At 52.0% G+C, this 69,422-nt stretch overlaps 2 protein-coding genes across 3 annotated transcripts; one reads left to right on the top strand and one right to left on the bottom strand.

The window, feature by feature from the left end:
* The first annotated feature begins 11,323 nt into the window (after positions 1–11,323).
* Positions 11,324–35,485, top strand: SLCO2A1 (solute carrier organic anion transporter family member 2A1). 2 transcript variants are annotated; one of them, XM_053951205.1, is made up of 14 exons: positions 11,330–11,749; positions 22,210–22,347; positions 24,690–24,852; positions 26,835–27,050; positions 28,110–28,208; positions 29,780–29,907; positions 30,924–31,005; positions 31,935–32,099; positions 32,400–32,589; positions 33,615–33,774; positions 34,111–34,274; positions 34,453–34,517; positions 34,619–34,742; positions 34,849–35,485. In XM_053951205.1, the coding sequence occupies exons 1-14, from the start codon at positions 11,660–11,662 to the stop codon at positions 34,967–34,969; spliced, it is 1,905 nt and encodes a 634-aa protein (XP_053807180.1). In that variant the 5' UTR covers positions 11,330–11,659; the 3' UTR covers positions 34,970–35,485. The 2 variants fall into 2 exon arrangements, with proteins under 2 accessions (XP_053807179.1, XP_053807180.1); XM_053951204.1 differs by having other exon boundaries at positions 11,324–11,749; positions 34,619–35,485.
* A 2,306-nt stretch (positions 35,486–37,791) lies between these two features.
* On the bottom strand, positions 37,792–59,324 carry LOC128793009 (ovotransferrin-like). Its single transcript, XM_053951945.1, has 26 exons — positions 59,201–59,324; positions 56,941–57,104; positions 56,649–56,757; positions 55,265–55,456; positions 54,934–55,069; positions 54,605–54,660; positions 53,403–53,572; positions 53,096–53,282; positions 51,999–52,153; positions 51,780–51,873; positions 51,106–51,135; positions 50,302–50,460; positions 49,003–49,147; positions 48,474–48,538; positions 48,178–48,362; positions 47,294–47,480; positions 46,847–46,883; positions 46,192–46,243; positions 45,100–45,131; positions 44,297–44,535; positions 44,080–44,174; positions 43,155–43,232; positions 41,909–41,991; positions 41,255–41,391; positions 40,380–40,434; positions 37,792–39,649 (listed from the first exon to the last, which is right to left on the bottom strand). Exons 1-26 carry the CDS (start codon positions 59,241–59,243, stop codon positions 39,433–39,435), a joined length of 3,102 nt encoding a protein of 1,033 aa, XP_053807920.1. The 5' UTR covers positions 59,244–59,324; the 3' UTR covers positions 37,792–39,432.
* Between the last annotated feature and the right edge of the window lie 10,098 nt (positions 59,325–69,422).

The following is a 69,422-nucleotide window of genomic DNA, read 5'->3' on the forward strand; positions in this document are numbered from 1 at the left end:
CCTGCTTCCTGATGCATGGATGGACCAGACAAGATGTTCATTGCTGTTTGTGGCAGCAGAGGGGAACTGGCTGAGTCTTAATTCCTTGAGGCATCTTCCCATCCCTCTTCTGCTGCTCTGTTTGTGCCCAGACTGGGTTTGAATTGACATCGTTCATCTGGGAGCAAACCTGGTGGGACTGGAAAAGGAGATGAGTCTCCAGGTGTCTACGGCCTCCTGTTGATATCAAGAGCCCACAGAGAGGGCAGCTTGGATCCCTGGAAGACCCCAAACGCCAGGGCCTCTGGGGATGGGAGGAGGTACAGCCTGAGTCATGCGAGAGAGGAACTGCTGTGCTCCACCTATTTCAGTTATGTTCCATCCCCTGCCCCGCTCGCTCTAGCAGGGGAGCAGGCAACAAACGATGAGTCAGGCATTGTCCAGAGAGTCTCCACGGGACAAACATCATGCTATCATCTTTCCTTGGCTATCTCCTCAACAACTGCATCCTACAGCTGGCCTGACAGCTCCTCCTCCTGTTTTGTTTGCTTCCTCCTGGCTGCAGACTGCTGTCGCTGGAAGGGGAAGTGTCGACGGTGCCTCTCAGTCTATTCCACCTAAATTTAAACCACTATTTTTGTCTTTCCAGGCTCATTGTGTTTCAAATTTGGAATAAAAAAAGTCACATGAGGAAAGCTGTTGTCTGATGTTTGGTGCCTTGGTGATGAGGTGATGGGGACCTTGGGCTGGGATTGGGACAGCCCAGTCTCGCCATTGAGCGTCCCGACTGTGAGGGACAGGGTTGTGTTTCCTACAGACATTCCCCAAAGGAGCAGGGAGGAGGCAGGAGCAGGATGGGATGTCCCATTTCTCTTCCCAGTTGAGTGTTTCCAGTCAAGAGGCTCCTTCAGCAGTGTGTCAACACAGAGATAACAGAGGTGGGCATGTTTCAGGGAGCGGTTCCCAGAAGTGGGTTGACATTGCTGTGACCTGGACTGAGGGCTGACTTTGCAAAAGAAGGAAAAGCAAAGCCAGAGGTCAAACACAGGAACAGGCATTGAGGAAATGACCCCTTGCTGAAATTATTGAGCTCGTGAGGATGAAAAAACATTGAACATGTTTTTGGGTGTGAGTCAGAGCTTTTCCCTTCATGGTGCTGAGGGGAGCACCGGGCTGTGGGGTTCCTGTGTCCCTGGGGTCTCAGGGATGCTGGAGTCTGAATGGGGTGAGGACTTCGGTGGCTCCTCACCAAGAGAAGGGAAGTGCTTGGGATGGGATGGCTGGGCAGCCCCCACTGAAATCACCCCGCAGGCTGTTTGTGAAGAGCCCAACTGGCCCCAAAAAGCATGGTGGTGTCCATGCAGCTTCCCATTGTTCTGGTGAGACGGTGCCCACCCCTGCCAGGTGAAGCCAATTCTCCTTAACTCCAGTTCATGAGGAAATCTGAAGAAGGCAGGGAGCTGAAGGGTGACTCTGCAATTCCAAATGCTGACCAAACTCCCCCAGTGGCCTCTACCACCCCACCCCTCCGGCAGCAGTGCATGGTCCTGCCTTCAGGTGAGTAGCTCAGGGGAATTTCTTCTCTAAAGAACTCCTGCCCCTGTCCTTTTGCTCAGTGTGCGGGGAAATTTTAAAATGCCACTTCCAAGGGAAAACAGGCAGCTTGCTCCATGAGCTGGCAGCTCTTGAAATGATTGATTTTGGGTGAGCTTCAGGGGACCACCGTTGACCACATCCTTTTTACACTGGAATGTATCTCCCCTTACAGCTCTGTGCTGGCATGTCAAAGAGAGCTGGAGTGGGCTCTGTGCAGCCAGCCAGTATGGATCCAGCTGGTGGATCTCAGCCGTGCCTTTTGCTCTGGAATCCAAACCTTAGGACAGATCCTCCATCTGACTGTCAGCTGGCAGATACAGACAAGGAACACAATGTTCCTGATTCAAAACAATTTCTATGGTAAGTAAAGTCAAGCCTGTCAGGAAGATGGTTGGTCAAGGGAGTTCTTCTGGGTGGGAGTGCTCCATCATGGCTGTCAGAACAATTTACTGATTTCCCTGTAAAAATAAACATCTGCCTCATTTTTTAGGGTGAGGCTGAGCAGCCGTGGCAGAGGCTGAGAAGTCACTCAGTCACTCTCTCAGTCACCTGGCGGGCGCCTCTGAAGTGGCTCAGGTGGAGTGTGAAGGCAAAATGTGTGTCATGGGAGCTGGCAGCTTCCCACCACACCTGCTCCTTGCTCCAAGCTCACTCCCTTGTGTGACCTGTCCTCGCTGTCCTCGGAGCAGCCGGGAACAGTCAGGTTCCCCTGCTGACGTTGCAGGGCTGATACCCCGAGCAGGGACTGTGTGGGCTGGGCTTGCATCATCTCCATCAGGATGTTCTTGAAGGATCATGGAATCACACAGTGGTTTGGGTTGGAAGGGACATTAAAGCCATCCAGTCCCACCCCTGCCATGACAGGGACACCTTCCACTATCCCAGGGTGCTCCAAGCCCCATCCAACCTGGCCCTGGACACTTCCAGGGATCCAGGGGCAGCCACAGCTTCTCTGGGCACCTGTGCCAGGGCCTCAGCACCCTCCTAGGGAAGGATTTCTCCTCAGTATCTCATCTAACCCTGCCCTCTCTCAGTTCCAAGCTGTTCCCCCTTGTCCTATCTCCTAAAGGAGAAGAGGAAAGAAAGGATCCTCTTTCCAGCATGTTTGACTGGAATACTGTGATTTTTTTTCTGTTTGTGTTAAAAATTGTTTCAAAAGAGGAAGGAAAAAAGGGACACCTTTTGTTTAAAACCCAAAGCTTTTCACAATCATTTAGAATGTGAGGGGGGGGTGGGGGGGGGAATGAGGGGAGGAAGATGTTTCAGAGTCCTCAGCCCATTTTTGAAAGGAAACAGCAGCAGATTATTCTGCTCAGAAATGATTGTTTAGGAATGTGAGCTAATCACATAGTGCTAAAAAAGTCATGATCTAAAGGAAATGTTTTGAAATTGTGAAAGGGTAATGCTGCAGCCAACCTGAGACTGCAACTTTGTTCTGCTGATGAAGCTTTTCAAGAACAGAGTTTTTGTCTGGATTGGAGATGGGAGGAGTTGGAAGTTCCTTGAGTTCTCCAGGTATGAGAAACCTGAGACTACAACAAATCAGCACTCAGATTTCTCAGCTGTTACCTGTTTTCCTTCCATTTCTTTATGGAAAACTGACAGGGGTTTTGGCTTCTCTCCAGTGCTCCTCCTGTGCCCTGGATGTGGGTCCACAGGGACTTGCTCCCACCCACTCCACGGAGGAGATGCAAAGGAGCCTCCTCCTCCTGTCAGAAACCAAGAGCTTTAGAAACCATCCCCAGCTCTCCTGTTTACCTATTCTGTGACATGTCACATTTCAGAACTGTTTTTCTCCTAATTTGTTGGCCGTCCCCCAAGGTCTTATGGCTCCTCAGTCCAAAACACATCCCACTGTCTTTCCCTCCATTTTCCACATTAAAATAGGTGTTTCCATGAGCTGTGCCCATGGTGACTGCTTGGATGGCTCTCCATCCCCCTGGATGGCGTGGTTGGATGGCTCTCCACTGCTCTTGCATGTGGCTCCATGGATCCCTCCTGCTGAAGTGGGAAGGGCCAGAGAAGGATGGAAACTGCTATGGGACAACTCCTGTGTTTATCAGCAGAAAAAAAAATGTCGTTTCCATTGGAAAATATTTCAAGGTGTTGCGGCCTTTCAAGATGAAACAAAATCTTTCCTTGCAAAATGTCGATTCCAGCCATTGTTCCAGTTGGACTTACCTGTTCCAAGGAAAACAAATTTTACTTGCAATGGCTCATGCCGATAGCAGCTCAAAATCAGCTCTTCCCTGCCCACACTCAGAGTTTGGAGAGGCTCTTGTGATCCAAAAAACCTTTTCACTGTTTTGATTCCAGCTTCTCCAAACAGAAAGTTTCCAGCACTTTTTGTACAACGGACATTGCAGTTTTCCATCCTGCCCTGGGCAACGCCCACACTCTCCTCTCGGAATGACGCCCGGGATGGAGCCAGAGCTGCCAGTACCAAGGTATGGCCAAGCCTTCACCTTAACTTTGGGGTTTGAGCTGCTAAATCTCACTGCTGGAGGGAACCTCGTGGGAAGAGACACCCTCCAAAGGTGTTTTGTGTGGGGACGTAAAGACCTCATAGCAGCGGTGTCTCCTTGGAAAACCTCAGAGGAGGAATAAAGAGATCCAACAGCTCTGGGCGTTCAGAAACGGGTCTGTCAAAGCTGGTTCCCAGCTGGGCTCTACTAAACCCGTGTCAGCAGGGCTTGGTGGCTGCCAAACCTCGGCGCCCTGCTCAGAGGCGGCCTGAGCAGAGCAGGTTTAATGGCTTTGTGCTGGGGTGTGCTGATGAGTTTGCTGCCTGAAGTCCAGCCTGGCTTATGGAGGGGGGTGGCCCTTCCTCGGTGACAGCCAAACCGTGCGGTGACACCCCACAGCACCGGGGAGATCTGCAAGATTTCGAACCAAACAAGGAGTTTTTATGAACCTTCTGAGCAGTTGAAAAACAAAATGGAAAAAAAAAAAAAAAAAGAGATGATTACACAACTTTGTTGGCACTCCTGTTGCCATCATCATTAAATAAGTCAATATATAGTATAATAAAAATATTTTGCTGCCTGTTAGTGGAGACTGAAGCATTTTCCTTGCAAACACATAACTCTGATTCCATATTTAACAATGCCCAGAGCTTCAGGACTTGCAGCAGTGTAAGTGCAGTCAGAGCCAGAGATATTAGGAATGAGATGTGCTGAATTCACTCTCACTTATCCTCTTTTTATTGAATTTAACCTTTTTTTTTCCAGGGGGAAGCCTACAAGCATCCAAAGTTTGTGGTTTTACTGTCCTTAGAACGGCTTCAGGAGGGATCAGATCAGAGCTGTGATCTTTGCACAGTGCTTGGACCAGCTCCTGTCATGTAATGGGGTAAGAGCCATTAAAGCTTTTGGATATTTTTCTTTTTTTAGTTTAATTTCCATTCAGTGGTGGCTGCCAGAGCACTCTGAGATCTTTTAAAGGAGGCAAAACAGCTAAAGAAAATAATTTCCAAGTTTAAGAGTCATAGAAGCTGTGTCTGCCCCGTCCCTGCAAGGCCAGGTTGAACGGACCTTGGAGCAGCCTGGTGTAGTGGAAGGTGTCCCTGCCCATGACTGGGGGTGGACCTGGGTGGGCTTTAAGGCCCCTCCCAACCCAAACCATTCTGTGATTCCATGATACACCCAATAAGGAGCTCTTGGAGGAAGTGAGGGTTTCCAGTGGGATGTGACCAACTTGGGTGTCCCATGTCCGAAACCACAGAGACCATCCCAGCCCTTCTGGTGCCTCCTGGGGCGTCTGTGCTCACGTCAGTGCCTCGTCTGTCAGGGAGCAGAGACTCCTCACCCACAGTGAATTAGAGGGTGTCACATGGTGACACATCTCACACAGAGCTGTGTCACCTGCCAGGCCTTCCCAAGGGAAGAAGGAGGCTGACACCTGAGCTCTCTCTCTTTTCCTGGGATGGCCAGTGCAGCTGGATCACACCCAGCTGGGTGCAGGTGATGCTGAGGTGTCACCACCTTCTTGCCTGGGCTGGGATGAGCCCCTTGCCGTGGGCTGTCCCTCTGGATAGGACCCTCCTTGAGCTGCTCAGGGTCTGATGCAGTCCCACGTCTCACCCCTCGCAGCTCTGCAGACCTGCAGGGATTTAGGACGCTCCTACAAGCAACAGCAGGTTTTAGTGCTGCTGGGTGCACCAGCTTTGCCCTGCAACCCATTCTGAGGCAGAGGAGAGCCTGGAAAAGTTTGTCTCTCCAGGGTGTAAGTCCATGGAGGTGTGGAGGTTAGGGAATTTTACATAAATATTTGACTCTACCTTTTCAGGCAGCAGAATCCTTGCTTAGGGGCACTGTTCCTGAAATATTTACCAACTGTGCAGTTTATTGGCAGTGGGCAGAAGTAATTTAGATTGTCTCATCGTGATCACTTGAAGCAATCTCAAGGAAATGCAATCCTGCTTTGAATGGCTCTGTCAGATCCTTGTCTGCCTCCTTTAATTGCTTTTCCTACAGGATACTGATGCTTTAGATTGCAAATCCTCCGAGGCAAAGACTGTCTCTTTGTTCTGGTGTGCAGAACACATCCTGCAGGGAAGGCCGGGGCTCTGGCTTGGCTACAAACATCTGGCTGTTTGAAATACTCTGCTCAGAGAGTGCCAGGAGGGTGTGAGGGCTGGGGGGGTCCTGTGGGTGCTGGGTGAGCCCTGGAATTCACAGCACCCGCACTGCACCGAGGGATGCGCGTCATCGTCCGTCCTTCCAGCCGCCTTTGCGTATGGCACAACACAGGTGGGCAGGGCGTGGGATAAATAATCTTAATTCCAATCTCCCACCTCCTCCTTTAACCAGCCAGAAGAGTTTCTCCTCTGGAATGTCCTGAGCTAAAGGCCCCACACGTGACACCTTGGGGCTGGCATCTCCAAAAGCTCTTGGGGAGAAAGGAGAGGTGGGAAAGGTGTCATGGCGAATGGAGAGTTGGCTCTCCCACCAAAATAATCCACCCCTCAGGCCATCTCCAGTTTAACTGAAGAGCCTCTGGTATTTATTATTATTATTATTATTATTATTATTATTATTATTATTATTATTATATTTAACTGAAGAGCCTCATGGCATTGACTTAACTGATGGTAGAACTCAAGTGGCCTCAGAATAAACAGGAGTTACTTTGAACAGAAAAGGCAGAGGAAAAGAAAGTGGTTGTTTTAAGAGACACAAAGCACCACCAGCCAGGGCTCATTTAGAAGCATTTCCTCCATTCCCCTGTTAGCTCTTAAAGGTGGAGGAGCTTCTGCTTTCCTCTCTGCTCTTCCTAAAGTCTCAGCCTGGCAAAATCACAGCCTCCCATCTTCCAGGCTCCACAGCCTCCCTGCAGTCAGAGCCTGGCAAAACCTGCCTTCCCATTTATTCCTCCAGAATGCACCTTGCTTCTGCTGCTGCCCTTGCCTGGCTTTGGATACAGGATGGAGCTGCTTGACGTATTTATTAGTCAGCACCATGGGAGGGAAGGTTTAACCCTGACACGCAGCTCTGCCGTCACCTCCCGGAGGAGCTCCCTGCCCTCCATCCCACCTTGACCTCACTCCTAGACCTGGGTGTAGCTCTGGCTGCCCTGCAGGGCTGGTGGTGGCCTCAGATGGAGGACAGGCAGTGTCACCTCCTGCTCTGGGGCTCAGCTGTCGCTTGTCCCAAAAGCAAATCCCCTATGGGCCTCTTCAGCGTGGGGACAGCAGTGTCCCCTCCCCAGGGGTGGGCACCCCCGGGGGTGCTGGTGAATCACCTGCCCCACTTCCCCATGGAATCACTCTCCATGCCCAGGACAGTCGGGCTGTGAGCCAGCCAAGCCTGTTCTTCAGGTACAGCTGAGCACTTCCCCTGAGCAGTGTTCCTGCTCCAAACACACAGCGCTGCAGACCAAACCCAGCTCTGGCATTCCCAGCCACAGGCACTGGCAGGAACCACTGATGCCACTCCAGTCCTTGTTCCCCCCATGCCACACCACCAGCCCTGGAGAATAAATGGGGGCTCCAGGGGTGGGGTTGGAGTGCTGCTCTGCACCCCCAGGGATTGACTGTGGTGACATAGAGGGGGTTCTACATCCACATTCCCAGCACAGTGTTTGTACTTGCAATTCTGAAACCTCCTGCGAGCCCAGGGGCTCCGTGTTTGCTTCCCCAGCAAATTAATTTCCATTCAATGGTGGCTGTCAGAGCGCTCTGAGGTCTTCTAGAGGCAAAAGAGCAGCTAAAAAAAATAATTTCCAAGTTTAAAGTTCAGAGAAGCTGCGGCTGCCCCATCCCTGGAAGTGTTGAAGGCCAGGTTGGATGGGGCTTGGAGCAACCTGGTGTCATGGAAGGTGTCCCTGCCCATGGCAGGGGATGGAATGGGATGAGTTTTAAGGTCCTTCCAACCCAAACCTTCCCATGATTTCTGTGTTTTTAAAGCCCAGTTGGCAACAAATAATTGAGCAGGACAGGTTGGAGATACCGTGGAGGAAGAGTGAGGTGCTTCAGTCCCTGCCAGATTGAAGGTGGGTGGTGAAACAGAGTGAGCCTTGTCCTCAAACAAGGATCAGCCCACCACTCGGTGGAAACTGAGGAGGGGGATGTGGCAAAAGAGTCTTCTCTTTACTCGTGGTCATGTTGAAGCAGTTTGACCTAATCACCTCGCCAGCAGAAGGAAAGTGGCTTCAGAGGGTTCTGATGTTCTGTGAATAAGGTGAGCACCCCACAGAGGGACTTGTCTTAGTTCCTGCACTGCTGCACCGGTGAAAGTTCGCTCTGGCCATTGGAAACGTGCAAGGTGGGCATGTTTCACATGGAGACAAACCATTCCACTTGTTCTGGATGAGGGAAGGGGCTGGGTTAGAGGGTGAGCTGCTGGGTACATGGAGAGCTGTGGCCTGAAGTAGCTGATTGCCTCTCATCCAGCAGCATGAGGGGTTCTCCTTCCCCTGATTCCTTGCCAGGGAAGTGTGACCACTGGAGGAGGAGCATGAAGCACAGTCCAGGAATGCTGTAAAACAAACCAAAGACTGTAAAACAAACCAGACCCTGCCATGTGGGATCCCTTCTGCCAGGCACTTTAACATCAACCCTATCACCCTGACCAAGCATGATGAGAAGAACGTGAAACCCAACTCTCCACCATAAATCACTTCCCTGCCGTGCACTCATCTTCAGGATGAGCCACTCCTTGCCAAGAAAGTGAAATGCAGTAGAGAATCCTCAAAAAGAGGCAAGAGACCCCCATTTTCTCACGTGCAGCTCGTTTTGTTAACTCCCATTGCACAGTCTCAAGCCCATGATTTAAAAGCAGTGTTGGTGTAGGAAAGCTGGAGATGAACATGTGTCCAAGGGCTGGAGTTTCTCTTCCAGCAGGATAAAAGTTTGGGAGATGTGAGCAGTGCTCTCCGATGGTCAGAGACGACTGGACTTTAAACTCAGATTGTCAGCTTTTATTGTGTCACTGTGGCTATTTAAGCTCCCATGGCTTGGGCAGTGCTCCCTTGCTCTGGAAAACCGGGAGCTCTTCCTGGAGCACAGACCAGGATGTGGCATGGGGTGGGTCAGCAGGGCGTGCAGCCCCTGGGGGGTCCCAGTGCAGTCCATGGCTCATGGCTGGGCAGGAACCAGCTGTTTTCTTGCCTTACCTATTGCAAGAGCTGCTCATTGAGAAATACAACGGCAGCGTGCTTTGCCAGCATCATTTCTCCCTGCCCTCCAGCAAATCAGCTCTGCTGGGGCACCTCCCCGTGCCTGAGATCCAGCAGGGGCTTGCTGGGGGTGGCCAGACTCAGGGAGGTCAGTGGTGCCTGGGGGGATAGGACCTGTGCTGCCGAGCAGGTCTGAGGCTGCTCCAGCCACTGAGTGGGGTGTGTGGTCAGTTCCCACCAAAGACCTGCATCCATGCAGAGTCTGGAGCACCAGGAGAGGCCGAGGGAGCTGGGAAAGGGGCTCAGCCTGGAGAAAAGGAGGCTCAGGGGGAACCTTCTGGCTCTGCACAACTCCTGCCAGGAGGGGACAGCCAGGGGGAGGTCGGGCTCTACTCCCAGGGAACGGAGACAGGATGAGAGGGAACGGCCTCAGGCTGTGCCAGGGGAGGTTTAGATTGGATATCAGGAAAATTCCTTCCCAGAAGGGGTGGTCAGGCATTGGAAGGGGCTGCTCAGGGCAGTGGTGGAGTCCCCATTCCTGAAGGCATTTACAGAGGTGTGGATGTGGCACTTGGTGCTGGTTAGTGCTGGATTTGGCAGTGCTGGGGGAACAGTTGGACTCCATGCTCTTAGAGGGTTTTTCCAATCTAAACAATTCCAGTGGGGCAGCAACATCCAGCCCCCAGAGATGTTCACCAGAGGCAGATGCAAAGGGTCTCGATTCCCTTTTGACCCACCAGAGCCTTTTGCCTCCCCTTGTGGGGGTCACCATCCTCCCCTCATGGGGTGTCCAGCCCCTTCCATGGCACGGGCCATCAGGGCAGGGGTGTTTCCCTGCTGCCAGGCCGGGCTCAGACTTGTCAGGCATCTTCCCTGCTATGTTTTGCTGTACGGAGACAGATTTGTAGGGAAAAGCTGGAGTCAGTGGCCAGAACAGCTGCTACGTGAGGGGGTTGTTATGACAAAGGGAGCCTCACAGCTGCTGCAAAATAAACGGAATAGGGAGCGGGTCAGGCACCGCCTGAAAAATTAGGTCAGTGGCACGCTGGGCTCCCGGGGAGGATGGGAGAAGAGCAGAGATTTTGGTTTACTTGAGCTTTTCTCTTGGTAAGGCTGAAACTTCCACCTCTTGCCATAGAATGTTGGGTAAAAGGGCTTGGCTAACTTTGAGGGGAGTAAAGGGTCTCTTCATGCCATGTCCTGGCCCCAGATCTGGCAAATTCAGGGATGGGAGTGGAAAAAGAAAGCTGGAAAAGAAGGATGCTTCTTTTGCCACCCCAAAGCCAGTGACACCCACTCGTCCTGGGACGGGCTTCAGAAACTGGGAAGCTGACAGCCCAAATGAGCTCATTTTATCTTAGCAGCGCTGATTGTCACACTGCCCTTGGCAGGGTCAGATCCCGAGGGTCCTCACCCGGGAGGGAGGACGGCAGCGCCCGGGAAGCCGCTTCCCACGGGCTCCAGGCACCCTCTCGTGGTGAGCAGCGCGGCGGGACGTGGGGCCGGGGGTGCCACTGAGAGGGACCCGGTCCTTGGGACCCACCAGCCCTCCCAGGAAACCATCCCGGGAGCTGGGATTTATTTCTCCAGCCTCAGGACAGTCCAGGGTGGGCCCCACTGTTTCGCGTGGGGTCCCCCTGCTCTCCTCACCGGCTTTACGCAGGGAAGCGATAATGAGGACAAAACACCTGAAGCTGCTTTCTCCTCCGGCTGGATCAACCTGCCCTTCTCCTTCTGACGCGTTTCCCCCTGAGAGGAGCTTGCAAAATAAATTAGTGCTCTGCATAAACAAAGCCCCGAGAGGTGTTGGTGAAAAAAACAGTGCTCAGGAGCTTCACGAATGCAGCTTTTTCTATAAAAACAAACACTGAAGGTTTTTCTCCCTCCAAAACTCCACGGCCCGGGGAAGGATTTCTCCATCTGGCCACTCAGTTTCCCCCTCCCACCACCTGGGAGCCAAATCTCAGTTGATGAAAGGTGCCTCCCCTTCCTCTCGCCCCTTCGGGAGACCTTTGAATTAAAATCCCAGTCGTTTTCCCTGCGGGAAGGCTCCACTGCCAGTGCCGTTTCCTTGTCCAGCCGCGTCCTGCAGCCTGGCACACGAGCACGGAGGCGGGTCGGGGCGCTGGGTGTCCCCACGGGCGGGCAGAGCATTGTCACACCAGCACAGCCCGCACTCCCGAAGTGTCCGGGCTCGCCGAGCCCTCGCCCCCACCTGCTCCATGCGCGCTGCCTTTGCTTCCTGCGACTTTAAAGTTCCCTCGGCGCACAAAGTGAAAGAGGGAGGAGAAAGCGTTTCATCATCGCTCCCGAGAGCCGACTTATAAGAACTTGGCGCTCCCGCTGCCGGGCTCACTCGCAGCCTCGGAGGGATTTCGGCACGGTCCGTGCGGGCCGGGCCGGGCCGGAGAGCGGCGGCAGCCCACGCACAGCCCGACGATTCCGGGCTCCCCGGGAAGCCCTCGCCATGGGAGTCCGCCCCGAAGTTGGCAAATCCCCGGTTGACATCCCCAAAAGCTCCAGCACCTGCTCCAGGAGTTTTTTCTGCAACATCAAAGTAAGGATGGGGCAGGGATGCTCGCGGGGAGGGAGGGGGGTTCCTGCCTGGAGAGGGACCCCAGCCCACCCCACGCATCCCCGTGTCCCTCCTACGCACCGCGGGTGAAACGAAGGGTGTTTGATGATGCAGAATTTGAGCATCAGCTCCTGGGGCAGTGCTGGGGAATCCTGCCTGGGCAGGGCCGGGGGGCTCTGCGGGTTCGGAGTGATGCCCTGCCCGGCACGTGGGTGTTTGACCCCATGGAGCAGCTCTCCGTGAGCTTCCCCACGGCGTCTCGTACACGGTGTGCTGCTGCTTAGGGAATGATTAACCACATCCTGGTGTGAAAGGAAAACACTGCCTTAAGTGTTGCAGTACTTGCTTTAAAAACTTGGGCGAGCAGAGTTTTTGAGTGACAGAAACAAAAGCTCGGTGGGCTGAGGTGGTTTTCCGGTGCTGGCTGCCCAGTTCCTCACCTGCTGCCACCTGAGAGCCGGATCCTGCCTGAGCTCCAGGCTCCTGAGCTCACTGCCTGCGTGAGGGCACCCCGCTCAGCCCGGCCGTGTGTCACTTTTCCCATCCTGCCTTTACACCTCACCCGTCCTTTCTCCCCCCGCTCTTTGGCCCGTTTTTGGATGTGCACCGAGGCTGCTGCACGTGCTGGCTCCTGTCCCCGGGACATCCGCCTGGATGTGCCTGGAAGGGGGGATTTCCATGCCTCACTTGGCAGCATCTCCACACATGGGCACCTGGAGCAGGCAGGTGCAGCTCCGGGGATGTGCCAGGAGACACCGGCGGGCAGGACCCTCCCGTGCCGGTGCTGCCGGTGCCGCCCGGGCCGGGCTGTGCTTTCCCTCCGGTGTTCCTGGACCCGAGCGTGTGTGCTGTGCTGTGTCAGCACTTCCCAGCCCGGCGTTTTCAGGATGTGTGGCCGTGGAGAAGGTGCCATGGTCGGGATTTGGGGTTTTTTGTTTGCCACCACGCTTCCCTCACCCTGCATGAGGGACGCTGCTGCCCGCTGCTCCCTGGGCTGTGCTGGAGTTCTGTGGGAATGCTGTAGGGTACCACGGGGCTGCTCCTCCTGAGAGCTCCCAGGGCTGGAGGCATGGTCCCAGGTGATGTCTCCCAGTCTCATACCCCTGAAGGTCCCCACTGCCCAGGCTGGGCTATTCCAGCAGGTGGCTTGATGACACTTTTTGGCTGTGGGCTCCAGGAGAAAGAGCTTGAGATTACGCTGGATGATTTGGGGCTGCCTCTGGGCTACACTAATGTTCCTCTGGAGGGGACTGCTGACCTGTCCTCTGCTCTGCTGGAGGTGCAAAATTTGCCCCCAGCCCCCTCCAGGCTGCTGCAGTAATAACCCTGAGTTGGGGTGAATAAAGTCACCCAAAACCAGAGCCCTTCTTGCAGTTCGTGCTCTTTTCTGGAAACTGACAGCAAGCAAAAATAGCCTGGAGTGAAAAAACATTGCCAAACCCTCTTGCAGGATGTCAGACTTTCGGGTTAAAAAACAAAAGCCCCAACAAATAAATGCTACTCCATCTGTACACCCCATAGGCAGCCTCAGGGTGTGGGCTGTGGGTGCCCCAGAGTCAGGCTGGGTGCTCAGCACCCCGCATGCCCCAGGGCACTTGGATGGGACTTTTTAGGGGCATCTGGCCAAGGGCAGATGACTCAGGAGTGTCACTTTGCTAGTGGCAGGAAAACCACTGCCTGAAGAAAAGCTTTAGAACTGCTTTTTAATGTTTTTATTTCAAAACTTCTAGTTTAGAATTGTTTCTGGTTTAAAAAGTCAGCAGGCTGGCAGTGGCACCGTGCAAGCACATGAAGGAACAGTTTGAGCTCTACCCAAACGTGCTCGTTGGCATCAGAGGGATGATGTGCTCCATCTGGGATGGTGGGCAGTCAGGACACCCATCCCTCAGAGAAATATTCATGCTTTTGACAGCAAATGTATAAACTGACAGGCAACAAGGTCCCCCACCCTTTCCTGACCTATTCACTCTTCCTGTCCTGTGGCATTTGCATTAAAAACATATACATTAACAAAAGAACTTCTTCAGGGTCAGAAAGGATTAGCCTGGGTGCAGTGTCAGTCCCCTCAGCCCTCAAAAATGAGTAGAATGTGAAAGTGCCACAGTGGAATTTCCAGGTTTGGGGAGTTTTGGAGTGAATGGTCATCAGAGGGCAAGGCGTGGTGAACATCTGGCTTTGAAAGGGTTTGTAGCTCTTATTTGTACATTCTGGTGCTATGAATGATGGATTATAAAAAAGCCTCATCCAACCCCAAATTTTATGGGAAGCTGCAGGCATCACCCTCCCCAGAGCCATCAGACACAACATCCTCACACAGACAATGGCAGTTTCTGATGGGGACAGTATTTCCACACAACAAATTTCCCTACTTTTAATAGGCTTGGAAGGACACGATTAAGACTTGGAAGAGTTAATCAATAAGCTCATATTTAATCCCCAAAACCCACGTGATGGGATCACATCCAGGGTGTCTTTTGCAGGGCTGGGGCCAAAATAACAAATTATTTTTCCATGTAAACCACCTTGGCCCTCCATGATCCCTGTGACAGGGACCACCACCCCCTGCACTTGACCCCATCTCTCCCTGGGTGTTTTCCCGAGCTGGAGCCATTGCCACTGACATTTGGAGGTGTGGGAACACAATGGTGCCAGGGATGGGCATCGGGGAGGGAGAAGTCCTGGTGGGAAGGGGCAGTTTGAGGGATTCTATGGGACGGAGTCCTGGGGACGCTCGGGATGCAGGAAGGGTGCAGCTGCACTTCAGGAAGCAATTCCCGGTGGATGTGGCCGTGGGCTGGGAGAGGTGCGGTGGCAGCTGCTCCCCGTTCCCCGCGGAGCCCGGCTGTGACATTTCCGTGTGGTGCTGCGGAGTCACGGCCGGTCACACGTGGGTACGGACTGGCTGCGGCAGTGACACAGAGCGGGCTCGGTCCCGCTGATAGCGCCGGGCTCCGCCTGGCCTGGCCGCGGCGAGCGTGACTGCTGCAATGCCTCACGGCTGGAACCAGCCCGGCCGCTGCCTTCGCTTCGAGTGCAGGGCTGCCGAGCCCTCTGCCCGCTGCTCCCACCCGCATCCCCCCGGAAGAGACAAAGCAGAACACAAAATGTCTTCAGGTTCTGGGGCTGGGAGGTTTTGGGGCTGCTGAGCTCCTGAGCTCGGCCAGGAACCTGGAGCATCCCCCCACAGCACTGGTGGAGATGGGGGTGATGATGAGACATTTAGATGGGATACTGGGGAGAAATTCTTTGCTCTGAGGCTGCTGAGGCCCTGGCACAGGGTTCCCAGAGAAGCTGAGGCTGCCCCTGGATGCCTGGAAGTGTCCAAGGCCAGGCTGGACAGGGCTTGGAGCAGGCTGGGATAGTGGAAGGTGTCCCTGCCCCTGGCAGGGAGTGGAACAGGATGGACTTCAAGCTCCCTTCGCACCCAAACCATTCCATGATTTCTCTGATGGGCAGGGACATCCTCCTGCTTGGACGTTCCCCAGAGCTCCCAGGGTTGTGCTGACTGGCGCTGGGGTTTGGGGAATTGCAGCTGTGCTGCTCGGCAAATGCAGGATGAACCCAACCTTCAGGTGGATGCCAGCACCTGGTGGCACTGGGGACACCGAGCACCTCACAGCCTAAAGGATTGAAACTGGTTTAAAAGGTGGAGAAGGTGGTTGGTCCTCTTGATACCCACACATGGCTAGGAACCCCATCAGTGCCCCCCAGTCCAAAGCTCCAACCAGGTGATTTAAGCTCATGTTGGGCTTGATGATCTTGGAGCTCTTTTCCAGCTTTAATGAAGCTATGATTCTATGTCCATTTTCTGCTCCCAGACAACCACTGGAAAATGATTATTTCACAGGAATTCTCTGTTTACAGAGCCTCAGATATTTTGGCTTCTTTGCCTTTACTGTCTCATTCGTGGTTTTGAACTATTTTAATTGATTTTGGGATCCCCAGAAAGATGACAAGGAGGAGAGGTTTATAAATATCTTTTGATTTAGAGGAGCTGGACTGGCTTCAGCTGGAAGCTGGAGAGCACAGAGGAGCAGTGTGAAAGTGTTGTGAGTGCAGGCAGAGGCTTTATTTTTCCATGCCTGCAGACTGCCTGGCATGGAAAAGGAAACAGGAGGACAACAGAGAATTATTCTCACTTATCTCAGCTGGAGGTGATCCAGAGAGAGATTTAAAAGCCTTAGGAGAGGTTTAAATTGGGTGTTGTACTGGGGCAAGGAGAGGGAGGGAATGGAAGAGAGTAGAAGGGGGGACAACATGGTCAGGAGGAGACTGTGGGCTCTCAGAGTGTGATACGGCTTGAAAGCATCCTGGGGTGAAGGTGCTGGGAGCACGCAGTGAGCAGGGAGCTCTCACCTCCCTGGGGAGGCTGGATGTCTTCTGCAGAGGAAACGTAGCCTGGCCTTGGGGTCTGAGGTCCCAACAGCAGCAGGGCAAGTTTTTTGTCCCTTCCTTCCAAGGGACTAAAGGAATTTGCTGAGGAGTGTATTCTAGAAGCCTGGAGATGTACCAGTTGTGCTCTCATATCCTGTTGGAAAAGATTATTAATTGCTTTGTTTAGCCAGAACAGGAGATTTATCAAGTCGCAGATCTGGAGGCAGCGTGGCTGTAGGTTTGGAGAGGGGAACACGGAAAGGAGAAAGCTATGGCTGATTAGAGCCATGGATTTAAGCTGGAAAATCAAAGCAATATTGCAATTCTGGGCACTGTGCAGGCAGGCACGGCGGGTTGGATGAGTGTTTGTGGCAAAGACACAAGGAGGGTCCTTAGCGACACGAGAAAAAGAACCTGCAGTGACCAGGGTCCTCCAGCATTTGTGGTGATGGTGCTGGCAGCAGGCAGCACAGGTTGGGTCAGGATGGTCCAGCACTGTGGGCACGTCCGCTTTTGGTGGGATCATGCTCCAGAAGAGAAGAACCACCTGGTCTTCACCAGCAACATCAGCAGTGGGATAAGGAAAAAGATGGGTTGGAAAGTTTAGTGGGATCAAGGTCTAGGAGACCTGAGACAAGGTAATTTTATGAGGGGCGAGGTGGTTGGGTGCCCAAACACAAGCAAGGAGTGGTCAGCGTAGATAAGATTATCGGGAGCAGGACGGGAGAGGAGTGACGCTGATAGGGAGCACGAGGCACGGCCGGCCGGGCGGGAGGAGTGTTTGCACACTCTTCTGGGTCAGGCAAAACACAGCCAGCCTGGACCTGCCCTCAAGGAAACCCTGGCGGGATCCTGATGCCCCAGAAGGAAAAGAGACCTTCAGGAAAGAATGAAGGAAGACCAACCACCCAACCTGCCGGAGGGAGGAAAGGCTGAGGGATGCCCAGCGTCCTGTTGTGAGGGCGGTTATTTTCTTGGGAACCAGCCCACACTGAGGGTCTGCCTCAGCAATCCTCTGCAGCCAAAAACCTCCATTCTGGGCAAAGCTGGGATCTTATGGGTCTTGCAAAGTCACAGGGATACAGTGCCAGGAAATCCCGTGTCTGTGTTTGTTGCAAAAAGAGCAAATATTGTCTTTGCACGTGACAGCCGGGGGGTGTAAAACGTGCGTGGCTTGGCAGTAGACAATCATCATTCCAGCATGCTTCAGGCAATCCCTGATCAGGTTAATTTTTATATTATTTTATTATTTGCAATAGAAATCCTACTTAGAAGTCAGCTTCTGCCATCAGACTAGGCTCAGAGGTTCTGTGCTAAAGGATGGGCTCTGTGCAGGGTATTTGGTTCTTTTTGTGGAAATGCTGTGCTTTTTTCATCTTTCGTGGTACTTTTTGATCTGCAAATCCAGGCAGCTGCCCACAGGAAAGTGATGCCAAGGAGGAATGTATTTCCCCACCCTATTTAACCCTAACCCTAACCCTACACTTTCCATATCCAGCTGATAGATTTCTTTTGGACTGAGTAACCTCAGCTGTCCTACTGCAGGAGAATCTCCCAGTGTAGTAAGAGTTGATCTTACTACTCTAAAATAAACACTGTCTTCTTATTATTAAAATTTTGGGGATATTCTTATTAATTCCTACAGTTCCCCTCTCCTTTTCCTTTTTTTTCTCTTGCAAGCTCAGGAAATTAAAGTGGAAGGAGACTCCAGAGGTGGGCAGCTTGGAGTCTCCTGCTTTGGGGGGAATGTTCCCTGATTTTGGGAGGAAAGTCTTCTGACTTTCTACTTGGATCAAACAATTTTGCTTTGGACTCAACTCTGATTGTACTCTGCATAGGGAAAAACTAATGGAGCATCCTTTCTCCTACTCCTTTGCAAAGGTTTACTCCAGCCAGATTAATTTTGCGCTTGGCCACATTCTATTTCAGTGTCATCAGTCACCTGGGAGCACTTGGATAAGTTCTGTGAGGGTCTCCAGCTCTCCAGGCAGTCCTTGTGTCCATCTAATGAGAAAGCCCTGGCTCTTTCCATCCCCACTGCTGTGGGAAAGACACCGGGCACGGAGATTAGCACAAGTGCCGTCAACTTTTCCACCCTCTTTATCTCCAACCAGGGCTGCCAAGGGGAAGACACTGAAAAATGAGGTGAGGGATGACTTTGGACGTGAACTGTGGAAGCACAGCAAGGAATTAACCCTTAACTCACTCCTCCAGGTGGAGCAATGGCCGTGCCACATGTAGCAGGATCATCCCAAACCTGTGATCCCTGCAGAGCAGAGCCTTATCCTGACTCCTGGAGATCCCTGGAGGCTCCTTAGATATGGTTCAATCTTATGAAATGAAACCTGAGTATTTGTTGGAGACATCTCAGACGGAAGTCTAAGCTGGGATTGACCGAATCCTCGCCAGCTCTCACTGTCCAGAGCATGGAAGAACCAGTCCTCCCCCTTCCCTGCCATGGGGTGGGTTTCTCTTCCTTTGGAAAAAGCACTGCCCTGGGAGGTGCTGGTCCCCACGAGCTGGGTGGGGGCAGCAGCCTGTCTCCCCCAGGAGTTTCCTTCCCTTCTAAATGCAGCTCCTTTTGGAAAGGAGTCAAGTGCCTTGTATAAACAGCCTGGAGTCAGGATTGCTCCAAAAGACGAGCGGGGATGATTACGAGGGGATTTTGGGGGGGTCCACGTGGGTGCACGCCTTTGGCCTTCCTGTGCTGCTCCCTGCCTGTCTGCAATCACTCCTTGCCTGCAGCTCCAAAAGTACTCCAGGCTCCCGTGGGAGCCTCTGCTCCGGAGGGTCAGCGTTGGGAGCGCCCCCGGCTCCTCAACCTCCCACCGTGCCTTCGCCCTCGTGTCGGCTTTGCGTCAGCGAAACCTCCCTGCAAGTGAGCTTGGCTCTTCCTTAAGAGCCCCTTCTTGTCATTAGGGAAGATGGATTACGGCAGCTCCCTCCCCTCCTGGGGCTGCTCGGCAGGAACGTGGGGCAGCACAGCACATCTGGCGCAGCTGGAAGGGCCAGGCCAGGGCTGGTTTCACGAGCCAGCAGGTTGTGGGTGGTCGGCGTGAACATGTGGGGATGGGAACGTGTGGGAAGAGAGACAGGGATGGGAGAGACCGGTGAGGACCTGTGAGGGGACACAGGAGAGTGGTGCCCCTCATGTCCACCAGCCTCAGGGGGTGCATGGACTCCTTTTGGGGAGCCCTCCAAGTAAGGCCCTCTCCCAGTTTTTTTGCACTCAGAGCCCTCAAGGTTTGGGATGTCCTTATTATAGTTAAAACTGAGTCTGCTGAATTCAGGTCTTGGATCAGGCCTCATCTCACCTCCCTCAACTCACACTTGGAGTGTGTCTGGAAAAGCCACGCTCCAGATGCACAAGTCCTGCAGAAAAGGTTGTTTTGCTTTTCTCTGGCTGTTTTGGGTGGCAGGTTCTTCCCAAGGAAAAAAATCACCCCTGCCCTTCCCCTCCCATTCTCTGGGCTCTGCACATCTGAGGGCTGAGGCTGCTGTGTGGTCTCAGGGTGGGATCCCATCCCTGGAGGATCCATCCGGCTTTGCCGCCTTTCCGGTTAATCCTGCAGACAAGAGCTGGATTAGAAGGACCCATGGGCAGGCGGAAGCAGTCACACCCCAAAGTTTTCCTCTCCCTTTGCTGGTGCTCTCCAGCTGCATTTATCTTCCCTCCTGGCAGGCAGCCCCAGCTTGTTCCCAGGCATCTCTGGATCCAGGGCTCCATTTTGGCCATCCCAGGTTATCACCAAGGCATAAACACATCTCAGGCCATCTCCTGGCAGCTCTGCCTTTTCCTCTCTGTCCTCTCTACCCATGGCTTGTCCCTCTCCTCTCCTGCTGTGGTTCCCATGGTCCTTCCATGCCTCCAACCCATCTCCTGCCACCCCCAGCATTCTGGGGAGCCAGCCTGCCTCTCCTCCTCATCTTCCCTCCGTGCCAGCATCCCCTCTGTCCCCAACACTCCATGTCCCCATCTGCCCTGTGATTGGGCTGACATTTGCTGCGCTAAATTCGGCCTCGGTGATCCACCCTCTTCCCTCCCTGTTGGTAAACAGCTTTGCTTCCCCGGCTGACGCCTGGCTCCAGGAGAGCTCTGTGTCCAGCTGCTCTGCAGCTCGGCCGCTGCTGTCCAGCCAGCACTTCGTTGCTCCAGTGACTTCTGTAGAGTCTGGCCAGAGCCACACGGGCAAAAATTCATGTTCTCTGGCAACAAGATCCCCTCTCCAGTTGCCATCCTCACAGGAGTCACCCCTCTGCTCCAGATTGGCCCACAGTGATTCCAGGCCAGGCCTGGGGAACGTGGTGGATCCAGCTTCCACTCGCAGGATTTTGTCCTGGGATGGGATTTCAAGTGTGGGAGCTGATAGTGGGAGGATGGAGAGGTCATTCAGCTTCAAGAGTTTACTGGCAGATATTTCACTTCCACTTTGGCCCTGTCTGGGAGGATTTCCCACGTTACACCCCAAATTCCTGTTCTGCAGCTTTTTGTCAGGGCAAAGTCCCAGCTTGGGACTTTGTCCTCTCCTGGTTATTGCAATGGCAATGCCAGCCTGATGCCAGCCTGTCTGCTCTCACCCCTCTGAGATGTGGCTGGGGATTCCGTGATGGCAGCTTGTGCCTGTGATCCTTCTTTCCTCATTTTTGGGTATTTGCCTTTCTTCTTCATCTTCCTCATGGTCTCCAGGTTTTTTCAAACCTGTCCTCACACTGCCAGAGCTCCATTTTCTCCTTCTTCTTCATCTCCATCCTCTTCTCTTTTTCTGTCTGTCAGCATCTCTCCAATCCCTTATGATTTTAGATTCCCAGCCACGTCTTTTGGCTGGATCGCTCTTCCTTCACAGGAGAAGACACCCAAGAAACCATTTTCTTGCCCATCTTCTACCCAAATTCTGCTACGATTGCTGGGCCTGGTCCTGCATCATCCTCTGCTCCCAAAACACGACTCCACCCACTTATGGAATTTGCATCCTCCAAGCTGATCTCTTTTGATTTTTTTTTTTTATCATTTAATGGGTCAGCGCTACTGGGCGCTACCGCCCTTCCAGATAAATACTCAAAAGGACTATTGCTGCTCTCTTGGCCAAGGACATCAGGAATCTGTCAGCCCTGCAGTACCTTTGATCCCCCATCCATCATCCCGCACTTCCCGACGTTATCATTGAGGGACACTCTTCCGGTATTCAGCAAATATTTGATTTCCTGTGAATCTAAATTAAAAGACCTTCCCCCATTTGTTTTTTTTTCATTTTTTTAAATTTGTTTGTTGAGATTTTTTTAATTGATTTTAACTGCTTTTGGCACTGTGTGGATGCATTCCATTCCAAGAAAAATAAAGGAAAACTGTTCTGACTAAATATAGATCAAAAGACACTTGTGAGCTGCCTCTTGCATCCCTGGCTGAAAGCGCTCTCCTCTCGCAGCCCACCCGGGCTCTTTCAGCCAGATTTCTCCCAGACTCTCTGTATTCCCTCCTCTGCCTCTGCTAAGCTTGGCTTCTGGCTCGGCTCACTGCCCGGCTCAAGGGAAGATGCTGGGCTTGGAATACTATTTTGGAATCTCCCAGTAGTGAGACCACGCTGTGCACATTTCATCCTCTCCCTCTGGGGCTTTTAACGCCCTTTTTCGACTTTTTCTAGCAACACCCCTTGGAGCAGGTTCAGTTAATTGACTTTCCAGCTGAGTGAATCCCAGGATGCTCCATGCCAGAGGTGCAGCCATTGGCCAAAGCCAGCTGCAATACACTCATGCAGGATGTGGTTGCCAGCGCTGTGGTCTCATATGGCCTCAAAGGGTGCATGGAGAGGCTCACATCGGATAGCAGGGAAAATTCTCCACTGAAAGAGTGGTTAATCATTGGAACAGGCTGCCCAGAGAAGTGCTGGGGTCACCATCCCTGGAAGTGTTCAAACACTGAGTAGATGTGGTACTTCTCAATATGGTTTAGTGGGCTTGGCAGTACCCAGTAAAAGGTTGGACCTGATGACCTTGGAGGTCTTTTCCAACCTTAATGAGTCTGTGATTCCAAGTGGGTCCTCACTGGGGTGGCACTCTTTGTTTGCCCACAGGTGTTTGTGCTGTGCCATGGGCTCCTCCAGCTCTCCCAGCTCCTCTACAGCGCCAACTTCAAGAGCAGCCTCACCACCATCGAGAAGCGCTTTGGGCTCTCCAGCCTCTCTTCAGGTTTCATCTCCAGCTTGCACGAGGTAACTGGGAGAGGAGCGCCCGAAGTGCGGCCAGGACCTGGGGGGCACCTTGCCAAAACAGGGTCTCAGGGTTGTTCACACCCAGGGCCTCCTCAGCCTCCGTGTGCTGGGAGGAGCAGCTGTGCTGTGCTCTGGGACACCTCGTCACACCTCATTCTGCTCTGCCACGTCAGGGTCAGGATGTCCTCGGGGGGGGGAACGGGGGGGTCCTGTGGTGATGTCCCTTGGACAAGAGCAGACTTCCACTGGATGGAATTCCAGAATGGTTTGGGTTGGAAGGGACCTTGAAGTTCATCCCATCACATTGCACCCCCTGCCGTGGACAGGGACACATTCCACTACCCCAGGCTGCTCCAAGCTCTGTCCAACCTGACCTTGAACACTTCCAGAGATCCAGGGGCAGCCACAGCTTCTCTGGGCAACCTGTGCCAGGGCCTCCACCCTCACAGGGAACAATTCCTTCCCAATATCCCATCTAACCCTGCCCTCTGGCAGTTTAAGGCATATTGCTGGGCTGGCTGAGGATTTTCTCACAAACACTTTCTTATCAAGAAATTCCTTGGAATAAGTTTCCTCGTTCACATTTTCAGGAATTCTGCCCTTCCTAGCAGCTCTTCAAGGCCTGGGAAATGACAGGAAAAGATTTGCTGGCAGAGACTTTTTTTGCTGGCACCAAGTGCCAGCACACTTGTTCATGGGCTCCCTGGTGAGCACATGGGATGCTCCATCAAGAAGCTGGACACTGGGAATCTTCCTGGATCCCTAGGGAAGTGGATGCCCAAGTCTTACCTCAACCAGCATGAACATTTGGGATTAAAAAGACGTCTCGGGGCCCACTGAGACTTCCTGCTGTGTGTGACTACGTGAGGTGCCCTGCCTGTCCAGGACAACAATCTCAGTGTGTTGGTGCCTCCAGCAACTCCAAGAACAAAACCCACAAAGAGACAAACAAGGGAGCCCACACAAACATAAATACAAAGTATTCTTAGCCATACATAGAATCACAGAATGGCTTGGGTTGGAAGGGACCTTTAAAGGCCATCTTGCTCAACCCCCTGCAATGAGGGACAACTTCAACATGCCAAAGTTAAAATGATGTTTAGGCTGTCCAGAGCTGTTAAAGCCCATGTAATGGGAATTTTGTGGTGTTCACCCACTTGCCTGAGCAAGCTGCGTGGTTTCATGGCTTTCTAGTTGACGCTGTCTGCAGTTGCAAATGTCTAGGGTCATAAATATTTGCAGTGAGCTGGACTTTGTAGCAGGGCTCATCTCTGTTTGAGTCACAGGAATGGAGGCAATATGTTTCATTCCTTGCTGGTTTTGGAGGAATTGTCAGTTTATGCCACATTATCGGTCAATCTCTTCTCCCAGGGAACAAGGGACAGGACAAGAGGAAATGGCCTCAAGTATCGTAAAAGCGACCCAAGGCCTGGGAAGAATGTGCTCTGAATGCCAATGATTTCAGAAGGCTAATTAATTACTTTATTATACTATATGATACTATAACTATATTACACTATATTATACTAACAAGAACTATCACTAACTAGCAAACTCGTGACTCTCTCTCCTCGAGAGTCTGACACAGCTGGATTCAATTGGCCCATGAATCCAAACAACCATCACCAGACTCTAATCAAGCAGTCACCTTGGGTAAACAATCTCTATACCACATTCTACATGGGACAAACACAGGAGCAGATAAGAATTGTTTTTTTCTTGTTCTCTCTGTGCTTCTCCAGGAAAAATCCCGAGAGAGAGAATTATGTCTCTCTATTCAGAGAATGTGAATGCCACACTCAAGTTGTGCCAGAGGAGGTTTAGTTTGTGTGTGAGAGAAAATGTCTTCACTGAAAGGGCTGTCCAGCCCTGGCACAGCTGCCCAGGGCAGTGGTGGAGTCCTCATTTCTGGAGGGGTTTAACAGATGTGTGCATGTTTCACTTGGGGACATGGGGCAGCGGTGGCCTTGGCAGTGCTGGGGGAGCAGTTGAACTTGATGGTCTGGGAGGGTTTTTCCAACCTAAGTGATTCTGTGATGCCTTTGGGGTGGGGGCCAGGTGTGGGTGCTGAAAAAGCCCCAGCCAGATCACAGGGAGGCTGTCATGTCATTCATGCCAACAAGGGCTGCCCAGAGGTGGCCGAGGCCAAGGAGTGACCCTGTGGCTGGAGATGAGAAGGGAGCAGTAACGTGCTGTGAACACACAGAGCCAGGGGATGCTCCTGTGAGCGTCAAACACCTCCTGATGAGAGCCCTGTCCACACACCCAGACACAGCCATAGGGTCTGGATGTCCTCAGTGATGTCTTCTCACATTCCTCCCTCTTCCCCGTGCCTTTTCCAGATCGGCAACGTGGTGCTCATCATCTTCGTCAGCTACTTCGGCAGCCGAGTGCACCGCCCGCGCGTGATCGGCATCGGGGGGCTGCTGCTGGCCCTGGGGGCCTTCCTGGTGACCCTGCCCCACTTCCTGTCGGGCCCCTACGAGTACACTGCACTCAGCACGGGTGAGGGCCACCAGCTGTGCCCCCACAAACCCAGATCCAGCTGCTCCGGGATGGGGGACGTGTGACTGCCCCCAGAAAGGGGGTGTTCCCAGGGCACACGTGATTTGAACAGTGGTTGAAGGCAGTGCCCTAAGGTGGGCAGTTGCTGGTTAAACCTGCATCATTATAGCTTTGGAACCCCTTCTGAATGCAAAAAAATTACGTGTGGGGTTTCTTCTGCCTCTCCTGCACGTGTTATTCCAGCTGTTGTTACAGAATCGTGGGATGGTTTGAGTTTGAAGGGACCTTAAAGACCATCTCATTCCAGCCCCTGCCATGGGCAGGACACCTTCCACTGTCCCAGGTTGCTCCAAGTCTGTCTTTGAGCATTTGTGGGGATGGGGCAGCCATAGCTTCTCTGAGAGAGAGTAGGTTTAGATTAAGTATTAGGAAGAAATTCTTCCCTGTTAGGGTGGTGAGGCCCTGGCACAGGTTGCCCAGAGAAGCTGTGGCTGCCCCCGGATCCCTGGAAGTGTCCAGGACCAGGCTGAACAGGGCTTGGAGCAACCTGGGATAGTGGAATGTGTCTCTGCCTGTGGCAGGGGGTGGAATGAGACGGGCTTTAAGGTCCCTTCCAACCCAAACCATTCTGGAATTCTGTGATATAGCAAATCTGCCCTGTCCCAGGGCCTGCTCTGCTCTGGCCAGGATCCTGATCTGATCCAAGGAAGGCTGCTGCTTTAACTGGGAAGGCTTTGGGAACAAGCTCGTGTGAACAATGACAGCTCTATTTTCCATGCAGAATGGAATAAGCAGAAGAACCAGCATCACTTGCCACAAGGCTGACTTTGGTCTCTCCAAAGTGGTTTTGGTCCCTAAATCCTCAGAATGCTGATGAGCCTCAGGCTCCATGGGGATTGCCACCTCTGAAACCCAGATCTCTTCTCATCCCCATCCCATGACTTTTGAATTTGGAGAGTAAATCAGGCATCAGATGCCAAGTTTTCCAGCAGCTTAAATTCATGCATCAGGCTATGGAGAGGTTCGGAATTTGGGACAGGGGCTGCTCTTACTGCAAAGGAAATGAGGAAGGAGCAAGTATCACCCTGCTCCCTGCCCAGGGCTGGGCTCCCTGTGTGGGTGAATAGGGACAACAATAAGGAAAGTGGACAGGAATTATGCCCTGATCAAGTAATGCTGATGCCCCAGTTGATTAGTGTTGGGCTTGTGTGCAACCATTGAAGTATAACCAGAACTCACTGAAAAGCTCAGAAGAAAGTACCAAGAACTGTGTTTGACCCAAAAGCTCTGTACAGAGCACAATTCTTGCAGAACACCTTTGCTAAACTGAACAGGATTAGAGGATGGACTGCAAAAACAGATGGACAAGACAGAGATATTAGCATTATGAGGACTGCCTGATGATGGAAAAGAACACATTCAGTCTGTTCACAGACTAAAAATACTTCAGTCCTGGCTGGAGTTTCCATGGCAGTCTGGAGCAGGGTGAAGACCCCCCTGTGTCTGGGCTGTATGAAGAAGCAAGGGCCATGTTTTGTAAGGAGCTGGGATACTCCTGAGCCATGGGGGCAGCAGGGATTCAGGGCAGGGAGTCCTGCTTAGGGCAGCCAGCTGACCCCAGAGGGCATCACTCCCTGTTCCTGCCCAGGTACCACAAGGGAGCAGAGACCACAGACAGCAAAAACCAGCCATGGGTTAGGTCTGCCTTCATTAAACCCAGAGGACCCTCACTCCATGGCATAAACTCTTTAAAATTTTGAATAAAATCACAGCCTTGTTGTTTGCTACTCTGACCTCAGTATAATACTCCAAAGGAAGGGCAGAGTGATGAGAACTGCTGAATAAAATGAGCAATCCATCCAAAATCCAGCAGTTTATGCCTATTCAGCAAGTTTGGGAGATTCCTGCTATTTGGGGATTTAGTGTGGGAAGAGGCAGGGGATGTACCCAGTGTTGAAATGCTCATTTTTTTTCCCTTCCAGGCAACAAAAGCCAGGGGCAGGTTGAGCTGTGCTATGCAGAGAGTAGATTTGTGTGCCCAAACACCACCCGGGACCCCGAGAAGGAGGCCAGCAGCATGTGGGCCATGATGGTCATTGCCCAGCTGCTGGCCGGGATCGGGACTGTGCCCATCCAGCCCTTTGGGATATCCTACGTGGACGACTTTGCAGACTCCAACAATTCCCCACTGTATGTTGGTAAGTGGGACCATTGCTGTACATTGTTCTGTTTCACGGAATCCCAGGATGGTTTGGGTTGGAAGGGACCTGGAAGCTCATCCAGTTCCACCCCCTGCCATGGGCAGAGACACCTTCCACTAGACCAAGTTGCTCCAAGCTCCTGCATTCTTGTCTTCCCTCTGCAGCGAGGGATCACTGTTCCAATGAATTGTCCCACTGATCCCTTAGAATTCTCAAATCTGCAAGGAAAATGAAGGAAAGAGGACTGAAGGAACCTGAAAGGTTCTGAAGAGGAAGGAAAGTGGGCCTGGTGTGTTGTTTATAATACAGGTGCTCCCTTTAGTGCTGTGGGAGTCTCTGTCAGGGTGAATGGCTCCAGGGTTGCCTCAATATAGCAGCAATTCCACCTCTCTGCATCATGTCTGATGCAGCTCAAGCTCACTGCCTCCTTTTAAACATCCTGAGAAGGTTGTGTAAAGAGTTTCTCTCAAGGAGGGAACTTGAATCCTGTCATTTCAAACAAACTAAAAGAAAATGTTCTGACCTTATGGGTTATCTGTTTTGGAATGGGAGGGTTCAGCTACACCTGGAGTGGTCTGGTGGCCTTTTTGCCCTCAGAATCTTTCACCTCTCCTGACCTTTACACCAAACATTTTTCCTTGGATATGAGGATTAGGATGTGTTTGTTTCCTTGGCATCCTAGAGGACATGAAGGTCTCAATCACCTGTGTGAGCCCAGGATATCAGTGCCCTACTGCTCCCTGAGGTTCATGAATATCATGGATATTCATGGTGTAGCTGACAACTTGCATTTTGTCAGCAAAGCCTTGATGGCAGCAGAGCAGAGGGACTTTGTCCACAGGCAGCTGCCTTCCCCCTCTGTTCCTGTCAGATAAACACCACCTTCAGTGTCGGGGCAGTGGGGACCTTCTCACCATCTGAAGCATGATGAAGGGTGGTTTCTCTCCTCTGTGTGTTGTGCCACCATTCCTGCATTCCCTGGGAAGACAGAAGCCATATCTGCATGGAAGCTACAATTCCCTGCTCAAGGAGGCTCTCTGTGTTCCCTTTTCCCAGCCATCCTCTTTGCCATTGCTGTGTTTGGCCCTGCCTTTGGATACTTGCTGGGGTCCGTGGTGCTGCGGCTCTTCGTGGATATCGGGAGGGTTGACACTGGTGAGTATTGCTCAGGTAGCAGAGGTCCTAAAGACCCTCAGTGGGTCAGAAGGTCACTCTGAGATGAAAGGTGACAGAAGCCACCAGTCCTGTGACCCATAAAACCCACTGATCTGGAAAAGCACCCCCACCATACTCCATCACCCCATAAGGACAGATACAGGTGGTCCTGACACCAGCACGGAAGCAGAGCCCCGGGGTAGGGACATTCCAATGCCCAACTCATGGCGCTGCACTGGAGGTCATGGCTGGAGTCTGTCCACTGCCACCACACTGAGGAGGTGTCCCACAACCCCAGCATGGTGGTGGAGAGGAACAGGGAAATCTGAGGAGTCCAGGGATGGAGAAGTGAACCACAGAGCAACCGCTGCCCTATGGATACACAGAGAACTTGAGTCTACCCATCCTCCTCCCCAGCACTTGCCACCAGCACCTGCAGAGAGAGGGGCTGAGCTGACGCCACCGCAGGGATAATGTGCTTTATCCATGGCATGTGCTTATTATTTCTGGTAACTTAATCTCTAAAGAATTCTCCCCAGCTCCATCATTAACGTGGCTTTTCCTGTGTTTCCTTAGAGAGATCAGAGCCTGACATTTTTGTCCAGTGCCTGATAAGAATAATAAATGAACGTGGGCAGGAAATGCCAAAAAGCCTTGGCCCACTCCCTGCGGCGGCAGACGGATTTAGCAGCCTCTGCCTGGTCGCTCCATGATGACGTCCAAGCTCCAGAGTGGAGTGGTCCTGTTTGGGGAAGTGGGTTGATTGTTTCAGTGGGGTGTGGGCTCCTCTCCTGTCTCACCCTGGCACGGAGCTCCCACCCGGAGCTGGCCGCGGTTCCTTCCCAGCTGCCACATCCCGGCCGTGGGTAGCTGTGTCCCCAAGCCAAGCCAGGCAATCTGTCAGACCTCTCGTGAGCACCTCTTGGCCCAGCCAAAGGATGTGTGTGCTGGAGACAGAGCGGCTCTCACCTTCTCCTCCTTTTTCCGGAGAAGGCGCCCGGAGTTTGGTCCACTCGGAAACCAGGAGCTTCTGCCAGCACAGGGCCTTCCCTCGGTCCCTGCAAGCAGCAAGTGACCAAGCCTGGAACAATGGGAGAGCAACTTTTTTCCAGGAAAGCAGCGCAGTCTTTCCCAGTCTCTGTCTTGGCTCAGCATCCCTGTCAGCAGCATGGTCCAACCCACTGTGTTCTCCAGGCAGAGGATGGAGTCAGACCCCCATAATCTCTGCCTCACTGGTTGGCTCGGGGTTACAGTTGAACCTGTGCCACCAGCGTGCTTCCATGCTGACCAAATCCATCCTGCAGTCACCTGGGAGGCTCGGTACAGCTGGGATGAGTGGCAGTACAGGGCCCTGGCCAGGGAAAACAAAGGTCAAACACAAGCAGGGCTGGTCTTGCTGCCAACACTGGTGGGAGCTCCCACCTCCATCCATTTGCTCTTACATGCCAGTGGAGAGACCCTTGGGTTGTCCCACAGGGACTCTTCATACTCCACCAGTCCATACTTTCATGGAGATTTGTCCCGTTCACCCTTGGAGCTCTTACAGTGTGTCCTTGTGTGTTCAATGACAGTGGACCTGACGCCCAGCGACCAGCGGTGGATCGGAGCCTGGTGGCTGGGGCTGCTCATCTCCTCGGGCTGCCTGGTGCTCACCTCCATCCCTTACTTCTTCTTCCCTCGGTACATGCTGAAAGGAGAGGTGAGACCTCATGTCCAGAGGCTGGAACGTCCTGGAGCCAGGGATGTGCTCAAGGAAGGAATACCTGTCCCCAGAGGAGAGGGGTAGGAGGGAGGAAGGCAGTCCAGCAACCCTTTCCCATTAAAACAAATTTTAAAATGTGGAAAATAATTAATATGTATTATTTTGGTGTTTTCAAAGCCCAACCCCGCTGGTTTTGTTACAAAAATACTTTAGTTATGTTTTGAAATTGTTTATTTGTTTATTCTTTAAAGGTAAAATTTAACCCAAAATATTTCACAGTTATGGCTAAAGGACTCCCCAGACTTGAGCTGAACTATCTCTAACTTTCATTTTCAGAGTGAAAAGGGAGGTGTTTTGTCAGGGTTCAGGGGAGAAAGGATTTCCAAGTTCTTAAAATCCCCCAACAACAAGCTGTTGTCTTGCTGCTCTGCTCAGGGGCTGCAGTGATATTTGAGATAATTCACCCCTTTAATCACAGAATCCCGGAATGGTTTGGGTAGGAAGGACCTTAAAGCTCATCCTGTTCCACCTCCTGCCATGGGCAGAGACACCTTCCACTATCCCAGGTTGCTCCAAGCCCCATCCAACCTGGCCTTGGACACTTCAGGGATGGGACAACCACAGCTTCTCTGTGTACCATGTGCCAGGGCCTCCCCACCACAAGAATTTGTCCCCAAGATCCCATCTAACCCTAGTGGCAGTGGGAAGCCATTCCCCCTTGTGCTGTCACTCCAGGTCCTTGTCCAAAGTCCCTCTCCAGCTCTCCTGGAGCCCCTTTAGGCGCTGGAAGGGGCTCTAAGGTCCCCCCAGAGCCTTCCTCCTCTCCAGGTGAACACTCCCAGCTCTCCCAGCTTGGAGAAGTGCTCAGGGCACGTGGGATGGGGCTTTGCTGTAATTTATCAGGCTTGGCTGGGGTCAAAGGCCCCTGGGACAGACCCTGGCCCTCCTGAGCCTCCCTGTGCCAGGACACTGCCAGCCCCTCTCACCACAGGCTGCTCCTCTCTCCCTCCCAGGAGCGGAACACGGAGGCCGGGATGCTCAGGAAGATGGAGACAGGGGCTGCTCAAGAGACCTCCCTGATGGAGTTCATCAAAAGTAAACTCCTGGGGGGTCCAGGAGAGGGTGGATGGGGATGCTGGGCCGTGCTGGGCCATGTGGGGTGGGTGGGGACCCCCACACCGGCAGATTCACACCGAGGGGGTTTGTTGGGAGTCCTTGGTAGCCCAGCACCGTGTGTGGACCGGCTCCAGCACCACGAGGGCCTAAGGACCACGGGAAGGTGGGCACAGCCTCCCTCTGGCTACAGACCTCTTGAAGCCCCACTTCTGTGGGGCCTGAATTGTTTCCAAATTTTGTGTTGAGGACCTTAAAGTGGTACGAGTGTGCCGGAAAAGGGTCGCTGGGAGGTTTAACCCCAGCTCCAGGAGTGGGCATGAGGCTGCCGGCGCCACCAGCTCCTCGACGAGGTCACTGCACTGCAGCTGACACTGTTTATGTGAAGCCAAAAGAGGCTTGGGAGGGATGTCACTGCTGAGGGACCAGATTAATGACTCTTTTTGCTCCAGGAGGATTTCTTCCCACATAAAGCCCCTCCCTCCTTGCCTCTTCCTCCACTGCAGTCATATCCTGGAGCTGTCAGTTCCCTCTTCTCCTCTCTTTGAGTTTTAATGGATGCTGGCTCTCCACCACTCTCTTCTAATTAGAAAACTCATAAGAGACCAAATAAACAGACTTGCTCCCAGGGTCCATCTGCCTCTGTTGATGGGGCCAGAGTACACAATGTCCACCAGGAAAACACGTCCATGGACACATAAGGATGTCTCCCCTCCCACTTCCCCGTGCCCGCAGACATCCCCAGCAGATCATCATCATCATCATCATCATCATCATCATCATCATCATCATCATCATCCCACAGACATCCTTACTGGGAGCAGGCTAAGGGTGGGGGTTTATTCCCAGTACAAATGGCTGGTGTGAAGATCACATGGCTAAAAGACATTTTTCCTATGGTTTCCCTGTAGGATTCCCAAAGATCTTCCTCAGGCTGCTGCTCAACCCCCTCTTCATCCTGCTGGTGCTGGCTCAGTGCAGCTTCTCCTCTGTCATTGCGGGTCTGGCCACCTTCCTCAACAAATTCCTGGAGAAGCAGTACGGTGCCTCCCCCTCCCAGGCCAACTTCCTCATTGGTGAGCATGGACGGAGGCAAAAAATATCCATCAGCAGGGAGCCAACTGCCCATATTCTCCAGGCTTTTTAAATCCTGGAGAAGAAGTCAGTGAAAGTTCATTTTTGGATGAGACCTGGGGTTCACCTTGGGGTAGTTGGTGACTTTCCTGACCTGTAGTTCCCCAGCTGCCTTGGGCTGTCTTGGACAACAGTTGGATCTGCGGGTTCTCCCAGCTCCTGTGAGGTTCAGAGAGCTGCCCCCTGCCCATGGAGGGGTTCTGGGCAGGCAGGACCCCCCTGAAGGCTCCATTCCTCTGCAGGAGCTGTGAACCTGCCGGCAGCGGCACTCGGGATGCTGCTGGGAGGGATCATCATGAAGCGCTTCTCCTTCTCCCTGCGCGCCATCCCGCGCTTCGCCGTGGTGGTGCTCGTCTTCTCCATCCTCATCTGCCTGCCCATCTTCTTCATGGGCTGCTCCACAGGGCACATCGAGGGCATCTACCACCCCAGGTAATGCAGGTGCTGCTCCCAGCTCCTCGTTTCTCCAGCTCTTATCCGTGGGGAGGGATACACGCAGGTGGAGAGGCAAAAGACATCACCATGCTGCTTCTTGCTCCTTGATCCCCACTGCATGGAGGAAATCCGGCTGCTTCACAGCCCAGAGAGCTTGGGAGGGTGTTTATCCATGATTTTCTGGGCCAAACAAGCAGGGTGTAATTTTTCACTCTGGAGTTTTAGGGGAAAATTAGTAACATTGTGTCCGCATCACTTCACACGCTCCCAGTATTCCAGCTGGACATCATCTTTCTCCTCACCTCAGTGGATCTTTTTGGCTCTTACCATGACTTCCTAAGATAAAAATTACATTTGTATATAACCAAGGCTTGATGTCGAGTGCATTGAGCTCATTTCCCAGTGCACTGCCAGCAAGGAAGAGATTTCTGATGCCATCTTCCCACAGGGGGTGGAGCAGCCCCATCCCACCCTGCCCAAGGGCAGCTCCCCAGTGCCACATTCCTGCAGGATTCAGGCTGTGTGACTCCAGCAGATGCACTCCCTGGGGGAGTGAAGGAAGACAGGGCTGATTTGGGTTTGTCCTCTTCACTTCCACAGCCATCAGGCTTGTTTGGGAGCATGCCCACTTTCAGTTTGTGTCCATGTGGTGTTTCCAGCTGTGGCTGTTCACGCATCTGTTTGTGCAGCTCTGGATGGAGCCCAGCTCCATTTCTACAGGCTTTTGGCTGATTAATTTTCAGCTGAAAAAAAAAAAAAAAAAAAAAAAGAAAAAAGATAAAAGAAGTGTGTCAGTACTTGTTTGTAGACATAACATTATTCCTGTGACATTCACTGCACACTTCCAGAGGTACCTGCAGGGATCAGGGGCTGGCAGAAGGCCAGGTTGCTGCTGGCAGTGTCCCAGCCCAAACAGGAACAGGAAAACTGCTCAACTAGCAAAAGGGATTTTTTTTTTTTTTAAATTCTTCCTGTCCTATTTCTTAACTTTTTACCAATTTCTCCCCCCTCTTTTCTGGCAGTACACCCAATTTCCAGCAGCAGATTAAGGCGCGGGTTGGGTGCCAATGCTCGAAGCAGATCTTCCACCCCGTGTGCCGGAAAAACACCACGGAATACATCTCACCCTGCTTCGCTGGCTGCACCAACGGCACCACCAACCCCTCCAACCCCAGACAAACGGTGAGTAAAGCAAGTGGTTAGCAAAGCAGCCTTGCTGGGAATAGTGGAGTGATGCTGCTGGAAGCCAGCAAATGCCATAAGGGGGTGGAACCTTTTCCACACGGTGTGCTGAGCCCTGGGAAGGTGCCCTGGAAAATTGCTGTAAGGCCCTGGGAACCTGCTTGGAGGAACAGGGATGGTGGCAAATCCCATTACAGGATGCCATGGCTGTGCCTTAAAACTGGAGCTGGTGCTCTTATGGGTGTCCTGCACAGGGACGTGGGATGATTTGTCCCGAGAAAGCTGCTCCTGGCGCTGGGAGTCTGACGTCTGTTTTGTTCCAAACGTTTCCAACAGATCTACCACAACTGTTCCCTGAATGGGAATGAGCTGTTCTCCACCTACACGGGCTCTTGTCCAGTCAGCTGCTCCCATATGCTCCTTCCTGCCATATTCCTCATCTCCTTTGCTGCCCTGGTCGCCTGCCTGTCCCACAACCCCCTCTACATGATGGTGTTACGGTGAGTGGTGTGCAGGGTCCTCAGTTCCAGGGGGGAGCCGATACAGTGTTTCCTCATGTTGGGATCAACAGGACAAAGTCATAAACGTCAGGACAAATGTCATAAACGTGCAACCAGCCCAAGTCTTGGCCAAATCCAGGGCCAGCAGCTCTGACCTCCTGTGGCTTCTCCCCTGCAGGGTGGTGAACCAGGATGAGAAGTCATTTGCCATCGGAGTCCAGTTCTTACTGATGAGACTGCTGGGTGAGTGTCCGTCTCTGAATGAGGTTGGGGGGCTGCTGGAGCTGCGAGAGGCACCGAACCCCTCGGGATCAGCAGCTGACCCTATCCTTTCTCCCCGCCAGCCTGGCTGCCGGCCCCGGCCATGTTTGGAGCCCTCATCGACTCCTCCTGCATCTACTGGCAGCAGCAGCAGTGCACCCCGGGCCGCTTCTGCGCCTACTACAACAACGATTTCCTCCGAAACAGGTACCCTGCGCCCTGGCCCCGGGCACGGCAGGGGCCCCAGCCCAGCCTGGGGCCGGCTGGAAGTGCCAGCTGCAGACGCGGCATGTCCCTGCTCTTCTCCCGGCAGATACCTGGGGCTGCAGGTGGGCTACAAGGTGGTGGGCACCGTGCTGCTCGCCCTCATCAGCTGGAAGGTGAAGAGGAGCAAGGAGTACAACGTGCAGGAGAAGGCGGCGGGGCTGGTGTAGCCCCCGAGGACTGACTCGCACCCCCATCACCCACTGCCACTACTTTGTCTTGTTTGGGTTTGTTTTACTTCCCACGGGAGCGACTCCGCAGCTCCGAGCTCCTCTCCCGCAGCCCAGGTGCTCCCGGCGAGGGATGCTCCGGGCCAGCCCCGTCCTGGGAATGGCAGCTCCCAGGGTCTCCAGCCGCGCTTGCCCCCGGGGAGGGGCAGCCCCGGCCAGCTGGAGCAGGAGGCCGAGGGGGCTGCAACACACGGACCCGGAGAAGTGCCTGCCGTGGGGCACGGTCCCGCTCCGGTGCGACATTCCCGGCCGGGAGGTGCCTTCCCGGCTGGGACAGGAGCAGGAGAGGTGGCTGCCAGCCCGGAGGGGCTGCCCAGTGTCCCCCCGCCCGCAGCCCCCACAGAGGTCAGCAGGGACACCGCACACGTGTTGGGACAAGACATCACAAGGGGTTTATTGCAGAACATCTGGGGTTTGTTGCTCTTTTTATTTTTTAAATAAAGGTCACTTTTCCAACTGCGGTGCATTCTTGGTCTCTCCCCACCAGCAAGATAAGCCCTGGGGGAGGCTGCAGGTCACAGCCTGGCCCAAGCTGAGCACAGTCCAGCTGGGAAAGGGGAAGAAATGGTGGCAGAGGGGCACATTCTTCTGCAGCTCCACCGCTGATGGGGGAGGGCTGGTAGGGGCTAGACAGAGCCCAGGGCCCGGCCGAGGAGCCCTGCCTGCAGTCCCATGGAACCTGCCCGGCCCTGCCTGCATCTCCCTGATGGGCACGGGGACACAGGCAGGGGCTGCAGGCACAGCAGAAGGTTTTGACCCGAGGTTCTCATCCCCAACAGGTTTATTGGCACAGATCAGTTCTGGTGCTCAGTTGCCCAAGCTGGTGCCTCAGAGGAGGGACCATGAACAAAGAAACGCCTGGCAATTAAAAAGTTTCATTCCCTCTCCCTCACACCACAGTCCTGAGCAAGAACCTGGGGTCCTTCTCACCCTTCACTGCGTTGCTGTTTTGGTTGTTTCACACCCCTCAGGCGGGTTTTGGTGAGGGTTTGGTGGGTTCTGTTAGTCCACACTGCGATGGGGTTGTTACAGTACACAGACCACAATCTGCTAGAGCATTTTAAAATAATATATTAACTGCAGCTTTGCCTATTCTAACTATTATTAATGATCTTTACTATTATTATTGATCAGATTGTCAGCTCCAGGTTTCCTTCTGATTCATCTCTGCCTGACACGGCACAGACTTAGGGTTCACATCAAGTTCAACCCATGGCCTAACAAGTCCAGCTACTTATGTCAAGCACTGAGCTACTTCAAAATCCTGTGATTTTTTTCAATGCAGTGGGCTCTGGGCAGGGTGCAGTGGGTTTGGGGTATCCCTTCAGGGGTTTTATGGGTTGAATGTATTCAGGCCCTGCTGTCCTTACCCCATGGCTTTTCCCTGTGGTCGTGGCCCTGCTGCATCCATGTTTATGGAGGGAGTCGAGGGAAAGGAGAGGACAGGAGCAGACCTGCCCTGGATTTGCTCTGGAACACCAAAGTCTTCACAAAAAAGAGCTCTCTCCATGTTATCCCTACTCCTGTTCCACCTCTACCTGGCAGATTTTCCCTGAACACCCACCTGACCTTCTGTAACTTTCTCCACTTCATTCACACCAGGGGTTGCACCCAGCAGGACAAGCCCCAGGAGGGGCTGGTCACAAAGTGCAGGAGGTGGCCCAAATGGGGCCAACAGAAGCTCCTGCCCCCAGAGGAGCCAGGGTGATGGCTCTGTGCACAGGGAAGGTCACAGCTGGAACACCTGTGTTGGGGAGTCTTTGAAATCATCCCTTGGGATGCTGATGTCCAGGCGTGGTTATTTTTGCTTTTCTTTGTCTTTCAGCAATCTCTCCTCCTCTTTCAGGTTTTCTGCTATGCTGGTGATCACTGTGCTCGTCATTCTCCTCCAAAAACATCTGTCTTTTCCAGGGGAACAATTCAGAGTATGAAAGAAAACACAGAGACCAGAAGAGCTTCAGCACAGTGAGGGCCTCAGTCCCTGGAGATGTGTGAATGCAGCGGGTTCCTGACTCAGGGTCAGGCAGCTGCAGCAAGAAGGGGCTGAGTTTATCACATCCCACTGTCCTGCCAAAGCCATCCCAACACAGCCCTGCCGAGCTGCAGCCTCAGGAGCAGCACTCCCAGCCGGCAGAGCCACGGGCTGGGAACAAGGTCAGGAGAGCAAAGAACAAAGCATAGAGCTGACTGGGCAATCAAGAAAAACAAGAAAACAACACTCAGTTTCCAGTTCTGCTCTTTTCCCTCAGCCACTGGGGAAAACCAGCCCTGAATATTTAAATATTCGAAAAATCATGGAGTGGGGTCCAAAAAACTCCTGGAGTTCTGCACTGTGCTCCAGTGGCTGCCGTGCAGCTGCTCCCCAGCCCGGGAAAGCTGAGGCATTTCATCTCCATCCAGCACAGCCACAGGGTGCCACAGCCACCTCCAGGGCAGAGCAGTGCTGCTCTGCCACCACAGCTGGCTGGAGCTTTCCTGTGCACATCACCAAAGTGCCTTTCCATTATGATTTGTGGGTGGTTTTTTTGCTATGCGATTATCAATTTCTCAATTAGTCAGACCAAGAAGTAAGTACAAAACCAAAATAAAAACCAACCCCAAAGCCCTCTGTGTGCAGAAAACAATGTTTTTTTGACAACACAGACCTGGCCACAGAGCAGAAGGTTGATCCCCAGCACTGTGCTGAGCAGGAGCAGAGCCCATCCATGTGGATCTGACACCGCTGGGAAGAGCCAAGACAAACACACAGACTGAGGCAAGACTTGAGAACAAACATTTAAGCATAAAAGAATTTACTTAAGGAATACTTTTAAAAATAATAACTTAAAACCCACCATGGCCTCATGGTACCTCCCCCCTTAAGCTGAGGCTGGTGCTTGGCTTCTGCATCTTTGCAAGAACAATCACCCAAAGAAACAGCAATTTTCTGCCCAAAAATCACTTCAGCATTATGGATTTGAAGCAGGCAGCCCAAGACCTCCAGCTAAAGGAGTTCAAAGCATGACAAACACGTTCCAACAGGACTCTGCCTGAGGGAAACAGAAGAATGTAACATGTTTGGTAAATATAACCCTCCCCACCTCCGGCATGGATGGTTCCTGAGGCTGGAAATGCAAGGACCAGCTTCATTATAGGCACAGGGCTTTGCTGAAGGCTCTTCCTGCTCTTCCCAACACTTGGCAATGCTGCAAGAAAGCAAGGAAAAGCCCCAGAGAAAGAAAAGAACACAACAGATGAGTTGAGTGATGAAGGAGGACTCAAACCACGGGGGAGAGTGGGCTACAAACTACAAAAAGGATCTGCCAGGAGCCAGCCACCCCCGAACCCTAAAACAACAGGGGAAGCCACAAACAAAGGGAAAATGTCACTGCACTAGAACTCTGCAATGTGCAGTGAGATAAAAACTGGGAAAATCTCCTTTTTCTTTCCCCTCTTCCTCGAGCATCTCTGCCACAAGGAGGAAGCACACCCACTTGCTGGCAGCTCCTTGACTTTCCCTCTCACTCTGCCATAAGTGCTGACTAATTAATTACACACAAAGCAAGACCCTCCTGCAGCCACTGGAGCAGGAGGCAGCAGGAGACTGCACAGCAAATGCCTGGCACAACAGGTCCCAGCTGCAGGTCCAGATCTGAAATTGTGCCCACCTCAGAGTTTCATGCCATGACACCCTGTAGCCCTGCCACTCTTGGAGTGTTTGTTCCTGGCTGAGAGAGGAGGGCCTGGAAGGAGCAGCAGAGTGAAGCTTTCAGGACACAGCCCTCAGCTGATCAAAAGAGGAAATCACCAGACATGGGCACAGAGCTGGGCCCAGGGAGTAAAGCAGGGCAGGCAGTCTGGTTTGGGCATTTCACACTCCCCCTGCCCCACAGGAATGGGGCTGCACCAGTTTGGAACAATGGGAAGGCAGACACAAAGAGGAAAACAGGTTTTTATACTCTCTTCAATGTCTGCCCAACTTAGGGAGCTTGTGTAGTGCTCCCCAGCAGCCCCAACCATAAGGTGGTCAGTGGCTCTGAGAGGGAACAGAGGTCTAAACCATGGCAGGAAACGACAGGCACACTCCAGCCTCTGAAACTCACCTGCCTGTGTACCCCTTCCTAATCTGCTAGGCAACTACCAGATGAAAAATCTAAATATTAAAGAAAAAGGAAAGCCCAGAGGTTCAGCAGCCCAGAGGAGGACAAGGGAAGAGGGGAGAGGATAAAAACATTGCACCATGAAGGGACAGTCAGAGGCAATCCCACCAGCAATTGTCATGTCGCTCCCAAGCCCACAAGCAGCAGAAGAAGACGCCACAGTGCTGACTTCCAGCTGAAGTTCCTTCTTTTTACATCAAGATGAGATTTGAGTGCTCCAGACCATCTTTTTCCCTTCAGCCCCCCAGCCCTGTCCATCTCTGTTCAGGCCACCTTCACCAGCCACTTCTCGAGGCCCTCCAAGTCAGCCTCTCCCTCCTCTCCCTTGCTGCCTCGAGCACTGCACTCCACAAACTCCACCTTCATGGGCAGCTGGGAGAAGTCGAAGTCCTTGCCCTTCTTCCCCAGCTGGGCAGGGCCCCCTGTGGCAGAGCCATCCAGGCTGGTGGGGGCTGCAGAGCGTGTCACCCGCAGGGTATTGCTGCAGGGAGAGAAGGGAAAGGGTCAGGACCTGAGGAGCAGGGGAGTATCACCTGCACCGTGGCTCTGGGATGTTTGGGGTGTCAGCAGCATGCCAGCTACAGCAAGGACACAAGGCCCAGCACTGCCCTGTGAGGCTCAGCCAGGGCCTCTGGCCACTGTTGGAAGGCACAAGTGCAAAGGCTCAAGGAGGGCACTCAAGGATAGGTGTTCAAACAGGTTTGGTTTTGCAATAAAGCACAGCAGAAGACAGATGATGATGATGTCCATATCCCAATTTGCCCATGGTAAACACTGGAATAATGGTGCCTAACACAGCACATTAACTATAGAGAAATCCAACACCTGCACACAGGTAGCTGGCAAATGCTCCACATCAGAACAAGCAACCCTTATTTTCCTGGAGAATGTGAATATGTGGCAACTAACTGCTCTGCTAAAAAGCAGAAGGTTGGGTATACAGCCTGGAAGAGGCACAGCACAAACACCCCTGCTGCCGTCTGCTGGCCAAAGGGGTTATAGATCCAGGGAATCATTTAGCTTGGAAAAGCCCTCTAAGACCATGGAGTCCAACTGTAAACCCAGCACTGCCAAGCCCCAGACCAAACAGACTGTTCCCAGCTCCACAGGGAACTCAGACACAGCTCAAGGGAGTTCACCGAGCACTGAGGTAAGAGAAAAAGGACAAGAGGAAAAAGCTCAGAGAGACTGAGATCCCATTCCATACTTACAGCTCTTTCTCCAGCTGTTGCTGGATGAGTTTTGCTGATTTTGCCATTGTGACATCTGGAGAGAAAATAAGGAAATCAGCTCTTTGGTTGTCAGAATTCAGAACCTGGTTCCCTCCCCTAAAGTAAGGACAGTTCATACTGTGCAGTCACTGGAGCTACCAGGACAAGGACAGCTGTGCCTGCAGTGGGATGAGGGATGCTGGAGCTTTGGGATCACAGGCATGAAGGGGAACAACCCAACAGTCTGATACAATGGAGGGAATTAACAACTTCTTGCTGGGTAGGAAGATACTTCAGAGGATGGGTTTGATGCACCAGCACTCCCTCCTGTCCTGTGCTTTCCACCCATGGCACATAGAGCTATGAGGGCCTCAGGCAACTCCTGAGTTAAGTGCAGGAAATAATTACAAAATCCAGACCTGATACTGCCCCAAAACATCCAACAGTTACACAGGACCCACGCTTTCACTGTAGAACCTGTAGGGATCTAAAAATAGGGTCTTTTCCAGTAGCTGGGTATTCAGGCTACTCCAGAGAAAACATGGAACCCTGGCAGCTGAACATTTTAACTTTGAAGCTGCCAAGTGCATAGGGATAGTTCACTGTGCTCGAACTGATCCTATTTCCTGCTACCTGGAGACTTGAGGAACAGCTCTGAACAAAGCAAGCAGAAACAAAAAGCCACACAAAAGCCACCTGCATTACCTACACCCACCCAAAGAGCTGCAGTTCTCCCAAGCGGTCCTCCGAACACTCCTGGTGAGTAGCCAGAGTTTAAACCTAAATTCCAGCCTTCCTTTTGCTGCAATCCCAACTCCCAAGTTGAGAAGGCGTGGCACAGCCCTGCAGGACTGGCCAGGCCCAGCCCAGGGTACCTTGCTTGTTGCAGGCGATGAGCAGCGCGGGCGCGTTCCTGAGCACGGTGCTGTCCACCAGCACCTGGTACAGGAACTCTGCCACATCCTTCACCTCCCGCTGGAAGGCCACGCTGTCCACCACGAACACGATGGCTCTGGGGCAAGAGGGAAGGACAGGTGCTGGGGATGAAGTTCTGCAGTCACCTCCCTCTGCAAGCATTCCAGCCTGGACTGAGATTTCCACATCTCATCTCACCCAGCCCAAGCGTAGGCTCACAGCATGTGCTGCCTGAAATACATCCCATGGCCAGCTCCAGCAGGAATTCTTCCCCTGTCTGCCCCAGGATATCCCACATCCCCTAGACGTCCCTGCGGCAGTGGCTTTGCCTCCTGGTGCACCACAAGCACAGCTAAGTAAGAAATTCATGGTGCGATTTTGGGATTGTCCTGTGCAGGGTCAGGAGCTGGACTCGATGATCCTTGTGGGCCCCTTCACACTCAGGATATTCTATGAAGGCAAAGCAAAAATTAACCATCACCACCCCACAGCAGAGCTCTGACTCTCGGGGCACCACCAGCCCAGCTCACAGCATTCCCAGCACCATCATTTGGTTTATCCCTTTCCAAAGGATCACCCACCCCCTCCTCCCCTGCTGATCCCCTCCAGGTTACCTGGCTGCAGCCTTGAACCTCTCCAAGAACTGCAACCTCAGACTCTCATGGCCTGGAAGGTCGATCAAGGTCACATGAGTGCTCTGGAACACAGGCAAGAAGGAATTAACAACACCTGATCCGGGGGTTCCTGTGGTCAGGGACTGGGGAAAAGCAGTCTGACCCTGGATTTGTGTCCTGAAGGCACAACCCCATCTGCCCCTGACACAGAACATAACCCTACAGTCTCACCTAGTCACACACACCAAGCCTCCCTAAATACACCAAATACACCTAAATACACCTAAATACACCTTGCTGGGGATAACACAAAAAATGCCTTTGCAAGAGCCTTTTTTAACTGGAGGCTGCAAAGGTTTCCCTTCCCAGGAAAGGAAAGAGCCAAAGCCACGACGTGGGAGAGAACACTCAGCTGAGCAGGGCCACGTCACTGCTCTCCAGATAAGGCTGCAGGAGCCCCTTCCTGCCCACTGCTCTTGGATTTTACCGGGAACCTTGGCTATGGTTAAAAAAAGAATCAAAAAAGCAATCTGCCTTGCAAATACTTGTCAGCTCAATTAAAGAGACACAAAATAGGAAAAAGTTCTTCAAAAACCCTGCATGCTCTTTTACAAAGTTTTTAACCTTGTTATCACTGCTGCTACTAATGACTGAGAAGGTGAAGCCACAAAACCACCCTCTACTTTCACAATTCACCAGCAGTTAAGGTGCTGCCAGCATTGTGCTCTCCCTGCCATGCGTGCAGTCAGCACAACAGATTTCCAGAATGAATGAATTCCCAAAACCTGAAAACTCTCAGATCTGTGGACCTAAAAATAATAGGACCTAAAGTCCAGGACCTAAAAATAACAAAATCCTTTCTGGAACCATATAAAGTCCAGCTGGAGCCTCTGCTTAAACCTGATAAAGCTTTTAATTTCAGGTTTTCTTGGCAGAAACAGAAATTACTGCAGAGAAAATAAACCAATGCAACCGAACACTGAAACCCCCAGATCTCCCTCCTGCCCCAACTCACAGGTGTAGTTTTCAGTCAGAAATGTTTCACTGTTTTACAAGCAAAGAAGAAAGAACCTGTGGAGCCCAATAATACATTCTACATCCCAGTACTTCCTGACTTTCTCAGCGTGCCATGCCTGGAAAAATCCTGTCCTGCGCTCAAACTGGGGCCTGAGCAGCACAAAAACTTCGCAGGTTTAGCAGGGGGAGCAGGGAAAGGCTGCACCCAGAGCTGAGGCAGTGCACTCACCTTGTCCTGGCTGAGCCTGTAGACGGCAGAGCTGTCGGTGATGGAGGTCTGGGTGTCGCGGTAGCGCCCCGACAGCAGCTGGGGGAACAGGCACAGCTTCAGAGCCAACAGCCCGGGAGGCTCCCCACCCCCAAACCAGCACCAGCACCACCTTCAACCTCCTCAGAAACTGAAATGCTCTGGCTGGGGTAATGAGCATCAGAGACCTGATCTCAATTTCCTGCAGGAAACTGCTGCTGGGGTCACTTTCCCCACTTAATTAAAAAAATGGTCATTAGGAAAGTAAGTATATGTTTATATTGTGAATCTCCACTGCAACAAGAAGGAAGAGAGTGTGCCTGCAAATCCTTCAGAGTTTCCCAGCTGGGAGCACGGTAAGCATGGCTGTGCCCCTTTCTTTTTCAGACTTAGCAGTAGCAGAATATCCAGGGTTGGAAGGGACCCACCGGGATCATCAGCCCAACTCCTGGCCCTGCACGGACATTCCAACAATCCCACCCAGTGCCTGAGAGAATTGTCCAAAGGCTCCTGGAGCTCTGGCAGCCTTGGGGCCGTGCCCATTCCCTGGGGAACCTGTCCACTGCCCCAGCACCGTCTGGGGGAAGAGCCTTTCCCTCAGAGCCTCAAGTGCCTTGGCACAGCTCCAGCCGATCCCTGGGGTGCTGTCCCTGGTCCCAGAGACTGGAGCTGCCCCTCGGGAGGAGCTCCAGGCTGCGGCGAGCTCAAGCATCCCTAAACCTTTTACTATGACAAATTCAAACCAAAACGCAATTTCTTTGGACACTCCGCGGTAGACAAAACTCGCTCTCCACCCCTCCTTCCAGCTGCAAACCCCACCTTTCGAGTTCCATTAAAGGATTAAAAACCGAACTAAAGGGAACTCCTTCACCTCCGTACAAGAGGCCCCCGCGCCCTCCCCGCTCACCCGCGCGAAAAGCAGCGTCTTCCCCGCGTCGCAGAGGCCCAGCAGCAGCACGGCCTTCCGGCTGCTCTTCCTGCCCTGCACGAACCGCCAGATCACTGCGGGAGACAGGAGGGTGAGGAGGAGGAGGAGGGGGGGACACCCGAGCCCGCGGCTGCCGGCACCGACGCGCCCTCAGCAGGCCGCGGGGCGGGGGGAAAGGGAGGTTCCCGCAACTCACGGAAGGTGATGGCGACGGCGATGAGCGCGACGAGCACGGAGAGCACGGCGGGGCCGCCCAGCTCCCGCCGCAGCGCCTCCAGGTGCGGCTCCAGCCCGCCCGCCATGGCCCGCACACGTGGCCACGCCACACTTCCGCCTCCGGCCGCGCGGCACGCCGGGAGGGGCGCGGCGCGGGGGCTCACGGGAGCTGTAGTTCTCCCCTGAGGCGCTGGGACGGCAGGGACGCCCTGGGGGAGCCTGGAGAAACATGGAGTGGTTTAGGCTGGAAAAGCGCCGTGACCCCAGCGCTGCCGGGGCCACCACTAAGCCACGTCCCGAAGTGCCACGTACACAGGGCTTTTAAATCCCAGGCAGATGTGCCAGAGCCGGACAGCTCATTCTGCAAAGACATTTTCCTGATGTCCAACTGAACCCCTCGGCACAATTCGAGGCCGTTCCCTCTCATCCTGCCCCCGTTCCCTGGGAGCAGAGCCCAAACCCCATCCTGGCTGTCCCCTCCTGTCAGGGGGTTGTGCAGAGCCACAGGGTTCCCCCTGAGCCTCCTTTTCTCCAGGCTGAGCCCCTTTCCCAGCTCCCTCAGTCGCTCCTGGGGCTCCATTCCCTTCCCCAGCTCCATTCCCTGCCCTGGACACGCTCCAGCCCCTCGATGTCCTTCCTGAACTGCTGGGCCCAGAACTGTCCCCAGGGCTGGAGGTGCCTCACAGGTCCCAGCACAGGGGACAGTCACTGCCCTGGGCCTGCTGGACCCACCATGGCTGGGACAGCCCAGGGGCCATTGGCCTCTTGCCCACCTGGGCACACCTGGGCTTGTGTCCTGCCACTGTCACCAGCACCTCCAGGGCTTTTCCCAGCTTTCCAGCCGCTCTGCCCCATGCCTTGAGCATTCCATGGGGCTGTTTTGTCCCAGGCTGTTTGCATCAGGAAGCAGAGCCAGGCTTCCCACAGTGGTGCAGGGTGAGAAGTAACAGGAATACATTTGGAAGGAAACAGGTTCCAAGTGGATATGAGAGGAATGTTCTCCTTTGGGGGCTGCCAGGAGCAGGACAGCCTGCCCAGGGAGGTTGTGGAGCTGCCATCATTGGAGGTCAAGCCCTGAGCACCCTGGCTGATTCCTTTCCTTGAGCAGGAGATTGGACTGGAGATGCCCAGAGGTCCCTTCCAGCTTGAGTGATCCTCTAGTGAGGTTCCTTTTACCCTTTAATGCCTTCTACCTATGGGACAAGGGCTTACACCTGACATGAAATGCAAATGGTGTGGCTTTTTTGGGGGGAAAGTTTTCTAACTGTAGCCATACTGAGTTGTAGAAACAGCCTGTTAGAGGCACTGATTCTCTTTCTTTGCTATTTTTGAAGAATGGGTTAAAAAACCACCTGTCCAGTGTATTCATCCTACATAAACCGAGGGACTACATTTCATCCTTTCCTGTCACACTCTGCATTTCTGCCATCCAGGGGAATTTTCAGCCAGGCTGGTGGACTTCTCACCACACTTATGATATGCATCCAAAAATCATCAAAATATTCATTCCCTCAAAGCCAGGAGCTTTGTGCTCTCAGCAGCTCCTCCACACTTGCCTTGACAGCAGGTCTGGGACACTCTGGATGAGCCCAGGCTGTTCCAGGATTGGGACACCCTGGATGAGCCCAGGCTGTTCCAGGATTGGGACACCCTGGATGAGCCCAGGCTGTTCCTCTGGAGCAGAGAGCTCCAGCAGCCCTTTTTGTCTTGCCTTTTTATTTTCACTGTGGTTTAGAATCAGGCAAAACAAACTACATGTTTGTTTTCAGGTCAGCAGCACACTGATCAGACAGACTGCCAAAACAAACATGTTTCCAAGCAAATCCTAGATTTTTCCAGAAAGGAAGCCTAAGCCTGGACTCTCCCCATCAATACACGTATGTGCTCAATGAGTCCTGGCTGCTGGAAGGGACTCAGGGCCAGCCAGCTGAGATCTGAGACACAGCAGCTTCTGTTCACACCTCCCATCTTACTCCCACTATATTATATTGGTTTGGAGTGGTTTTTATTCCTTCTTCAGCCTTCAGCTTCCCTGACACAAACACTCCCCCTCTTCCTGTGTCCCAGCCACACTGGGGAACCCTCACCTGCCCAGGAGACAATGGGATAATCTGGGCAAAGCAAAAGCACAGAGAACACAAAGCATCTGTTAATTAGGCCCCAGGGTATATTCAATCCATTTTGCTTTGGCAAATGGTGCAAGAAATTTCCTTAAGGGGCAGCAGTAAGTGACAAGAGCCATGCTGATATCTGTCACTGTCCTACAGTGAGAGGCACTGAGGAAGGAATGGGCTTAAGGACCATTTGGAAAAATCTCAGGACAACCGTTTGGATTTTAAATTTTATTTTTTGCTGTGCTGGCAGCAGAGAATTGTAAAGTGTCAAAGAGCTACTTTCAGAGTGGTGAGGGAGGGCAGAGAAAGCAGTGAAGGCAGAGGGCCCTCCGCAGGTCAACGTTGGCTGCTGAGGGCACCAGAGGAGTCATGGCTTGAGGTTTTCTCCCCCACTTCGAGGATCCTTCCCATCTCACTACTTGTCTGCAAGGAAGGTGCACACCTGGAGAAGATCTGGAAAAGGAAAGGACAGGGAGAAGTTCAGATCCTGCTTTTAAACACTTCCATCCCACCAGCACAAACCCAGGCCAGGCCAACAATGTCACACCATGGAAAATCCACAGTGTGCCACAAAAAAAGAGTTTTATCCACAATTTCCACACTGTTGAGTTGGGGGGGGGGTGGTTCTCTGTGCTATTTCTCCAAGTCCATATTTTCTAAAGGTGAGGAAAAGTCTTTTATTCACATTGCTGCCAGAGCAACAGACTTTAAGTCTGTTCTCAGTTCACCCAAGGAACTTTGAGAAGAGAATATTGGCATCTCCTTCCTTTAAAGGCACTGAATGGACAGTTCCAGAAGAAACTGCTCATGCCTGCAAGGTAAGAACTGCAATTCAGGACTTCCTCTGGGGCTGTTCCAGTTACCTGATGGATTGCAGGTGTTGAGGCTGGCAAGTGAAGCATAGTATTTATCTCCAAGGAATTCCTTGTATGACATTCCATCGCGGAGCTTGATCAGGCACTTTGTCCGGTCTTTAAACAGAAGATCCTTGGATTCATATGCAAACATATTGAAATCTTCTTTCCTGGTTCCTTTTGATCCAAACAGCCTCTGAAATAAAGGCACAAAGAGGAGAGAAGTAGAAAGCTGGCCTACTTCTTCTTCCTGGTTCTTCACCATCAGCCTGGGAAGCCCCAAGCCAGCCTCCAGAAATTTAGTATTGAACCTTCTGTCTGCGTGCTTAGAGGAGGGATTGCTCACTGGTAGGCACATTTCTTTTTCCCATTTTAACACGTCCCTGTGTACAGAGGTGCTGCCAGCAGGTCCTGTAACTTAACCATGAGTAGAAGCAAAAGGCCCCAGGTGCCTCTCACCAGACCCTGATGGTGGAGCCAATATTAAGGTTTGCCAGGAGAAACAGAGATGGTTTCGCCTGGTTCTGGTCAGCTGTGTGTGTGCAGGGAGCCTTCTGTTGGGGCTGAGCCTGACCCAGCTGTGGCACAGACCAGGCACCACAAAGGAGTTTCTGATACACCCCAGCAGGAGCAGGGGCCAGAAAAGAGGTGATAAACCCATTTCACACAAGTATAGTGTGCCAGCAGCAACAGCTGCAATCCCACTGCTACCTACAGGGGTGTTTGCTAAGGTGGCAGAGGAGAAAGGGCACTTGGGAAGGGATGGAGGAAGGGGGAGGCCAAGGGACAAGGCTGTCACCTCATACCAGTGAGGTAAAAGCTTCCACCTTCCCCTGACTTGGGGAAAATCAGAGCAACCCCACAATATTTCTTCTACTCTCAGCACTACAAACCTCTTGGTTCTCCAGCATGTCACGGACTTGTGATACTTTCTCAGGACGTGCCATCACAGCGTGGGTAGGGACTTTGGCCAGGTTGCATCTTCTGTAATCCATGACATTTGCCCGCTGCCCATCAGTGCACAGCAACTCAAATGAGTCCATTTTCAGATCTTTGGCCCAGCTTTCTGTATTTTTGCCTTTAAAGAGAATGGGTTTGGAGATTCAGAGAGCTTGCATAGCAGGAGAACATCAGCCTCAACACCACCTAAGCAGTCATGCAGATGGGGAAGGCAGCCCTGACCACGTACCGTCAGTGTTCTCCTCAACGATGGAATGCTTGATAAAGGCCACATCCCCCTGCTCAACCAGACACCTGGGAAGTAGAAAAAGAGGCCAGTGATATAAGTGCTTGAATCCTGTCCCTTTCCCACAGATTTGATTTAGCCTTGAGTCTTACTCTGTACAATTAATCTCCAAGAACATCCAGGTCTAGGAGCCATGCCACAAACATTTTAAATATATCTGAAACACAGACTTTAAACTCCTTATTTATGTTAAAAGAGGGGCACTTCTGCCATTGTGGCAGGGCTTGTGCCTCTCTGGGTTTGCCTGGAGGCACCAGGACATGAGTTTCACAGAGCGGGGATATTTCACATCAGTTTTCAGAAAGCAAAGAAAAAGCATGCGGCACATGTATGGTATTACAGAGACATGCACTTTCAGTGGTGTAACGGAGAAAAAGAGTTAGTGTCGACATGAGGCTGTACCTCAGCTGTGACCTGCCCTCTGTGACCAGCCCCAGGACACTGAGGCAGCCTGGCTGTCCCCAACACGTACCGTAAAGCGCCAGTGTATCCGTAGTACTGCTCGTGGCTGCTGGCGACGCACTTCTCCGGAGGGACACCCCCTGAGCCCTTGCACAGCTGGCAGAGGCGGGAGGTGGGAGGAGACCCGGGAGCACAACCCTGGCTGAAGTATTCATCTGGAGGCAGGAATGGGAGAAATTCACTTTTCCTGCCCTGAGAAGTGAGGTTTTATTGTAATAACGTGTTCTCGCTCATAGGGGAGCTGGAAATGGGCTGGGGGAAGGAGCATGACTTAGCAGGCAGCAAATCACATGCATCCACCTTTGACCATGGAACTTGGGTCCTGTTATTATTGATAATTATTGTTATTGTTTCCCACAGAAGCTGTGGCTGCCCCTGGATCCCTGGAAGTGTCCAAGGCCAGGTTGGACGGGGCTTGGAGCAGCCTGGGCTAGTGGAAGGTGTCCTGCCCATGGCATGGGGTGGAATGGGATGGGCTTTAGGGTCCCTTTCCACCCAAACCATTCCATGATTCTGTGATTCTGTGATTCTGTGATTTTGTGATGAAGCAGAGCCTAAGCCTATAAGCAGAGCCTATAGTGCAATAGGCACTATCTTGACATAAAAGATGAATATTTTCCCTGCAAACCATTCCCAGCTCACACAGAGCCAGCCCAAGCCTCCACAGCCTTTATGGGTCAGCAGAGGTGCATTTGGCAGCAGTGTCAGAGCTCTTGGGGTAGAAGGGACAGTGGGAAAGGAAGGCAGGAGGATAGAGAAGCCAAGAATAAAACTTACACTAAGATCTTCATGTGGTTAGAAACTTCCTTGTAATAATTATATGCTTACTTTGTCTTGGTTGTTAACATTGATAACATTTCCAAATTATTTTTGTTGGACTATAACTCTCAGTGAAGTCTCAGGCAGTCAGATTAAGTTTCTTGAAGATCAGCCTCTGTCCCCTGTTCTCAGCCCTTCTCCTCCCTTTGAGTTTCATCTTTTATCCCCACTCCACACCCTGCACAAGCACCAGGCCCATGTGGGGCAGCCCACATTCCCTTTTTGGGAATATCTCTTGGGCTGCTGCAAAAGGAAGGGGAGAGATGTGAAAAGAAAGCAAAGACCCTCAAAGCAGCTGATGTGCCATATCTTACTCTGAAGCAAAAAGCCTAACATTTTGCTCAGTGAAACCTTAAATAACAGCATTTTTCCATTTCCTCCCTCCAGGAGGGAATCTTTGAGGCACAAGAAACTTTGAAAACCCAATGGTAAAACATTTTTTTGTGAGCAGATTCCCGTCTCAAAGAAATGGATTCCAAACTGGACTCACCGAAGTTGCAGTTGCCTGTCCTGTTGTGGATCAGGCCCATGGGGATGTTCCAGCCAGCAGTTCTCCCCACGGCAGTGTGGCACGACTTCTTACCCTGCAGGTTGTTCCAGCTGATATCCTTGTCAGACTTCTTCACAACAGCCACAGCAAAGTAGGTTGCTTTCAGAAGATAAAATAGAGAAGAATTGAGGTCTGACCCAAGGATCTCACTGTGATCCCTTAGGAGAGCACTGGCTTCACTTGGGAAAGGGCATCTACAAACAGCACAGAATTACTTTGTGCTTATAAATACTTGGCCAGGCAGCAACAATGGAAGAGTTTGTAGATGAGATGCATCTACTTCCACCACACTCCTGGGAAATTATTATCCCTGACATTTCCCTGCCCTCCAAAGCTCTGATACCTGGGTATAGGAGAAGGCTATGAGAAGGCAAGGCACATGTGAAGATTTCATATCCTCTCCTGATTTCTTATTCTCTCCTTAGCAAAGGAGAAAACCCTCCCCTCCTCTCCCCTGTCCATTTCTAGAGAGAACAATTTCCTAATGCTGCAGCCCAGACCCTCTTTCTCTGTTCACAGCCCTGACACTGTTATAGCGTGACCACACCAATCTCTGCCACTACCAAATGTTTCACCTTGATCTTATTGCAGCCCCTAATTTTCCCTCCTACTGCTAAACCTATCTCCCAAAATTCTAATATCTACATTGGACACTGGCCATTAATTCTCCACTCATGACTCATATCTATTTTTCTACTTATATCCCTCTGGACTGTTTTCTGTCCCTCTGTTGGCAGCAATTACCTGGTTCTTCTTGTGATTCGCAGTGATTGTCTGTGGGAGAGGAGAAGAAGAAGATGTTAAGTTAAATACACTTCAAATCCAAAAGAAGAATCAAGCCCACTCATTTCTGGAGGAACTCTCTAGTAAAAGTGACCATTTCAAGTAACACCTTGTGCATCAGCAGAACAAAGCACAGCCTCCAATTGTTCCTCTGAGCTAAAACAAGCAGTTTTACCAAGGCTGATGCTAAAAGACTAGGGCATCCTAATTGAAACAGAGTTCCTGACTATCCATGCCTGCTCCGCTTTCATGGAAAGACAAAGCATGCAATGGTGAGCAGAGTTGCCTCAGAGCACCGTGTGTTAGGTTGGGTATCAGGAAAAGGTTTTCCCCCGAGAGGAGTGGGGTGGTGGGGCACTGCCCAGGCTCCCCAGGGAATGGACACAGCCCCTGGGCTGCCAGAGCTCCAGGAGCCTTTGGACAACTCTCCCAGGCACAGGCTGGAATTGTTGGGGTGTCTGTGCAGGGCCATGAGTTGGATTGATGATCCTGGTGGGTCCCTTCCAACCCAGGATATTCTGTGATTTCTGCAGGATGAAGCACTGCAGCTGCTTTGTAGGATTCCAGAATAAAACCAGCACTTTGGCACCAGCTCATTCCCCACCAGCTGGACCCTGAGACAGAGCTGTGCTTACCCTCATAGCTCTCTGCCATCACTGGCACCAAGCCACACATGCCAGCAGTGTAGACAAAGCCTCCATCTAAGCTGATGGCATCTGCTTCACCTTTCTGCAAGGCAAAGGTGCAGAAATGAAACGCTGCGCATCCCCAGGCCAGCGCTTTCCAGAGCTCAGATGGTAAAAGAAGCACCTGAGAAGTTCACAGAGAGAAGAAAAGGGGAAAAAAAGCTGTACCATGATCTTTGTGATGCATTCCTTGGTGTCCTCTGCCACAACACACTCCACATCCCCGTTGCTCATCACGCTCCAGACGTCACACTTCTTCTTCTCATCCCTGCCAATCGCACACCACTGGATCTTGCTGTCTCTGCGGCTGGGGGTCAGGCGATCTGCAAGGCAGCACAGGGAAAACAGGGCTGAGCCCTGCGGAGCCACGTCCTGGTGCGAGGGACTCGGCCACAAACCACCTGTACACACCAACCTGCTGCTGCTCAGGGCAAGGAGTTCTTGTTAATTAAGCCCTGGGCTGGCAAGAATAGGAAAGTTGATTCATGAGCTGAAGTAGGCTCAAAAATCAGCTTACAGGTCAGAAAGGTGAATTGCTGCATAACACAAGCCATTCAGGCAGATTTCTGTTAGCTAAAACAGCACAACCACTGAACGCCCGTGGAATTGCTGCCTGTAATATGTCCCACATTTCTGCACTCCTCACAACCCAGACAGCCAAGGGACTAAGGCCACCCTGAACTGGAAACCTAGTTATGTTTCTGTAGAACAGCACCTGAATAATCTGGTTTGATGCTATGTGAAGTCCATTCACCCCCTTCCACAAATATCACTTAACAGAAGTGAAGTACTTTAAATTGTACTATGAATTCTAACTGGGTTTCAGAGATCATCTGTGGGATGTTTGACTCTCAGAAAGCTATCAGAGTATGCTTGATGAGTCTAGAGGGAAATCAAGGACATTGGTTCCCTCAAGTGTCTGAACCTGGTGTCTGGATGTTCCTTCTTTTTACATCCCAGAAATGGTTTTTCTAAGCAGCAGTTTTGACCATGCCCAGTCTCTACCACCAGCTGAATAACTGGTGTGGAGTTTGTGTAGATTTTCCATATTTGTCAGTGTGATAATTTGGGTTTGGATACAACAAATTCCTTTGTTGATATAAGTGAACTTTGTGAATTTTCTGTAATGTCACATGAAATATTTTGCAGATGATACATTCTGTGTCTGAAAAACACCGTTTCCTTTTGCCTGGCAGTATTTGCCAATGCCAACTCTTCCACACAGCCCATGCTGACATGACATTGGTGTTTGATGTCCTGCCTACCTTTCTGGAGGCTCTGGACAGCACTGTAATACTCAAAGCCCAGATAGAGTTGAGCATCCATCAGTGATGGGATTTGCTTCAGCTGCACTGCAGAGTCTTTGAAAAGCAAGTCTTTGAGGGCTGGGTCCTTCTTGCCAGGTGGCCCAAAGAGGTGGAAGGTGCTGGTTGTGCCCACACCAAATTTTTCCTGCCACAAGGGAAAAATAATCAGCAAACAACCACATCAAAACTCTTGGAAAGCTGGAGAAAGCAATCAAAACCAGAGGACAGGGGATGTTAGAGGAAGGAGAGGAGAGATTGGTGGTACCTGTGCTTTGGAGAGGAAGTTCCAGATGTCATTGACCTTGCTGTCATCTCGAGCCACAACAGCATGAGCAGGAACCCTGGCCCAGTGACAGGCCTTGTAGTTGTCCACGGGCTGGCGGGTGCCATCCAGACACAGGAGCTCGTACTCATCCTTCTCAGCTGGGGCATTTTCTGAAGGAAGGGAAGAACCATGAGTGGCATCACCATGAAAATAGACAGAAAGGCCAGTCTGAGAAGCTTTGTAATTAATTTATTTCTGCTGAAGCTCTGAGAGGAATTCGTTGCAGAAGACAGGTTGCAGGCACCCCCCCCCCCCCTTGCAATGGGGTCATCTTGGGCATATGAAGGCAAGGTCTTTGGAAGAGAGATCACCTCAGCCTCTGCTGTAACTAACCCAACAGTACGAGGACTTATGCACAAAGGGATACAAATAGGTTTACAAATCCCATACAAATGGATTGAGCAGGTCAGGAGCTGCACATGGTCAGTGAAGGCCAGTAGGTGACTAATGTCAAGGCTGCAGATAAGGCCCAGGACTGAGATCACGACGTTACATGAGAATTCAAGAGTGAAGGGACTTCTGAAGATCCCTGGTCAAGGCAGGGACAGAGCAGGATGTTTCTTGACACCCTTCAAGGATGGAGAGTGCACAGCTGTCCTGGACAACCTATCCCAGTACCTCACTGTCCTCAAGGGGGTAAAAATTCCCCTTGTATCCAGTCCCCAGGCTGATCAAGCCCATCCCACAGAGCACCTCCTTGCAGGACAGTTATCCCTGCCCCATGACCACCTTGGTGAACCTCCATTGAGCTCACTGCAGGTCCTGGGTGTGCCAGGCCACCCTTGGTCTCCACAGAGTTAATGAACTCTTGCTGTGGGCTGAATTCCCTCCAAAATCCCTTCCAGAGGGATGGGTGACCTGCTCAATTGCTCCCATTACAGCTGGCTCAGAGATATAGCACCAAGCAGGTTTTCCAACTACAAAGAAGAACCTCAGAGAAGAAAAAGTGGATCCATCATAATCCCATTTCTCATTAACAAGGATGAGTCAGATCACAGTGTGCAAAATTTTCTTCAAGAGATGAAAGAAGTGTTTAGGCCTGGAGAGGAATGAAAGCTGCACAGTGTAGACAAATAGCAGGATGGAGTGGCAGCAAGAGATGGGACCAGAAAGAGGAGAAATGAGGGATCTTGCAGGTGTACCTTGAACAGTTGTGTGTTTCACAAAAGCCACATCTCCTTTCCCATCTTTCAGACAGCTGCAGGTGGGAGGAACAGAAGAGAAGTTAGAAAAACAGACATTGTGACTCCCTATCTCCCATTTCAACAAATTATTTTTGGCATAAACTGCAGCCATAAAGCAATGGTCTTCCCCAAAAATGCTATGCTGGAAGGGAAGAAATTGTAATGGCAGAGAAGCAATTCAGTCTCCTCAGGACCCGTGATTCCAACACAGCCCTCCTTGGTATAATAAAAACTTGCATGTGTCAGGGCTAGAATGTTTCCCCAAAGGAAAAATAACTCTCACTCACTGAAAAGCTCCAGAATATCCAGAATAAGGTCCTGTGCGGGACATTTTGGTCTTGGCATCCCCCTTGCACTGACGGTACAGTTTGGCTTCAGTGGTGACACCAGGAACACAGCTGGCAGAGAAGAAATTGGCCACAGCTGTGGAGGAGAAGGAAGCAACAGCTGGTCAAAAATTCACTTTTAGGAGGACTGGGAAGGGAGGGGCTCCACAAGAAATGTCAGTGCCCTGTGAGCTACCTCCGGACCCCCACAGAAGATTGGGCAATGCCCCTTTCACCGTGACACCAGCCCCGGCTTAAGTGCCTCCACCAGTCTCGCCGTGCCCCACCTCACCTTGCTCGATGGAGCCCGAGTCTTTTCCGTCCCACTCGATGGCCCCGCGGTGGATGAGTGTCCCAATGGGGATGACCCAGCCAGCCGACCTGCCCAGCCCCGTGTGGCAGGAGGTCTTGCCCTGCAGCTCATTTATTGAGAAGCCTGTTCCTTTCTTCACAACGGCCACGGCGTAGTAGCTGGTAGTGGAGCCTGCAGTGCAGGAAAAAGGAAGGAAGCAATGGGAAAAGAGGACTTAGGAACATTTCAAATCCTGCTAAACCCCCAGTTTCAGGGAACAAAGTGCTGCACTTCTAAACAGCTGATTTGGTTGAACACTTGTGGTTTTCTCGTTTTCTTGGGGGTGAGCTAAGGCTGCCCATATTGAACTAACGCTGCACATTACAACTTCCAGTAAGTGACCTGAAAATGCTATCACATTCAAGATGCCATAGTTTTGTAAGGAACTTCAATAAATCTTTTTGCAAGTCTCCACTGGCAAGTCTCTTCTCCAATGCCATTGCCCATGGACACCTTGTGAGACTGAAACTCCATATGTAGTCTTTGGAATTTTACCTAGTCTGTCACATGCTATATATGGATACAACGACTGAGTTTTGGGGTGGTAGAAACCTCAGCCTTTAAGGTTTAGGATCTTTTTCTTAACTACCATGTTGGGAATGACTCTGCTGCGTTGCTTTGATCCTGAATATTGTGTACAAACAGGCTGAACTCCAGGGAAGAGGTCAAAAGAGATAGGAGCTTTGGATGTGGCGGGGAAATGGCATCTGTTTGGCTCCCAGGAAAAAGATGGGAGAGATGAAGGATGGTACAATGGGTGAATAGGGATGGAGCCATGGATCTCACTCCGATCAGAAGGGATTGTTGCAGAGCCCTTTTTATGCTTCTCCTTTATTCCTGGGGATTGCCTGCACTTCTTGCCTCAGGGATCTCAGCTGGGTGTCCCGCCCAACCACTAGTAATGCTGTTGCCTCTCCAATATTTTTTTTCTGTCTTGATGAAAGCACAGGAAATCACAGAACATATCTGTGCCTCCCAGCTCTGTGTTTTACCCACAGAGTTCATGGCCACTGAAAGCAGAAGATCTCTGGGACCATTTTTATGCCATGTTTCAGGAGGACCATGATTTCTGCTCATGGAATCAGAGACCTTCCCTGCAGCAAATGACAAGAAATGGGGCACTGGGTCCTGTGACCATGGGTGATGATTCACATTTTGCTGAACTGCCCCCCCATCCCATGCCTTCCCCTCTGGGAGCTGGAAACCAGGGCCAATATCTTGGATCCCCAACCAAAATAAGTGGGAACTCTGCATGCAAGGGATGGCCTCTGCACTCTCAGTTTGTTACCACCATTTGGCTTAAAAATATTGCATGGAAATGTACCTTCACTGTGTTCATAGACCTCAGCAGCAATGGGCTTCAACTTGTAGGGAGCAAGGCCTGCCTCAAAAACTTGACCTCCATCCAAGCTAATGGCATCTGCTTCACTATTCTAAACAACAAAAAGATTTCATCAATTAACAAAGAGCAGGAAAAGCACTTCCCAGAGTCTCTCCTGGATCCTTGTGTATAACAGGGGGATCACAGGTAACAACCAGTGACTGAAAGGAAACTCCATCTCCAGGTGTAACAGGCTGCTGAAACACCCCAGCAGAGGAACTTGCTGCCCACTCACCGAAATGGCTTTTATGCAGTCGAGGTATGATGCTTTCTGCAGGCAACTGAAAGCAAAGTTCTCTTGTTGCATGTGGTCCTTCAGGCTATTGCATTTTTTCTCTTCGGCTGAGGATATTGTGCACCACCTGACACTTGGCTTTTGGGGAGCAGCAAAACAGAGAGCTGTAGAAAGAACCAGAAAAAAATAGTCTCAGAGAGGTATAAAGGCATTGATTGGAGAGAAACAGCATCTCTGTGAGCACAAGGTCAATGGTTCCCAGTGAGCACAAGGTCATTGCTTCCCTGTGGTCATGGCCTTGGGTGATGGCCACGTGCAGGATCTCCCAAGCCATGCAGGAAGGTCCTTTCTTTCTTCCTTGCCTGACTTCTGCATCATCAGGAACATCTGGGATGATCATTCCGGTCCCTGGACTATTGTGATTCAAGCAGCCTGGACTCACAGCAACACCCACAGGATTAGGAGAACAAATCCACACGCTTCAATAGAAATAAAGCTCAAGCCTTTGCAAAAACAAGAGAGAAAAGTTGGAGCACTGAAGCAGTGCCTGTGCCAATAACCCCAGAGGGGGAGCAGCTCTGACCTGGCCAGGCTGTGTGCAGTGCACTGCCACTCTCACCTCCTTGGCAGCTGAATGATCCGATCTATTGAACTGTCTCTATGTCTCACCTACTCCACTGCACCCCATGAGAGATGCCATAGCACCACCACAGTCCTTCCATGAGTGCCCCAACCAGTAAAAGCAGCTGAATGGCTGCTCTGGGGGACCAGAACAAAGCAAAAGCCTCTGATGGATGCAGATTCATGTCTCCTCCAGAAACCTGAACACAGGAATGCTGGAAACTTGCAGTTCAAGGATGCGGCCAGCCTGTGCTGTCAATTCACCTTCAATCTGCCCCTTCCAGGCAGGGCTGTGCAGACCAAGAGGCCACTTGCACCCCTCTCTCCCTCCAAACCTCGATGGCACATTTCATCCAAACACCTCCTGTGTCATTTCCATCTTCTCTTTCATCTCAGAAATAGCCTCTCTTTACCTAGTCTCCTAGTGGAGGTGCTGAATTTGGCTACAGGGAGAATCCTTAGCCTCAATTCCTATGGCCACTGCCTCTTTTTTATATGTTTTTCAAGTTCATAATATATTTTCCAAGTCTTGGTTGCACAAAGCCATGGTCACCTTAACCTAATGCTGGCAAGCATCCTGCCTGGGGCAGAGGCTGGGTGGGCACCTCCCGAGGGAGTCAGCCCAGCTGTACTGGTGACACTGGGAAGGTAAAGGCAGCCTGAGTGCCCCGGCCACTGTCACAGACCTTTTGGGTGACCTCTTGTCTCCTTCTGTGCAGAGAAGGAAGAGGAGAAACCTTTAAAAAAACATCTTTGCATGCTAACATTCAGCAGAGGTAGTGAAGGACTTCCTGACGCCAGAGCACAGGGAGCACTTCCTAACAGAGGACGTTAATCACCACCACACTTTATGGAGGATCAGAAGAGACCTGCTGCCTGCTCCAGGAAGGAGATCCCTCTTTCCCTGTGCAGGCATCAGTGCCCAGGCCAGGTGCAGCCAGCAGTCTCCTTGCCACGGCTACCTGCCCCTTGCCTGCCAGAGCTGTGAGCAGAGCAAGAGGAAAGAATTGCTCCAAGCAGAGCCAGCCCTGCAGCAGCACAAATGTGGCATAAAATAGGCAGGAGCCTGAGCAAAGTGCAGCTGCAGCAGCAGGACAAAGCAGCACAGAAGCAGAGTGGGAAGTACATCGCATCTTTCATTATTTAAGCTCTATTTTTATTGTCACTGCCCTCAAGTTTAACCAAACACATGTACAAGCTTGACAGGCAGGTCTTGCAATAATTTCTCCCCCCTGGCTGAGCCCGTGCTCCTCTCCCAGCACAGCAGTTGGCCGGAGGATGATTTTTCCCTTCACCCCATGACAGCCGGAGTGCAGAGCCTGTCCCAAGCATTCTCCTCTGTGCTGGTGGGAGCAGAGCATCCCTTCTCCTTGCAGGGTGGGTATCAGCAGCGTGGGCAGCTGCAACCCTCCCTCCATCCCACGGGCTGGCCAAAACTGCCGTCAGTAACATCAAAACACCGTCCTTGACAGATCCACGGCTGCCAAAGCAAGCACCGCTTCGTGTCCCGGCTTTTCCTTAACAGCTGCCTGGGTCTGGCGTACGCCGCAGCTCCGAAACAACCTTGCCTGGGGGAAGCCTGGGGTCCACGGAGGTTTTGACTTCCTTCCCCCAAAGGCTGCTTTCAGCAGGCACTTACCCACTATCCCGAAGGATAGCACAGTGAAGAGTGCGAGTTTCATGCTTGAGCAGGGGATCAGATGCCGTGGGAGGGGTGCAGCAGCCTTGGTCACAGACTGTCCCCTCCAAGTCTGTGATGGCTCTGGAACCGCTTTCTGCCCCTTTTATAGAGAACAGCCTTGGCTGTGTTTGCAGAAGCAATGACCTAACACTGTTTGTCCTTCCTTGTTTCTCAATAGCTCCTAAATCGCCCCCCTCCCTGGATCAGCCCATTTTTAGGAAGCCTTTCACTTTGGCACTGAACCCTTCCGCAGGCAGGAGTCAGAGCAGGGCAAAGCGCTTTGCATTTTACAAGGGGCTTCAGATGGAAAATTCCCAAGCTGTGGCATTTGAATTCTCCTGCGGGCTGAAACGCCGCAGGAGAGGCAATTTTCTTTGTGCTGCCCACCCCCTGCCTTGCCCAAAACAAATCTCAGAAAGCCCCTGCTGGATCCAGAGCCAAGTTTTATGTGTTTGCCAGTAACTGCTGCTGAGGTGCCCGTTCCCCTTGGCTCGCAGCACTGAGTGCCTGCCCGCTCCCTTGCATGCTCCTGGCAATGGCAGCAGGGTTGAAAGGCAGTAAATGATTCTTACACACGATCTGGCAAAAAAAGCCAACAGCAGTGACCAGACAGCTCGATAAGCTGCCCTGCAGACAGAAGGAAGCATCACGCTGCACTTTTGGTAAATTTTTGTGATGAACCTGGGAAGAAATGAGATTAGCAGTCAGCCTCCTCCCACTTCCTCTGCAAAGCTTCTCCATCTGATTGTGTCACTCCTGGCCTGTCCCCCTGGGGCCAGTGGGCATGGCTGGGTTTATGAAGGGCAGCCCTTGTGATGCTGCCCCAGCCTTCATGTCCCCATCTTTGCTGCCAGGTACACGACCAGCTTCAGCCTTTGGCACATGCACACAAACGTGAGAATTTGCTGGACCACATCAGCCAGCCCTTGAGCCTGAACAGCATCCCTGGACCATTCTAGGGCTGGTCCACTCACCATGTCCACCCCACAGAAGCTACAGGTTTGCTGTTGGAAGCCCAGCCAGGAGGTCCAGCTCCCAGGCTTGCTTTCAAGAGCACAAGCCTCCCTTGGAGGGAGGATTTCCTGGATCCCCTGCACAGGTCCTTCTTCTCCTACAGCCTTCACTCTCTACACAGCTGGAGGTTGACTGGAAGCACCTGGGCTGGCTCTTGTCCCATCTCCCAGCAGGCTCAGGGCAAAGCAAGCTGCAGGTGGTGGTGGTGCCCAGAGTGGCTTCAGTACAGGTCGGAGCCCAGTGCCAAGCCAAGGATTTGGCTCTACAGAGTGACCCTGGGAGGGTGGGGGCCCTCAGGCAATGACCACCTCCACCATGGTACCAGGAGCCCACCCTGCCTGTGGCTAAGTGAGAGGCACTCCTGGCCACACTGGTTATTTCAGCATGATCTGCAGCACTTCCTTCAGCATGGCTGGTTCCTATTTCTCATCCCTTCATCCCCTGCTTTCCCAGAAGAGCAGAATTTCTTGTGTCCAGAGTGTCTCCAAACACAATGCAGCTGTAGGAGGACTGACTTTCTCCCACCTCAAGTCTCTCCTTTTAAAAGATCTCCCATCCATATTTATTCCAGAAAGCTCTGGCCTTCCTAGGTCTTTTTCCACCAAGACGGGTAGATGTCACTGAAATCCATTCCCAGCTTCCTGCAGGTCTCACTGATCCCTGCCTCACTCACCCAGCTTTAGCAACACCCCCATCCATGGGAAGAAGAATCACAAGGGGTTGCAGGAGACTGTCCCACGTGGTTCTTCCAGAGCCTTTTGCTGATTTGTTCCAAAATGCCTCTTCTAACAGACATATTGAGAAACTGAAATTGCAGCTGAAACAACAAAGACACCTGAGCACATAAATATTGGTGGAAATGCTCAGACATATTGACTCAGACATATTGACAAGTAGCTATAGCGCTGCCCAGATAAAGATATTTTACCACAGGACAGATGAAGGAGAAAGATGCAGAAGAGAGCTTGGAAAACATAAAGGATCCACTCAAATAACAGAAGAGCAGTTGCTGGAAGAGCCCAAACTATCTTTGCCTTCTGCACATGGTTCCCAGGCCTTTTTCCATGGACAGCTCACCAGTCCTCTTTCCCTTCTCACATTATGCTTGCATCTCAATGACTTCTCTGCCTGCCAAGGGGATGGCTGTGATGAGCTGATGTGGGATGGGTGGTGTTCACATCTCTTTCCCTTGCTCTCCCAGATGGCATCACAGCAAATCCAGACGTGAAGGAAGAGACTTGGATTGCAATACCTCTTGTACTGCAGCGACCTCCTGCATTTCCAGATCTCCGGCCACAAGTCACCTGGAACATCACCAGCCACATGCAGAGGTGCTTTTACACCTCCTTTTGGTGCTAGCAAATCCTGCCTTTCTCCATGATGGATTCCATTCTCCTCCTGGTGTGCATCTTTCCGGTGGATGCTCCTTTGACAGCTTTGACTCTGTGGCCAAGCCTGCAGAGAAGAAATTCTTCCAACACACAGCTTTCCTTGGAGGTACCCCATGGCAGAAGCACAGCAGGCCAGGGCTGTGTCCTCTAGGCCACCTGGGCTGAAGGCTGCCTTGACCTCCAAAGGACCCAACAGCTTTCCAAGGTGGTTCCTTCTGAGGAGTACAGCCCACCATGGGAAGCCTTGGAAGGAAAAGAAAAGTGTACTGGGTGGCCTCCAGCTGCAAAATGCCATTCTTTTTGGAGTCCAGGAGGAATGAACTGCATAATGCAGTCAATTTTCTCCCCTGAACATCCATCCGTACCTGCTTTGCCAAATTTTATGTTAGAAAATGTGTGTTTAGTCACATGGTGAATCCTGCCTCTTGCTAAGTACACTCACCTCCCTCTACAGGTTCTGGTCTGACTCATACCTGGCTGTCTGGGTGCATGGTTGGTCCCATTCCCAAATGCCCATGTCTGGCTGACTCAGCTGAGACTGAACAGCAAAGGCCAATTTTTAGTAACTCTGGAAATTCTTGTTGCCCTTCAAGGCAAGAGCTCCATGCTCTGGCTCATGTGAGCAGGAGCAGCTTTACCAGGAAGGACAGAGCTAAGTCAGTGCCCCTCAGACTTTGTCCCAGTTATGCAGAAACATCAACCCTTCTGTAGTGCACATCTTCATGGAAAGACCTGAATTAGTGTCACACATTCCAAGTTCGTTGCATTGCAACACTACACATCCTGGCCGTTGTGTTTTCCAAAGAGGATGCTGCTACTAAAAATTACATGAATGATGAAGAAATACAAATTAGCACACCCTCTGCCCAACCACGGATCACTGGTGATGTATAAACACAGCTGAACCCTGGGGAAAGAACAATGCCAAGTGAAAGAGAAGGTAAAGTAATACTGTTTATTTTCACATCTCCCTCATTACTGTAAGGTCATGTGTGTGCCCTGTGGTTTGTGGTTGAGATGAGGCTGCACTGGAGTTTTGGTTGTGTCCTAAGGAAAGGACATTTGTCCTTTATCCAGAGGACTTTGGGATAAAGTTAGAGCTGGCATGGCTGTGTGGGAGAAGGCTTGGCTTTGCCACAGAGCTGGCTGCCGCCCACGGCACAGCTCATCCCACAGCTGAACGGGGCTGTAGCCAAGCTCTGGTTATGTGTGGGCCTGTGGAAAACACACACAAAAAAAAGAGGGAAATAGGGAAAGCTGTGATCAAGGCACCACACCATCACAGGTATCTCACCCAACTCTTTGGAACAGTTATTTCCATAGATGTGCTCCCAGGCAGCTGTGGAAGCCTTTGGAGCTAAGGTTGGTGTTCCCAGGGGTCACCAGGCTGGCAGTTGTGATGAAAACCCAGCTCACCTTGAGTGACTAAGGACAAAATGCCCTGGGTTTTCTGGAAAATTGAAGAAAAAAACAAAGGGGAATTTACTGAACCTCAAGGTGGGATGGGGTGAAGGAAGAGGGCAAAATATACACTCACCAGGAGTCATGGCTTCTCCAGAGTTAACTTGTCTTCCTCAGGAAATAGGAATTTCCAGTTTGTGGCTTGGAGAAGGCTGGAGCATACCCAAGACAAGAATGTCAGCATGGTCAACCACAAAAGCTGGGCTCAAGTTCTTTTCCTGTCCTGGGCTTTCATGTGGAGGCAGGTGAAGGTAAGAAGAGCAGCCTAAGAGGAACACATTTTCCCAGATCATCTCCTGTCAATAGCCAGGGTGGGACAGAAGCTGAGACTGGCACTCAAGTGACAAAGGTGCCTATCTCGAGAGATGGGAAATGGTGACCCTGGGTTGTGAATGGCTGGGGAGCATCCCTGTGGAGGAGGATTTGGGGAACTGATGGGTGATAAACTGCATGTGAGCTGGCACTGTGCAATGGCAGCCAAGCGTCTGCTAGGCCACATCCAAAGCAGTATGAGCAGCAGGACTAGAGAAGCCTCTGGGGAGACCTTAAAGCCCCTTCCAGTGCCTTAAGGGACTCCAAGAAAACTGGAGAGGGACTTTGGACAAGGACATGAAGTGATAAGGCAAGAGGGAATGTCTTCCCACTGCCAGAGGGCAGGGTTAGATGGGATATTGGGAAGGAATTCTTCCCTGTGAGGGGTGGGGAGGTAGGTTCTGGACAACCTGGAGGCAGGTTGTCCAGAGAAGCTGTGGATGCCCCATCCCTGAAGCTGAAGGCTTGGACAGGCCTTGGAGCAAACTGGTGTAGCGAAAGATGTCCCTGCCCATGGCAGGGGGTGGAATGGGACGGTCTTTAGCAGTCATTTCAAACCCAAACCATTCTGGGATTCAATGTTCAGGCACCCAGGAGGGGCAGGGAGAAGTCAGGAGGCTTCTGCAGAACTGGTTTGCCTCACCTGTGTAAGAACTTGGGGGAAATCCCAGCCCTCGTGCCTGATGCCAAGCCTCTCCTGGAAGAGGAAGTCACTCCTACCCTGGAGGCCAGGTCAGCATGGGGCTTGCAGCAGGTGTAAGCCACTGTGAAGAGCCAGCTCTTAGAGCATGGCCTTGGCTGATGATGGACTGGGACCAGCTTGGCATTCCCCATGGCTCCCAAGGCCTGACCGATACCTGGAGAGTTGTGGCTGGCTTTCCAGAAACGGGCTTGCAGGCCATGTTTGGACCTATGTGTCAATTTTGGGGCTGTGCTCCAACTGCAGAGTCACTGTGCTTAGTTTATTTTTCAGGAAATGCCACAAACCTGTTTCCCTGCTGGTTAGGAGAAATATTCGGTGTCAGGTTTTGACTGTATTGCAAAATGCTGTTTGCTACCTGGGATGAGCCAAACTGGCCACTGGAGAGTTGGAGCTGGTGTTGTTTGAACCAATATTTGCTTCTAAGTATTGCTTCTGAGTATTGCCTAATTTCTAAACCGCACACGGCAAACAAAGAGCTCTCTGTCGATTTTAAGCCGCTCTTCCCAGCTTGGAGTGCTAAGCTCAGCTGCAGACTGAGGTCTCTTGTCCAGAGCTGCTTACCAGGTCATACCAATATAGATTTGCATTTTTAGGTTGGAAACTAATGGCAGCTCAACAGCCAGGTGCCAGCAGCTTGGCCCTCTGTGCCTTGCATGGCAGCTCTGCAGGACAGTGCCACTGCCCCACATCCTCCTGTGCACATCCCCCGCTCCAGCAAACACCAGCTGGCCCAGCAGTGCTGAGGAAACAGGTTTTCCTGACCTCCTTTCCCAAGCAGGCCCCCATTAACTCTCCAGCCCCCTTGCTGAAGTCAGCAGTGGCTTCTGCTCCACCAGCCAGCGCTCCATGCAAAACTCACCTTCTCAGACATGCAATTAGTGCCATTCCTCCTAATGAAGGGTCTCTGTTTGCTTAATTAACCCAAAGGTTAACAGGATTACCAGCAACTCTGTGCAACACCAGGAGCTGTGATGTTCCTGAAAGGATTTTGGAAGGGAAGGTGGTGAATTCCTGCTGAAGACACTCTTGCAAGGAGAGCAGCTGGAGCCTGATAACATTCAGCCCTGCCTCCAGTATATTTTCCAAAGATCTGTGGAAACAAACAAGTAAATACTGCTATCTGGGAAAGAAATGGCAGGAGTGCCAGCTGCCTTGTGTGGCCACAGCACCCTGTGCTCCTCTCCTGCAGGACCCCAGGTCCCACACCAGGACACGCACCAGGCAGTTGCACAACTCTTCTGTCCACAAAGTGGCTGTGTCCAGCTCCCTGGGACATGCCAGACAGTTTCCCTGGGGACATGTCCCCACAGCTGGATGCTGGACCATCCCAGAGATGTGACTGGCTGAGAACAGGAGAAAAAGCGGCTTATCTCCAGGAGGAGGGAGCTGTGGCTCTTGTGAGATACCATGCACTCATCCAGGGATGTTCTCCTGCAGTGGCAGAGCCCAGGACACTGGGATGGGGACAGAGGCACGACTGTGGCAGAGATGGTCAAGAAGACCTTGTAGTGAGAGGGGAGGAAGACTGGAGGGGCACAAGGTGACCCTGGGGGTGAGCCACTGCTACTCCACCACCATAAGGGAGCAGGGGGACATCACTGAAGCAGGTCCTGGCAGATGCAGCCAGGGGAGCAGCTCTGAGCCTGTTGCAGAGTGATGCTGGGAATTTTGCTGGACCAAGGGTCACTTTGCAATTGACTTTGCTGTGGGCATGGAGCTACAGGAGGAGCGGGCAGGAGAGGCTGGCAGCCAAAAGGACACAAAGGAGAAGGCCAGGGGAGACACCCAGAAGAACTTGGGAACCAGCTTCCCAGAGCAGTGCCAGCAGTACCAGACCTGGGGCTGGATCATTGTCCATCTGCTGGAGCAGCTCTCTCTGCTAGATCTGACCCAGGGAGCAGGGACTGAACCTCTTCTCATCCTCCACAGTGGCCAGGCAGCCCAGGTGGGCTGGCACGGCCACCCAGCGCTGCTCCCAAGGGCTGCTCTGGCCAGAAATGAGATTTGGGCACTAAATGAACGGGAAAAGGATCAGCTCACCAGTGGGTCAAGCTGAACTTGCTGTTCAACCCCTTTCCAGTTAGTTAATTTATGGTAATCATTAATTCCAAGCCCCTGTCCATGCGGGAAGCTTCACAATAGCTAATTTTTAATCTGTCACCACAGCTACACGCTGGTACATGTGTCCTGGTTGAAGCCACCTTCCCATTTAAACATTCTTACAGCCAATGTAATTCCCTGCTGATTAATAGTGGTTGTTTTGAAACCACAAAAAAATATGTTGGCCAACATTCCCTTCCACTCTGTAATTTTAAAGCAGCATTAAAAGGGAATTAATGGAAATAACACTTTAGAATAACAGCAAGGCTTAGTCTTTATTGGAGACCCATTGAACTCTAGTTAAATTAATTTCCCTCCTGCTCTTGAGATTTTCAAAGACAGATCTGTCACGAGCCGTGCAAACATCTCACCCTTTAGAGGTCAAGAGCTGAGTATGACACCAGTGAGCAAACACTGGCCCCAGGACCTGGGAGGGCATCTCCTCCCTGCCAGCCCAGCACTGGTGACCACCACACCAGCAGAGAAATACCTGCCCTGCCCAGGGATCGCTGAGGAGCCCATGGGCAGGCTTGACCTTCTGGTGCCTCCTCTCACTCCTAAGTGTCAGAGGAATTTGTTTCCTGCTCGCTGGCCAAGATGTTCTCATCAAGATAAAATCCGAGGGGAATGGCTCTTCCCGTCCTCAGCCCCGGGCCACCCGGGGCTGGCACAGCCTTGAGGCACCGCTGGACCCTGGCTCTCAAACAACCTCGTCCTTTCCAGTAATTACTGTTTTGCAATGTGGGAAATAATAAAAGACTTGGGACTGTTAAGAGCTCTGGAAGGAGAAGAGAGGGGGGAGCAAAAGACCCAGCTGAGCAGATTTCAAACCCCCTCCTGAGGGCTTTTAGACTCCCGTGGCATTTTAATCCTCGTTGCATTTCCAGCTGCAGGGATAAAGGAGCAGAAAACATAGGCAGAGATGAGGGGGCTTCAGGACACAGGTCTGGCTGGAGCTGGTCTCAGTGAGGGAGCTCTGAGCTGGGGTGGACATCAGGATGCAGCAGCCCCCTCCCAGAACCCCCCCCCAGCATCATCCAATGGCTCCTTGTCCCCACCCTCTGCTCTCGTGGGTGCTGTGGCACTGGGGAGTGTGATGGCAAAGCCCAGCAATAGTGTGACATGGCTCTAACAGACTGTTGCGAGAATAAGGAAGGAACCAGAAAGATTCTTGCTTCAGATGCTTTGTTAGAAGTTGCATAAGGTGGAGGCACGTGGCTGCACTGTGTAGGTGTAATCATAAAATCCCAGAATGGTTGGGGTTGGAAGGGACCTCAGAGCTCATCTAATCCAGCCCTCCTGCCATTGACAGGGACTGCTTCCAGTATCCCATGTTGCTCCAAGCCCTATCCAACCTGGCCTTGGACACTTCCAGACATGGAGGGGTCCAGAACCTCTCTGGGCAACTACGACCATTTTTGTTGTACAATGGTGATTGTACTAGTTTTGTACTAGGCAAGGTATGGGGAGAAATTACTTCATTCCACTGCCATTCCCTTTTAATTGCAGTGGGAAAGGAAAATGAACTCCTTTTGGGGAGTCTGCTCACTGCCAGGGACTGAGGGTCTCAGCATGGCCGTGTCCACAGCCTTGCAGGACCTGATCTGATGTCTGCTGCTCCCCCGTTCACCAGAGGTTCTGCCCTTCCACCTGCACATCTCTGGCCACCAGCATCCTTCTCCTGTCATCCACTGCGGGCAGCAGGTCCTGCCACACCTCTGCCAAGTGGAACCTGGACGGACACCACAGCCAGAGAGTGCCAGGGCCACATGCTGGGGGCAGAGAGAGGGAACAAGCCTTGGAGAAACACTGGTGAGCTGTGCAAGAGACATCCCGTACCAGAAGGCATCACCTGCTCCTACAGCCCCATCCTCCCGCCTTTCCAGCCTCACTGGGGACCTCCACTAAAATTTTCCAGGAGTCTGTGCTCAGCTGATCATTCCCTGCCTGAGCAATGCTGGAGAAGCACTGGTCCCCAGCTCCACCTCAGCTCTGCCCCTGCCTGGCCATGGCCCTCTTGGTCCTGACCCCAACCCACAGACAGGCTCCTCAGCCAGACCTTGGACCTACTGGGTGGTTCCCAGGGCATCTCCAACCCTGCTGCTGCTGTCCCCAGATCTGATCCCAGCCTCGGACCTTCCTTGTCACCAACAGATCCCAGGAGATCTGGACTCTGGGCTGAGTCCAGCTGCTATCCAGGGCCCATCCTGATCACTTTGGATGGAACAAGGGGGACAAGGATCATGCTGGGGTCCCCATTCCTTTGGGAGCAATCAGCCCTTGCAGTACCCTGGCACACAGGTAAGAACACAAACCTCTCCTCTGGTTAGACCAAGGAATGGGAAACAAGACCCCAGCTCTTTGCAGGGCTTTGATCCCATACCTCAATCCATTTCCATCCCACTTTATCCTGGGCAATGGTTTCTTGTATGCAGCAGAAAGATTTTTCCATCAACTGAGTCCTGGCTCTCACAGGAGTCCCACAGCCCCACACTGACATCAACATCACCCTCATAAACATGCCATGGAGACATAACATGAACAAACAGCAGGAAAAGCTTTGTGGAGATCCTGTTACAAGCAATATTTTTGTTCCTTTTGCACATTCTCTGAGGTGGGAAATCCCCCAAAAAAGACTGAGCCTTTAGTCAAGGTCATCAGATTTGTGTAATGACAGCGGGCTCTGGGGAAGTTGGAGCCACCAACCTGTGTCTCCTTCCTTGTCTGCCACAAGGGATACCAGCACAGATTTTCAGAGCACAGCAGCAAACAGCTTCCCAGGGGAGAGCTTTACACCAAATGAGCCATCAGCATTTTTCTCATTAACATAATATTTCCATTAGCAGCTCTTGCAGGCTCTGGCTGTGGCAGAGGACTTACTAAACTAGAGAAGACAAGAGAAGGGACCAGGTTGCATGGGCTTTGCCCCTAAAAGATAAATCTGAGCTGCCTCTCTCATTCCAGAGTGTTGACACCTTCAGAGGGTAATTACAGTAGAGGTAGCATGGAGTATCTCCTGTTAAAGGGCCCAGGTGGTGGCTCAGGGGTCATTCCCACCTTCAGCAATCCAAGTTGAATTAAAAGATTAACTGCAAGTCAAGCTGTTCTGGTTTTAAGGAGAGACATGGGCACCTGGAGCAGTTCAGGGTTCTGCTGTGCTCACAAATGCCAAAGTACAGGCTGCTCAATTGTCCAGCAG

This window comes from Vidua chalybeata, chromosome 10 (genome assembly GCF_026979565.1).
Source record: "Vidua chalybeata isolate OUT-0048 chromosome 10, bVidCha1 merged haplotype, whole genome shotgun sequence".
Taxonomy (NCBI): domain Eukaryota; kingdom Metazoa; phylum Chordata; class Aves; order Passeriformes; family Viduidae; genus Vidua; species Vidua chalybeata.

What these genes read in the sequence shown, in the direction of transcription:
- SLCO2A1 (XM_053951204.1), top strand. Translation starts at nt 11,660, where the DNA reads ATGGGAGTCCGCCCCGAAGTTGGCAAATCCCCGGTTGACATCCCCAAA. An exon ending in GGTACATGCTGAAAGGAGAG is followed by an intron (nt 29,908 to 30,923) that starts GTGAGACCTCAT and finishes TCTCCCTCCCAG; the next exon opens with GAGCGGAACACGGAGGCCGG. An exon ending in CCTGATGGAGTTCATCAAAA is followed by an intron (nt 31,006 to 31,934) that starts GTAAACTCCTGG and finishes GTTTCCCTGTAG; the next exon opens with GATTCCCAAAGATCTTCCTC.
- LOC128793009 (XM_053951945.1), bottom strand. Translation starts at nt 59,243, where the DNA reads ATGAAACTCGCACTCTTCACTGTGCTATCCTTCGGGATAGTGG. An exon ending in ACTTCCTCTCCAAAGCACAG is followed by an intron (nt 53,283 to 53,402) that starts GTACCACCAATC and finishes CCCTTGTGGCAG; the next exon opens with GAAAAATTTGGTGTGGGCAC. An exon ending in AGACGCTGCTTTTCGCGCGG is followed by an intron (nt 43,233 to 44,079) that starts GTGAGCGGGGAG and finishes CTGTTCCCCCAG; the next exon opens with CTGCTGTCGGGGCGCTACCG.